The 71,144-nt window shown below is 46.9% G+C and overlaps 1 protein-coding gene across 9 annotated transcripts; it reads left to right on the plus strand.

The window, feature by feature from the left end:
- Positions 1–11,393: 11,393 nt before the first annotated feature.
- TMEM44 (transmembrane protein 44) lies at positions 11,394–45,012 on the plus strand. 9 transcript variants are annotated; one of them, XM_082393304.1, is made up of 11 exons: positions 11,394–11,805; positions 14,670–14,796; positions 16,511–16,604; positions 17,672–17,838; positions 18,053–18,139; positions 22,836–23,006; positions 25,645–25,773; positions 27,399–27,503; positions 32,395–32,553; positions 41,968–41,997; positions 44,603–45,012. In XM_082393304.1, exons 1-11 carry the CDS (start codon positions 11,669–11,671, stop codon positions 44,711–44,713), a joined length of 1,317 nt encoding a protein of 438 aa, XP_082249430.1. In that variant the 5' UTR covers positions 11,394–11,668; the 3' UTR covers positions 44,714–45,012. The 9 variants fall into 9 exon arrangements, with proteins under 9 accessions (XP_082249430.1, XP_082249428.1, XP_082249429.1 ...); XM_082393302.1 differs by having other exon boundaries at positions 11,395–11,805; positions 25,645–25,785; XM_082393303.1 differs by having other exon boundaries at positions 11,395–11,805; positions 41,965–41,997.
- The last annotated feature ends 26,132 nt before the right edge of the window (positions 45,013–71,144 follow it).

Here is a 71,144-nt window from a genome sequence, read left to right on the forward strand (position 1 = left end):
AGGTGTAGGGATCCTTGATGTCCTTAGCACTTAGGACCATCAGGAGTAGTTGACCAACAAGGGCAGTTGACCTTTTACAATCAACTTTATAATACACTATGGCTGCTTCAGCCTCTCACTTCTTTACTTTTGTCTCTTTTTCTCTGAGCCTCGTTATTCCCTTAATTCAGATCCTTACCTTGTTCTGTGTCGTAGATATTTTTGGAAATCTAATGGAAGTTATGGATGCTTTCTCCAGAAAAATGCACCTTCCCACCTACACAATTTTGCAAAATGTATCAGAAGATTCACAGGTCCCCAGAGTTCATGAATTCACTGTTAAGAAGCCTTGCCTTGGGAATTCCCTGGTGGTCCAGTGATTAGGACTCTGCTTTCACTGCCAAGGGCCTGGGTTCTATCCCTGGTGGGGGAACTAAGATCCCACAAGCCATGAGGTGTGGCCAAAAATAAAAAAGTGTTATAATTTTTTTTTAAATTTTTTTTAAAAAGAAGCCTTGCCTTTAACTGACCATAATGTATTTGGTATATTTGAAAATTGTTATATGTGGGAAATTAAAAAATTTTGTTCATTAATAAGTATTCATTGACCAAATTTTAATTTTGATGAAGTCCAGATTTATCTTTTTTTGCTTTGGTTGCTTGTGCTTTTGGTATTATAGTTAAGAAAGTATTGGCAAATAAAAGCTTACTAAGATTTACTCCTGTGTTTTTTCCCAAGAGTTTTAGGGTTTTAGCTCTTAAATTTAGGTCTTTGGGCCAGAGTTAATTTTTGTATATGGTGTGAGGTAGGGGACAAGCCAACTTCATTCTTTTGCATGTGGATATCCAGTAGTCCCAACACCATTTGTTGAAAAGACTAGCCTTTCCCCATTATTTTGATAACCCTGTCAAAAGTGGAACGTAAGTGTGAGGGCTTATTTCTCAATGTATGCCTTTGATATTTAACATTCATGGGTGTGTAACAATTGTGAAGAGTATCTGACTCAATTTCCTAGCACGTACTGCTGGTAAGAGATGATGTCTGTGCAGGTGCCCCACCCACTCCTCATCCCTTAGCCTAATTGGAGCTCGCCTGCAGCCCAATACACGGTTCCTGTGCAGGCTCACAGCTTTCCACAAGCCCTGTGGTTTCTGCTTTCCCACCTGAGGACTTTTCCTGCACCCCAGGAGCTTGCTCAGCCTGCACACAGGGCAGTCTAGAAGGGCTGGGGGCTTAACACTCCCTGGGGTAACCCCCAACCAGTAAGGAATGGGGGCCAGTTGGTAAGCACCCCAGCTTCCCTTTCACCCAGTGTGTACATTCTACATGTTCTTCCTCAGTGGAAGTGAGCCCCACTTGTCCACGGCTAAAACTGTCTCATTAACTCACCTTTCCTTTTCTCCCTTCCCGGTCTCACTTTCTCCTCTTCCTCATTTCTGCTTCACAGAAGTGCCACCCAAATTAACTGAACCTAAGTCTTTGTTTACAGTCTGAGGAACCCAAACTAGGACACCATGAAAAGGGAATTTCTATTTTCACCTTTGCTTCTGCCCAGAATATGTCTCGTTAAGCATCCTAACAAGTTTTATTTTTAAGTATCCTCCTCACCCTTGTTTTACAGGTTAGTACTTAAACTTACGAAGCGCAGTCATTATCATTATCACATTATCAAACTTTTTGTTTCGAAATTTTTTTCCAATATTTAATTACAAGGACTATGCCACCCTTTTCAAGTAGAACCTGCTATATACATCTGTCATCTGTTTACTTTTCAGGAAATTAGAAGGAAGTGTGGTTTCTCTCAAGAAACCAATAGCAGCGTATGTTTTCTTGGTGGGGAACCAGGAAAAATTTGGCAGCAAGCCAGAAATCTACTTACTGCCACCTTGTTTTACCAGCCTTTTCCCATCTTCGGTCTTTGTGGAGAAGTGAGGAAAATCGTTTTAAATTTCCACCCTTAACAAACATTTGTTGTCTGTTGTGTTCACTATACTGTATACCAGGCAAGGGTGAGAGGCCCTACAGAAAGGAAAGATGGTGCTTCCAAAAGTTTCCAGTATAGGGACTTCCCTGGTGGTCCAGTGGTTAAGAATCTGCCTTCCAATGCAGGGGACGCAGGTTCAATCCCTGTTCGGGGAACGAAGATCCCACATGCATGCCACAGCTAAGCTTATGTGCCCTAGAGGCCATGTGCTGCAACGATGCGGCCAAATAAATAAATATTTTTTTAAGAAGTCTCCAGTATAAAGAGGAAACAACAACCATTTTGAGCAATTTAAAAACAAAAGGCATTATGTTAGCAAAAAGTAGATCCTCAATAAAATTTTTAAATGTTTTATTGAAGTGCAAAATATGTATACAGAAAGTGCACAATCATAAGTGTACAGATAGCTGAATTTTCACAAGCAACACATCGATGCAGCCAGCACCCTGATGCAGGCACAGAGCATGACCAGCACCCACCTAACTGCTATTCTAACCTTTTCGCCTCACTTTATATTATATAGAAACAGAATCAACGGCATGTACCCTTATGTATCTCACTTTTTTAATCAGGGTTTGTGAGATTCGTCCATATTCTCACGTGTAATCGTAAATCCTTCATTCTCATTGCCAAATAGTATTCTATGGTGTGAATATATCACAATTTATCTGTTTTATTATTGGTGGACTTGTAGAGGTTTCTCAGGTTTGGGGTTTTTTAAATTTTTTAATTAGAAAACTTTATTATTTAGACCAGTTTTAGGCTCACAGCAAAATTATGCAGAAAGTACAGAGAGTTCCCATTTATCCCCAGTCCCCCCCCACACACAGAGCCTCCCCTACTGTCAACATCCCATACCACAGTGGCTCGTTTGTTACAATGGATGAACCTACAGTAACACATCCTTATCACCCAATGGGTTTTGGTTTCTTAAAATAGTGCTGCCATGGATGTTGTAATACAGTGCTGTTCAACAGAACTTTCTGCTGTAATGGAAATGTTCTATAATCGGTGCTGTCCAGTACGTAACTACAGCCATATGTGACTATTAAGCACTTAAAATGTGGCTAGTGACATCTTCAGAAGTTAACTGCTAAAGGTAATGACTGTTAACTCCTGCCTGACCCAACAATCAAAGGTCAGTATGATGAGATTTTTTTCAGAGTTGGGGAGAATAGGGGTAAATTTCACATTTATAATTTATACATCTTGTCTACTTCTAAAGTAGGCAACACACAGTATTAAAACACTTATAATCTTTTGGATTATAAACCATTGAGTTTTTTTAAAAAGGATTTTTGGATCCATAGTAATATTCAAAAAAGGGAGAGGAAGGGAAACTTTTTTTACAAAAGAACCCCAGGCAGAAAATGTAGAAGGAACAATAGGATCATCATTTTGTAACCGTCAACGAAATCAAGGATTCAGGCAAGATCACCAACGGATGCTGAAAGCACTGAGTGAAGGGTCGTTGTGCAACTGGATGGTCCCACCCCTCTAGGTATCACCCACCCTTACTTATTAAGTTCAAAGGGAAAGTGCTTTCTACAGTGGAGCAACCTGGCGGCCACTACGTTAAACAAGTGATCAAACGCAGCATCACCCGTGGAATGCCAGCCTGGCATTCTGCACCCCCGATGCGGTGTATTAGGGAGTACACGACATCCCCTTGTACCGCTTTTGCAAAAGCATTTCACCTCAATATAATCACGAGGAAACAACTAGACGAATTCCACATTTGGGACAATCTATAAAACAAGGGACCTGGGCTAAAGAGACACACGGCTAAATGAGTGAATCCTAAACTGAAAAAAAAAAAAAAAATCAACTACATTACTGGACATCATTGGAACAACTGAGCAAATTTTAATATGGATTACATTTTTTTCTTCCAGTTTTATTGAGATATAATTGACATACAGCCCTATGTAAGTTTAAGGTGTGCAGCATAATGATTTGATTTACATGCATCATGAAGTGGTTCTCACAGTAAGTTTAGTGAATATCCATCACCTCATATAGGTATAAAATTAAAGAAATAGAAAAAATTGTTTTCCTTGTGATGAGAATTCTTATGATTTACTCTCTTAACAATTTTCATATATAACATACAGCAGTGTTCATTATATTCATCATGTTGTACATCACACCCCTAGTACTTATTTATCTTATAACTGGAAGTTGGTACTTTCCGACCACCTTCATCCACTTCCCCCTCCCCCACCCCCATCCCCGGATTACATATTAGATAAGATTATTGTATCAGTGCAATAGAAGTGTGGTTCTGAGGAGACTATCCTTGGAGAAACACGCTGATGCATATTAAGGGTAAAATGTCATGATACCTGCAATTTCAAATGGTTCCAAGTGGAGACAGAGAGATAAAACAAATGCGGCAAAATGTTAACAGTTGGTGAATCTAGGTGGGTATTCTTTCACCTTTCTGTAGTTTTGAAATTTTTCAAAATAAAAAATCAGGGAGTGAGGGGTTGTAAGAGTTGACAGTTAAATACCATAAGGGCTCAGGAGCCATTCAGAAGCACAGACAAAATTGTACCAGAAGACTATAGAATCAAACAGTTACCACGATTAACAGAAACATGCAGAGCTTCCGTCTTTACTCTTTGCCTTTGCTGGCTTTTAGGCAGGGGGTTTATCCAGCTCCCATACTGGCATGTAGGAACTTAGCAGGAGGCTGGTTGCTTTCTGAATTGCAAACGGCAGTGAGAACTCAACATTTCTTTTAAATAATTATCTCAATGCAAATATTCAAGTACTGAATTCGCTTTAAGAGGTGAGTTGCCGGACTTCCCTCACGGCACAGTGGTTAAGAAGCCACCTGCCAATGCAGGGGACACGGGCTCGAGCCCTGGCCCGGGAAGATCCCACATGCCGCGGAGCAACTAAGCCCGTGAGCCACAACTACTGAGCCCACGCCCCTAGAGCCCATGTTCCACAAAAAGAGAAGCCACTGCAGTGAGAAGCCCGCGTACTGCAACAAAGTGTAGGCCCCGCTCTCTGCAACTAGAGAAAGCCCTCGCAGCTACGAAGACCCAACGCAGCCAAAAATAAATACATTAATTAATTTTTTTAAAAAAGGTGAGTTGTCTTGCTTTAAAGCCCCTTTAAAAAAGGACTTTCCTTGATGTAACATCTCAACATCTGTCTGTTCCATTAGCCCTTGCCTAGCTTCTGAGTGACATGCAGGAAGTGACTTTCAGCAATCAGATGTTACGAGGAACTTGAGGGGAAAAAGGTGAAGAAACCCTCACAAGATCCTACAGTGTGTTGATGACAGAGTTTTAAATAGAACCCAGGACCCCAACAGTCCTACCACCTGCTGCAATCACAGAACTCCAACTTGTCCACAACGGGACTGATTAAGATTTGGAAAGGCCAGGATAAACAACAAGGTCCTACTGTCTAGCACAGGGAACTATATTCAATATCCTGTGATAAACCACAATGGAAAAGAATATGAAAAAGGATGTATATATATGTATAACTGAATCACTTTGCTGTACAGCAGAAATTAACACAACGTTGTAAATCAACTCTATTTCAATAAAATTTTTTAAAAAGATTTGGAAGAGTCAGTATTGCATTCTCTTAGAATTAACTTCTCTGTATTTTTAGCAGGTAAAACAAACTGATGCAGAATTTTTTTTTAAATGTTGTTTGAGGAGTAGCCCCAAGCCCTTTCTCTCAATAATGCATTTTAAAGAACACTGGCAGGAGGCAATGCGTCCTCAGAAGAGAAAAGCTGTTGAGCTGCTAGCCTGTCCCACCCACCACCACAAGCGGATTTACGGCCTGATTGGCTGCCCATTCCTCAGAAATGCCCAGCCCACTGCAGCCCTTCCTTCGTCAGGATGATGCCTATGGGCACAGTGCCTCTACCAACAGGACAAGTTTACGAGCTGCGAGGGAGGACGTGTGTTACGGTCCTCTTGTTAGTTTTTCTTTCTGGCAAACTCTGGACCATGGCCAAAAAAACATTCTCTTCTGGGCCTCGGAGGAGCCTGGTAAAGGAACTGAGACACTTCCTGAGGGCGGATCAGGTGGAGAGCCCTATGGAAGGTACTGGAAGAATTTGGGAGGGGTCCTAATGGCAGGGAGGGAGTTGGTTAGAATACATCACCCTAAGTGTTCCCTACAGGATGAAGTCCTGGCTCCTTCAGGACCGGACCATCTGCCCCTCTCGCCCATCTCCCCTCGCTGCAGAACCTCTGCTGTTTCCCGTGCCCATAGGCCAGCTCTTCCCACCTCCAGGAGCACCTTTGCAGGACTGGTGCCATGGCCTTGCCAACAAAAGCAAACATTCTCCAAAGCCCAGCTCATGCGTTTCATGAAAGCCTTCCCCGATGTACCCACACATGCAATGTTAGGTATCACCAAAGCATTTTTTTTCTTTTTTTTTTTTTAACATCTTTATTGGAGTTAATTGTTTTACAATGGTGTGTTAGTTTCTGCTGTATAACAAATTGAATCAGCTATATGTATACTTATATCCCCATATCCCCTCCTTCTTGAGTCTCCCTCTCACCCTCCCTATCCCACCCCTCTAGGTGGTCACAAAGCACCGAGCTGATCTCCCTGTGCTATGCGGCTGCTTCCCACTAGCTATCTGTTTTACATTTGGTAGTGTATATATGTCCATGCCACTCTCTCACTTCGTCCCAGCTTACCCTTCCCTCTCCCTGTGTCCTCAAGTCCATTCTCTACATCTGCGTCTTTATTCCTGTCATGTCCCTAGGTTCTTCAGAACCATTTTGGATTGGAAGAATCAACATTGTGAAAATGACTATACTACCCAAAGCATTTTCAATATGTTCTTAAGTACATATCACATTTCTTTGGCCTGTTTAAAAATCAATATTTTCACTCCGTAAATATTTTTCTAACTATGTGCCAGGCACTGAGCTGGGGAGACAGGTAGGAACTAACCAACCCCGGCTGCAAGGTGCTCACAGCCTGGTAGAAAGACAACACTCATCGCGCTTGAGAGGCACCCTAACAGAGGAGGAGAGCAGGCACCTACCCCCTCAGGACCAGGACGCCCAGTCACCTTGGTAGGGAAGACCACAGGTGGAGCAGCTTTGGGAAGGAAAATCACCCAGTTTGGTTTTAGACGTGCTCAATTAAGACATGCAAGACATGTCACGCATAGGCAGTTGCATATGTGAGTCTAAAGTTTGGGAGCTCTGAGCTGCAGATAACTCACTCGGGAGGCACAAGCACAGAAGGCAGATATTCCTGGCACATCTGGTGGTGGGGAAGGGAAGAGAGCTCAGAACTGAGCTCTGTGTCTCCCTCCATTGTTGATCTTCCTTTTCACATTTTCTTTATACCTCTTTTTTTTAGTGGATCTGAGGTTCTTCCTAGGAAGGACAATAACAATAATAATTGCCACTGCTGACATGTGCCAGATGCTTTATCTGCAGGATGTCTAATAATCACAGTAACTCTATGGTAGGCACTCTTATTCTCAGTTTACAGGTAAAAATACTCCCATGCAGAGAGAATCAGTGCTTCGCCCCAATCACACCTGCAAGGACGCAGAGTGAGAATTCCAGTCAAGATTCTCCAAAGCTCACATCTTCCCACTGCATCATCCAATGAGCCAAGATATCCAGAGACTGGGAACAGCTCCCCACAGCTTCTCCAGCCCCACTGAGGGCCATCTCATAACCCAGTGTGTCTCATAAGAATCTCCTAAGAAGGGACTTCCCTGGTGGCACAGTGGTTAAGAATCTGCCTGCCAATGCAGTGGACATGGGTTCGAGCCCTGGACCGGGAAGATCCCACATGCCGTGGAGCAACTAAGCCCATGTGCCACAACTACTGAGCCTACGCCCTAGAGCCCGCTAGCCACAACTCCTGAGCCCGCATGCCACAACTACTGAAGCCTGCATGCCTAGAGCCTGTGCTCCGCAACAAGAGAAGCCACTGCAATAAGAAGCCCGCACGCTGCAACGAAGAGTAGCCCCCGCTCACCACAACTAGAGAAAGCCCGCGTGCAGCAATGAAGACCCAATGCAGCCAAAAATAAATAAATAAAATAAATAAATTAAAAAAAGAAAAAAAGAATCTCCTAAGAAGCTTGTGCAAAGCAGTGTAGTTGACTAAATAATGGCCTCCAAAGATTTCAAGTCCTAATCCTTGGAACCTGTAAATGTTACCTTATGTGGAAAAAGGGTCTTTGCAGACGTGATTAAGTTAAAGAACTTGAGACAAGAAGATTATGGTGGATTATCTGCGTAGGCCACAAATGCAATCACAGTGTCTTTATAAGAGAAAGGCAGAGGGAGATTTAGCACACAGAAGAGGAGGAGGCAATGCAGCCACGGAGGCAGGAGGCAGAGACCGATCAGAGGGCTGCAGCCATAAGGCAAGGAACGCGGGCAGCCACCAGAAGCTGGAAGAGGCAGAGCAAGAAGCAGCTTCTCCCCGAGAGCTGCCATGGAGAGGCGGCCCAGCCAACACCCTGATTTTGGTCCAGTGAAAACTGATTTCAGACTTTTGGCCTCCAGAACTGAGGGAATACGTTTTTGTTTCTTTAAACCACTGCGTTTGTGGTGATTTGTTTCAGCAGCTCCAGGAAACTAATCCATGTAGATTCCAAGGACACATGCCCAGGGAGTTGGATTTAGTAGGTCTGCTTTTTGACAGGCAGCCAGAGTGATTCTGATACCGACAATCTGTGGGCCACACTGCCTCAACTGCTCAGGCAGGGGACCTGTAGGACTTAAACCCTTAAACTAGGGGTTTTTAGTCTGGGTCTATTCTGCTATGGAATCCATAGTTGAATTTCAGGAGTTCCATAAATTCCTTAAGATTATACGAGAAACTGTGTGTGGGTGTGCACACAAGTTCATATTTTTCAGGGATGAGGTTTTCTTCATCCTTAAATTAGATGAAGAATTTCTAATTTAAGAAAAAGACGTTACTAATTACTAATTACTAATTTAAGAAATTACTAATTTAAGATTTACTAATTTACTAATTTAAGTAAATTAAATTTACTAAATTAAATTTACTAATTTAAGTAATTTAAGAATTACTAATTTAAGAAAAAGACGTTAATGTGTGTAAACCTGGTCCAAGGTGGGTGAGGAGAATTGGCCAAGCAGGGTTCTTAGTTCCCCGACCAGGGATCAAACCGGGGCCATGGCAGTGAAAGTGCAGAGTTCTAACCACTGGACCACCAGGGAATTCCCTGAAGCAACTTTTATTTTTTATTTTTTTTTCGGCCACACCATGCAGCTTGTGGGATCTCAGTTCCCCGACCAGGGATCGAACCCGTGCCCCCAGCATTGGAAGCACGGGGCCTTAACCACTGGACAGCCAGGGAAGTCCCCGCAACTTTTAAATTAGGCCCACCTCCCCAGGGTCTATGCTGAACCTGAGAGAGCAGGAAACCGGAACAAAGATTGAATCAAATTAAATAGTGGTATCTTCAAGTCAAAACAAAACTGAGAGCATAAGGCAACCTTAGGGCCTGGTGAGAGAGTGACACAAGACTGTGGGCTGTGTCCTCACTTCAGTGAGATAATTAGTGGAATAGATTATCTTTGGATAGATCTGCCTTTGGGAGCAGTAAGTAGACAGGATCACTAGAGGAACCCAGGATCTAGGCAGTCACCAGTCAGCACCCACAGGAGAGCAAGGCAGAGATGACCATTTGTAAGCACAGAGGACAAACACCGGAAGAGCCCGAAAAGAACCAGAAGGCAAAAACAAAGAAGAAAAAAAAAAGATGAAGAAGAAAAAAAAAAAGATGAAGAAGGCAGAGGTTTCAGACTAGGAGCATTTATTGTTTATACACTATGAGAAACTTGGGTTACATATATTTTTCCTTTTAATTTAGCCCTTTAATCTTGTCTTAGTTGGCATGAATTTTATATCAATTCATCTTAATCATTTTACTATTTGAATTTTGGCCCCTTTTGTTTAATAACATATGTTAATTTTATCTTTATTTGCTCGATTGCCTGTTTAATATCGCTCTCTTTTCTACTGGACTGTAAATTCCACTGAGGTAGAAAAACATCTGTTTTTCTCAACAATGTGTCCCCCGCTCCTAGCACAATGCCTGACAGATAGTGTTTTATTTCTCCCGTGTGTGGTCATAACTTTTAAAAATGAATGAACCAATAAAATAGTGTAGCCACTTTGGAAAACAGTCCAGTAGTTCCTCGAAACTTGAAACACAGAGTTACCATGGGACCCAGCAATTCCACTCCTAGGTATGTGCCCAAGAGGACTGAAAACCTATGTCCACACAAAAACCTGTAGACAAATGTTCACAGCAGCATTATTCATAACAGCCAAAAAGTGGAAACAACCCAAATGTCCATCAACTGATGAAAAGAAAAATAAATGTGGTACAACCATACAATGGATTATTTTTCAGCCATAAAAAGAAATAACATACGGATACATGCTACAACATGGATGACGCTTAAAAACATTATGCTAAGTGAAAGAAGTCAGTCACAAAAAGGTCACTATTGGATGATTCCATTTATAAGGAATGTCCAGCATAGGCAGCTCCATCGAGACAGAGGTAGATGTGTGGTTGCCTAGGGCTGGGAGTGCTTGAGGGGGGCTGGAGAGTAACTGCTAGTGGGTACTAAGTTTTTTGGCAGGTAATGAAAATGTTCTAAAATTAGATAATGGTGGTGGTTGCACAACTTTGTGGATATATTAAAAACCACTGAATTGTACACTTTAAATGGGTGAATTTTATGATATATGAATGGGATCTCAGTAAAGCTATTTTTAAAAATAAAAAATAAGAAATGATATAGTCATGTCCTTTAAGAAAAGTTATTAAAATCAACAAGGAAAATTTTAAATCATAATAATAGCTTGTTTTCAAGAACAATAGCCCTGTGTACTTGAACTGATGGCAGTGTGGCTGGATGGGAGGGGACAGATCGCAAAAATCACGGGGCTCCCTGGCTGCGGGGGTCGCCAGGTAAGAGGACTTCGCCTCCAGAGCCCCGCTTGGGCAACGGAGCAGGGACACAGGGTGCAGCTCCAGCCTCAGAAAAGAGTGAGGGAGGATGCAGAGGGGCGCGTTTGATTCCTCCTTCTTGGCCTCCCACAGCACCCTTTGTACTGTGCCATTTTAACGATCTGGACCAAGCCCCACTCATCGCGGGATCCCCAGCGCCCAAGCAAGCTCCCCAGGCGCCAAGTATGTATTGTTTGACTCAGGAAATATGGTGGGTTAATGAACGGACGAGGTGCCTCACAGTGCGCCGGCAGGTCACTGTATTCCGCTCTGGTCGCCGGGTTTGGGGTTGCGTGACAGCGAAGGGGTCCGCGGGAGCCGCGCTGGGGGGCGGGGGGCGCAGCCTTTGTGCAGAGGCTGTTCCCGGCTTCCGCCGCTGGGGGGCGGCCTCCCGCCCGCCGACCCCCGACAATAGCGCGAGGGGTGGGGAGCCGCGCGTTCCCGGAAACTTTTCCCTCGAGTCTTGACCGCCGCCGCCCGCCCCCGGGAGCGCGGAGCTGGGCGCGCCCATCTCCGGCCGGCGGTCGGCGCGCTCGGCTGGGGCCGCTGCGAAGGAACAGGATCGGAGAAGGGGACGCGCGGGGAGGCAGCGCCCGGGGCGGCGGGCAGCGGGGGGAGGCTGCGCGCGGGTCCCCGGCCAGAGGGAGGCGCGGGCACCGGGCCAGGCGGAGCCGAGACAGCCATGGAGGAGGCGCCCAGCCCCGCGCCCGCGCTCTGGAACTGGGACTACCTGGACCATTGCTTCGCCCGCCACCGTGTCTGCATCTCCTTCGGCCTGTGGATCTGCGCCTTTTCCTGCTGGATCGCCGTCCACGCGCTGTAATGGGGACTGGGGCCGGGCGGCGCCGGGGCGGGGACCGGGGCGGCCGCGGGGGGCAATGGGGCGCTGCCCTCTGCTAACTCGCGCTTGGAAATCTAGAGGGAAGGGGGCAGAAAGGGAGGATGCAGGAGGCAGCACAATTGCAGCATCGAGAGGAACATTTTGCTGTAGACTGAAATCAGATACTTCTTTCCGGATTCCACGCACAAGGAGGCTGGGCTGGGAGCCAGCAGGAGGAGGCTGGGTGGTGCAGTGGACGGGGCCGTGGACCGGAAGCAGCCAGTCCTGGGTTCTAGTGTTAGCCTTTCCCCGTTTACTGGCTATGTGAGCTGGGCGAGCTATAAGATCCCTGGGGCTCGTTTTCCTCACGTAAATGGGGATGATAGCACATAATACGGCTGGGAGGATCAAATAGTGCTGGTAAAGCTCTTACTAAGTGCTCATTAAACAGCATTATTATTGCTCCAACACTGCCATCAACCCTTGGCGGAGGGCAAGGGCCTTGGACAAGTCTCTCAATGTTTCGGGCCTCAATTTACTGGCCCTCTTAGCTGAGAAGAGGGGAGGCTAGTACCCGACTCTGGCCACAGATTTTGCCCTGGTCTGTCCGACACCTGGAGTGGTTTGGCCAAGTGGTCCCCATAACCTGGGTTCTAAGGGTGAAGTCTGGCTAAAGATGGTCTTCAGATCTTCTGCCACCCTGTCCCAAGCTCTGGAGGATGGTGCCACCCACATATTCCCTGGCAGGGGAGAAGGACCACCCCTGAGGGAGGCTGGCACCGGCTCACCTTCGACAGGCAATCACGTTCCCCTCAGGCATTTGACGCTGGTGGAGAGATTCTGCAGCCCCACTGCCCAGTCCCTGGAATATGAATAAGAAGACACTTAGAACAGTGACTGAGGGCCTTGTGCTGCCTTAACTCACTGATCCCTGCCACAGCCCCATGGGGTAGGGACTGTCATTGACCCCGCTTAGATGAGAAGCCTGAGCTGCTGAGAGGTTAACAAACTTGCCTGAGTGAATGGGGAGAACCGAAATCCCAGAACCTACAGAAGGGGGCGGGCTTGTGAGGTAAACTACCCAGATGAGAGGATGGGAACTAACAAGGCAGTTTTCGTGCATTATCTCACTTGTCCCTCACCGCCGCCCTCTGAAGCCAGTATTATTAGACGTCTTACCCTCCAGGAACTAAGGCGTGGAGAGGTTAAGGAGCTCCCTCGAGAATGCCCAGTGGCCAGGCTGAGAGCACACCCTCTGCCTTTGCGCCTTGCCTCAGCTGTGTGGGGACTGGGTCAGGGTCAGCCCGGGATCCGTGACCCCTGAGAGCTGGGGAAGTGGCCGAAGAGCCGCAGGGCACACGCAGAGCCGCCCCACGTAAAGCAGAAGGCCTGCCATTAACTCACCTTTCACCATAGGCCTCAGTTTTCTCCTTTCTCAAATGGGAGGGTTGAAATGAATTACTTCTGTTTTTTTATAAATTTATTTATTTATTTGTTTGTTTTATTTTTTTGGCTGCGTTGGGTCTTGGTTGCTGCACATGGGCTTTCTCTGGTTGCGGTGAGCAGGGGCTACTCTTCGTTGCGGTGCGCGGGCTTCTAATGGCAGTGGCTTCTTTTGTTGCGGAGCACGGGCTCCAGGCACGCAGGCCTCAGGAGTTGCGGCACGCAGGCTCAGTAGTTGTGGCTCGTGGGTTCTAGAGCGCTGGCTCAGTAGTTGTGGTGAGCGGGCTTAGTTGCTCCATGGCATGTGGGATCTTCCCGGACCAGGGCTCGAACCCGTGTCCCCTGCATTGGCAGGCGGATTCTTAACCACTGCGCCACCGGGGAAGCTCTAAATGAATTATTTCTAATTTGGGTCCAACTCAGAGAGTCTCTAATGTAGGAGTCTTCACTCCTGGGCCTTGAAACAGTTTCAGGACCCAAATTAACAGTTGATGTTCCCACTGTGAGCTTTGGGCTTCAGCTGGCCAGTCGGGGAATGTTTGGGAGCCCAATGGCCTTCTGTCCTCATTCATTAGTCCCAAGGGCTGACGCTCAGAACCAGTCAAATGGTCCTAATGATGTACAGTGAGTACCACCCTGTGGTTAAAGGAAATGAAACCAGAACTGCAATCATGCCTCAGTTTCTCCATAGAAATGGAGCAGGGAAACATCTAGAACAAAGTATTTCCAAGGTCCGACCAATGATGCTGACAGAGAGACATCTGGCCCCTTCCAGTCTGTCCTGCCTTCCTGCGCTTGTTCCTGGGGGTGGAAAGCAGGCAGTAAGGGAGAGAAGCCAGCAGTGGGGCCCCTAGGGGGAGGTCAGCCCAAAGTGCCATCGCAACTTCAAGGAGTCTCCCACCGTGTGTGAAAAGCATGCACCCAAAATGAAATCAGTTTGGATGCAGCTGGCAGAAGCCAGGCCATTTCACTGCACAGATGGATTAGAAGGATTTCATTTTAATTTCAAAGAAGCGAGTTGCCTTTTTAATCCAGGCAATTAACTCTGCTCTGCAGTTAAACTGCAATGATTGGGTTACTTTTATAACCCTCCTGTTTCCTTTCAAAACGTAAAAGCTGACAGCTCATTTGTCAGCACTGAGTGGTGGGTCATGAACTTGAGGCAGCCAGATTTGTAGGAGGAATTTCTTTCCTCCTTTCATGAGGTCTGCCTCCTGCCATGGGCTTGTTGGTCAGAGGCTCGGAGGCTTTCCATCCTTTCCTTTCCCATCTGTAAACTAAGGTCAAAACCACCTGCTGAATATCGGGAAGAAAGTGATTCTGAAGGACATAAAGTCACAATTGCCCTTTTCAGACACCTGCTTTGGGAACCCAAACTCACATCTCTGTGTTCTGCCCACACGCCTGTCTGTCCCCGCAGCCTTCTCTATCTGAGATGTGGGAAGAAATCCGGACGGGACCAGTCGGCGCTGTGTGCTGCCTGCTGCCTCCTGACCAGCCTGTGTGACACCATCGGGGCGATTCTGGCCAAACAGCTCACCATCCAGGTGTGTTGGGCCCACAGGTGACAGTGGTTTCTGTCTTGTTCCTTCCCCATGCGAGGCAGTTTCACCTCAGGGCTTGTGCCCCTGCTGGTCTTCCTGCTCCTCCAATACCCACGTGGCTCACTGCTCACCTCCTTTAAGTCTTTGCTCAAATATCTCCTTCTCAATAAGCCCTCCCTGATCACCTGTTTAAAAGTGTGCCCTGCCTCTACCACAGGTGCTCCAGACTACCTCATCTTGCTCTATTTTTCCCTAATATACCATCAACTTTACTTATTCATTATGTTTATGGCTTATTGTATGTTAACCCCTACTAGGATGTCAGCTCCATAAAGGCAAAAACTTTTATTCGCTACCATATCCCCATCACTTAAAACAGCAGCTGAAGCATAGTAGATGTCCAATAAAAAGGGATTGTTGCTCTTACTGTTTTTAGAGACCAGGGCCCAGCCGCAGCTGAGGCAGGGGTGTGTGAATCCTTTCCCAGGTGGTGATGTGGGCTTTGGAGCAAGTGAGAAGCAGTTTCAAGTTTTTCCAAAGTCTAGACCCTCAAACAAATCTGTGTAGAAGGGGCTTATCCCAAAACACATATCCCAAGGAGGACCTATGGGTCCCACTTCAGGGGGCTGGTCCTGGCCTTTTGCCATCCAGGTAGATGTGAAGGAGGGGAGCCTAGTGGTTGGACACAGATCTGGAGAGTTCTAGACCCTGCTGTGAGCAGCATTCTATCAGAAACAAATCACCTTTCATTCTGGGAGCCCATTCTCATTAGCTGATAGACTATAATGAGGCCTAGCTCAAGTCCAATAATAATAGCTGATATTTATTAAATACTAAACTATGTACTTGACATTAAGGGCTTTTCATGTATTAACTCATTTAATCCTCAAATCGACCTATGACGTGGGTGCTCTCATTATCCCTGTTTTATACATGTGGAAACTGAGGCATAGAGAGGTTAAATAACCTTGCTAAAGTCACCCTCTAGTAAGTACAGAGTCAGGATTCAAACCCCAGAACGTGTGCTCTTAAGCACTAAGTACAGTGGACCCTTGAACAACATGGGTTTGAACTGTGTGTGTCCACTTATACGTGGAGTTTTTTTCAATAAATACACACTACGGCACTACAGGATCCACAGTTGGTTGAATCCATGGATGCAGAACCTCGGATACAGAGGGCTGACTGTAAAGTTATACTTGGAATTTCCACTGCAGAGGAGTTGGTGCCCCAACCCCTGAGTTGTTCAAGTGTCAACTATACTGTCAGTAGCTAGTGCATGTATGGGTGGGTGCATTTTACTTTCCTCCAGTCGCTGGCCTAAGCAACTTCCCATGTATCGGCCCATACAATCTACTTAACAATGAGGGAGGCACTGTTATTATCCCTGCTTTATAGATGAGGAAACCGAGGCCCAGGGAAGTTCAGTGGCTGGGCCAAAGTTGCACAGCAGAGACTATGCTGTCCAGTGGGAAGTGGGGCGGGCTGAGTTCTTGTCCCATCTCTCTGATGGGCGTCTGCATAATGGGATGGTTACTTAAGTACCCCATCTCCTCGTTAGTCAATTGGAGGTGATAACCAACCTTTCCTGGGGTTGGAGGTGTCCCTGGAAACCCTACATCAGTGGAACACACGTGGTAGAGGAGATCCAGAATGAGAGGTGCTACAGTTGCTGAAAGGCGTTTGAACACCAAGACCCTCTTTCCTTTGCTCCCAGGTCTTCACTGGTGCCTACCTAGCAGCTGTTGACCTGGTGAACTTTGTGTCCATTCTCTTCCCAGTCTGCAGCTCCAAAGTCAAGTCCAGTTCAGGTAAGCGTGCTGCCATCTGTTCCTGTCTTCATCCATCCACTCATTTCATCCATCAATGTGCTGAGTGCCTCTCCCTGTCACGCCCGAGCCTGGACCCTGCCAGGCACAGACGAATGGGCGAGCTCCCTGGCTTCACCCAGAGGGGGGAGTCAGGGGCCTAAAAGGTAGTTAGCGCTGCTAGTAAGGGGGTGTGGGCACGCAGTGGGCAACCAGAGGAGGGGAGGGGCTGCAGGTGTCAGAGAAGGATGTGACGTCGGAACTGGGGCTGCAAGGAGGGGCATTCCAGGTGAAAGAGCAGCATGGGCAGAGGTCAGGAAGGGGAGGGGGCAGGGCTTTGGGAATGGACAGCGATACTCAGTGTGCAAGTCCAGGGGCTCCAAGCGAAGCACCTGAGCTGCCTCAGGCCGAGCGGGGGCTGGAAGTGACTGAGATGGGACGAGTAGCCTTAAGCATGTGGGACTGAGACGTTCCTGAGAAGGGGCACCAGTGCGTCCCAAAAGGAAATGCTTGCATCAGGAGGTAATGTAAGATGCTCGAGGCTGCCCAGAGGAGGAATGTTCTTTTTGGAATTGTTCAGAGGAGTATCTGTCTTCTATTTCAAGGAGACTTTCAAAGACGATGCTTATCCTACTCACAGCTTTGGTGCGTTGGCACCAGTGTGCCCACTCATAGTACATTCACCAAGCTTGTGCCGGTTCCACTCTGTGCCGGGCTCCGTGCAGATTATAGAACTGGCCGGGCACGGTGCCTGCCTTCAGCGGTCTCCAGTCTAGGACGGGCGACTCTGTGTGCATGCAGACGCGTATGATAAAGGATCACGTTGCCCTGCCTTGAAACATAAAACACTGCGGGGGAAGAGTGCCAGTCATGGGGGGGGTGGGGGAATAAGGGGAAGGGGGGAAAACCCAACCACAGGCCCTTGAAGGGGGTGGTGAGGGGCTGGCCTGTGCAACAGTGTGGGAGCCCATCCTGGCCTCGGGTCTGGGGTCGACACCAGTTCTTCCCACGCAGCTATCTGTCGAGTTCCAGATCCCGGGAGCCCTATGAGATCTTGGTGTCTGTTGCAGGTCGGGGCTCCCGGGAGAGAAAGAGGAGGCGGCAGCTCAGGGCCAGCATATTTGCCCTGGTCCTGCCGCTGAGCCTGGGCCCAGGCTGGGCTCTGTGGGCCGCTGTCCCGAAGACTTCAGGCCCCATCCGAGGGCCACAGCGGAGGCTGCTGGGAAGCCTGGTACAGGTGAGGCCGAGCCTGCTCAGGGGGACCTGACAGCGGTGGGGTGGGCGGTGGGGGGGAATGCGGGCCCCTCCCCTCCTCCTAGTTCCAACAAATGCCCTGGGGGTGGGCATCAGGGTTAGGCCTTGTTGGGAAGAACCTCCTAAAAGCAGAAAAGGACGGGCCTGGGGAGCATGGGCATCTCCTCGGGGTGCTGAGTGTATCACTCTTCCCGCAGGACAATACTGAAATCCTCGGCTACCTGCTGGGTGGCGTCGCAGCCTTGGGCTCCTGGGCTTCCCGGATCCCCCAGCTCTCCAGAATCGTGAGTCTGGGGCCGGGACTGTGGGTTCCAGCTGGTCTGGTCTTAGGGCATCTGGGAGTATCCTCCCAGCTCCAGGTCACCGGGGTGGAGAGGTGGTGTCTCCGTTCACATGCGCGTGTGGGTGTGTACGTGGGTGTGTGTGCATGTATACACGTGCGTACGGGCAGCGGACAGCCGCCCCCAGGCCTCGGGGGGTCCTGAGGCTCACAGGGAGAGGGCCCTGTGTTCTCTCCATTTCTCGTAGCAAGTGAAAAGCAGGCTCTCCGGAAGGAGCCCCTGAGTTTGGATGGGCAAGCACCCCATGAAGGAATGAGAAGATCTGAGGTTTTAGAGAACAGGATCATGCAGCTCCTGCGGTCTGTGTATTCGAGAGTGTCTTGTTGGCAGATATTTTCCAGGCATCTGGGGTGAGGGAAGCCCTGTGATGGCCAGTCCCTTGGGGGAAACAGATGTGCCTTGGGATGCCCTGCTTGCCCTTGGGGAGCTCACAGTCTCCCCAAGGAAGACACAGAAATGGAAAGCAGGATGTTTGAATGCTCTAAGAAAGAATCAAATGTTTGGGGTTTTGGAAGAAAGAGAGAAGCCTCCTACATTATTCAAATGAGCGAGGGTGAAAACTGTTCACACTGCCAGGCACTGGGTGCTGGCGCGGCCCCAGGTTGGCAGCGAAGGCCAGGTGGGGTCTGAGGAGGCAGAGGCGAAGGGAAGGCGCCCAGGGCAGAGGCGAGTGTGCGGGAAAGGCCACCGAGGCGGGAGAGCGCCTGCCGAAGAGCCACGTATCATGGACGCGTGAAAATGGCCGGGCCTGACACCAGAAATGTGACGGCCCATCATTTAGTCTTGCCCAAGAGCACTGTGGTTTAATAGCAATCCCAGGAGAACAGGATTTGAGGAGGCGGGTGCTTAGTTGACCACTCGTGGGAGCTGCAGCCTGAAACCTCCCGGGGCACAGGGCCTCACCAGCAAAGATGCTGTCTCCAGGGCAAGGGAGGGGGGCATGGGGCCACTGTGCTCAGTTCAGCCGCCGCTGGGACGGGCCTCCAGGGTGTGGTCAGGGCTGGGAAGCCGTGCCACATGAGGACCTCTGAAGGAACCGCTGCAGTGCCCTGACCACCTGTATTAGTTTCCTGCTGCTGCCATAACAAAGTATCCCAGACTCTGAACAACAGAAGCGTACTGTCTTTAAGTCCTGGAAGCCAGAGGTCCGATACCGAAGTGCCAGCAGGGCCACACTCTTTCTGAAGGCCCTAGAGAGAAATCTGTTCCAGGCCTTTCTCTAAGCTTCTGGTAGTTCCTTGGCTGGTGGCAGCACAACCCCAGGATGTGTGTGAAGTTCTCCGTGTGTGTGTGTGTGTGTGTGTGTGTGTGTGTGTGTGTGTGTGTCGTCACATGGCTTCCCTCCATACGTTTCTGTGTCTGACTTTCCCCTTTTCACAAGGACACAGTCATCTTGGATTAGAGCCCACCGTAATAACCTCAGCTTACCTTGATCATCTGCAAAAACCCTATTTCCAGATAAGGCCACATTCACTACCTCTGGCGGTTGGGACTCCCAACATCTTTTTGGGGGGACACAATTCAACCCATAACACCATCCCACCTAAAATAGCCCCAGGCCAGCCCCACCTCTGTGTCCCTCCCTCTGCTTCATTTTCTTCATCGCATTTATCACAGCCTGAATTAGCTCCTTTAGTTATTTACCAAGTTGCTGCTGGTCCCCTCGCAGAGCATCAGCCCTGTGAGAGCAGTGCCCTTGTCTGTTTTATTTCTCACTGTGTTCCACGTGCTTGGGGTCTGCCCAGGGTATGTTCCAGCAGACACTTCTTAATGAGTCACTGCATTTGGCCTAGAGAAAAGGAAGCTCATGGATACAGGAAACAGAGGGCTGTCTTGGGGCAGAAAGAGCAGCCTTGTTCTTCTCAGTCTCGGAGAACAGGACCAAGACCAGAATCAATAACCAAGAGGTTACTGGGAGGGCCGCTTCCCATTCGGTGAAAGGAAGAATTCCATGGGTTAGACACTTTGCCCAGTGCCTGGCATGTTGAGAACAATTGGTATTGTTATTCCTGCTTTAGGAGGTAGTGGGCTCCTCATCACTAGAGCCATTCAAGCCTGATGGCCCCTTGGCAAGAAGATAGAGGGAGATTGCAAGGGGACTGAGCTGGGCAATCTCGGAGGGGCTGCCAGCCCTGAGTGTCTCTGGTCCCATGAATAACCCAGAGCCAGGGTTCCCTCATTAGGGAGAAAGCCAGCAGGGTTGTAGTGCTATGGGAAGCCAAGCCAAGCCAGCCTGGACTTGGACCCTGGATCCCCCAGAAGCCGCTTCTAATTTACCCCTGGAGGGGGCGCTGAGGAGCAGCCTGGCTGGGTGGCTTTGGTGGGAAAAGATCCCATTTTTCCAGGAGCAAGTCCTTGAACAGGACAAAGGGTGTGAAACACGCACTGATCAGTAAAGCATTGTGCTGACAACACCGGGAATCACTGCTGCTGTAAGAGTGTCTGAGGCACAGCCCGCTTCCAGTCCCCAGTGCGGATTTGCTGGGAAGCCACCAGGCAGGTCGTCCTCCCAGCCGTCTGTCCTGACCTGCTAGACAGGCCTGTGTGTGCTGGAGAAATTCATACCACATCTCGAGTCACCAAGCCAGTTCCAGTCTTCAAGCAGTGATGCTTGGAGCACTGCTGTGAGTTCAGCGCCGCAGGCGGAGCCCTCTAGACCCTAGCACCGACCCTGAGAAGAGCTTGAGTTCGGAGTCAGTGGGCGCTGGGCATGGGTTGGCACGGGAGTGAGAGCGGAGGGCCCCCCCAGCTTGTCCTCATCCAGCTCAGGGCCCAGCCCGGCTCTGCAAGCCACCTTCCCCTCTGGCCATCAATGTCCTCTGTAAAGTGGGGGTGGGTGGGCTGGAGGACCCCAAAGTCTTCCCGCCATAGCAGTGCTGCCTGGGCCGTGTGAGGTGGGACGGGCTGGTGGGAAGGGGTGACACTCCACCCGCAGCCTCTGGGGCCAGTGGGCCAGGGGCCACCGTCCCCAGCTGCGTGCCGTCTGCTCAGGGGGTGGCGGGCCAGGAACAGGGAGGCCCAGGAACAAAACTAGAAGAGATGCAGAGGGAGATGTAACACTCCTGAGGAATCTTTTTTTTTTTTCTTCCCCTTTCCTTGGCCGCGCTGCGCGGCTTGTGGGAAACTAGTTCCCCAACCAAGGATTGAACCCAGGCCCTTGGCATTGAAAGCGTGGAGACCCAACCACTGGACCGCCGGGTAATTCCCAGGAATCTTTTTTTTCCTTTTCTTTTTTTTAAATTTATTTTTGGCTATGTTGGGTCTTCGTTGCTGTGTGCGGGCTTTCTCTAGTTGCGGCAAGCGGGGGCTACTCTGCGTTGCTGTGGGTGGGCTTCTCATTGCGGTGGGTGGCTTCTCTTGTTGCAGAGCACGGGCTCTAGGCACACAGGCTTCAGTAGTTGTGGCACGCGGGCTTCAGTAGTTGTGGCTCGTCGGCTCTAGAGTGCAGGCTCAGTAGTTGTGGCACACGGGCTTAGTTGTTCCGTGGCATGTGGGATCTTCCCGGACCAGGGCTCAAACCCATATGCCCTGCATTGGCAGGCGGATTCTTATCCACTGTGCCACCAGGGAAGTCCCAGGAATCTTTTTGAGGGTTAAAATTAAAATGGAGAAAATCGGCTAAAACATGCTTTTTCTCTTGAATTTTTTCCATTCCTTAACCAAGGCCTGTATGTCTCTAAGTACGGTCATCTAATGAGCAAATTAAGTTACATATATATATAATATAATTTATATTTATGTATTAATTTAAATACCTATGTAATTGTATATAATTGGAAATACATAATATTTGTATATATACTTAATGTGTATATAAAGTGACTTTATACCTGTAAAGGATACTTACATATAAATATTGCTTGTTTCCTTTTTTAAAAACCAGTATTTCCATTGCTCATTCTCCAGAAATATCCCCTTGGCTTCAAAATTTCCAGAATGTTATCTCTAATTTTCCTGACTTTCCCACCTCGCCTGGTTCAGAGTTGGTGGCCCTGAGACGAGAAGGGTGGGCCCTTGGCTCTCCATAATTCAGTCTCCGTCCTGCTCTCCCCACTGACATTCACGAGCCCCTGCCCAGCGCTGGGTTTCAGGGCACCGAGATGGTGAGGACCTCAGCCTGCTCTCAGGAGCCCTCTGTCTGTTGGACCGACAGATGTGTAAGGAGCTAAGTCATGATCAGGGTGAAAGGCACTCCAATAGAGGGATACGTCAGAGGTGTGAGGGACCCTGAAGAGGGAATAACTTGCTCCCCTTAGGGTGGAGGTGTTAAGGGATGGTTTCCCAGAGTTGGGTTTAAGCCAGGTTCTGAGGGATGAATAGGAGTTCACCAGACAAAGGAAACAGCTTTTCTTTTTTTGGCCACGCCACGCGGCTTGCGGGATCTTAGTTCACCAACCAGGGATCGAACCCATGCCCTCTGCAGTGGAAGCGAGGGGCTCTAACCACTGGACTGCCAGGGAATTCCTGGAAGCAGCTTGAAGCCCAACAGAAGTGGCACCTCTGGGGACTGGCCATGGGCAGAGGGCTTGCCCTCCAACTTCTTACATCACCAGGGGCCTGGGTCTCAGAATCAGCTTTAAGGGAGCTGACAGAGGTGGCAGTGTTCCTCCCAGCCCAGCCCCCTTCTCTCTCTGCCCAGTGCTGGGGTAGAACATTTCCCTCCATCTACCTGTGGACCCGGCTCCTGTCGGCCCTGGCTGGCCTCCTCTACGCCTCGGCCATCGTGGCCCATGACCGGCGGCCTGAATACCTGCTACGGGCCACACCCTGGTTCCTGACCTCCCTCGGCCGTGCAGCGCTGGACCTCGCCGTATCCACCCCAGGCCAGGGGGCTTGGCTGCTGTGTCTCATCTGCCCTCCTACCCTCTTGCTAGAAAGAATTATTTCCCAGTAGCCAGGGTGGTGGTTTGAATCCTGGGGGAGGCACACACAATTGCAACGTGCAGTTTTGTGCTGTGTGTCCTTTTTTTATTTTAATTATTTATTCATTTATTTGGTTGCACCGGGTCTTAGTTGCGGCAGACTGGCTCCTTAGTTGCAGCTCGCTGGCTTCTTAGTTGCGGCATGCGTGTGGGATCTAGTTCCCTGACCAGGGATCGAACCTGGGCGCCCTGCATTGGGAGTGCAGAGTCTTACCCACTGCACCACCAGGGAAGTCTCTCCTCCTTTTTTTTTTTTTTTTTTTTTTTTTTTAAATAAGAAGAAATATCTCTTGACTGGAGCTTTGTGAAACAGCAGAGGGGAGTATGAAATGAAGCTTCCTGGCCTTGGGATCACAGAAGAGCCAGGCTCCTGTCTCGGTGCTGCTCCCCACCTGGATTGGTCCCCGCCCTCTGTGAACCTGTTTTCCTCACCTTTGCCTTGTCTTTCTCACAGGCTGGGAAGGGCTTTACGAGCTGACCTGCCCTGCATGGGTGATCATCTTCTTTCTGTCCTCTTCGGTGCTGGAGCCTGGGGTGGGGAAGCAGAGAGAAAAGCTGTCAGTGATCGCTGACCCCCTTTCTGATCCCCAAGGGGGTGTTGCCTGATGTGCTGACACACCAGTGACCTTGGTGTGAGGGACTCAAGGGCAAGCTAAGCTCAGACAGTGGCGAGTGGAGATGCTGGGTGGGGTCGGGGGAGGGGTGGAAAACCTGTGGATTTAGCATAAATAGTTCAGAAATGGATTTTATCACGTACTATTTGAGTCTGCGAGGGCTGCCGTAACACATTACCACAAACTTGATGGCTTAAACCACAGGAATTTATTCTCTCAGATTTGGAAGCCAGAAGTCCGAAATCCAGGCAGAGCCATACTCTCTCCAGAGGTTCTAGGGGAGAATCTTTCCCTGACTCTTCCAACTTCTGGTGGCTCCTGGGGTTCTTTGGCTCCTGGCAGCATAATTTTTTTTAATTTTTTAACATCTTTATTGGAGTATAATTGCTTTACAATGGTGTGTTAGTTTCTGCTTTATAACAAAGTGAATCAGCTATACATATACATATATCCCCATATCCCCTCCCTCTTGCGTCTCCCTCCCTCCCACCCTCCCTATCCCACCCCTCTAGGTGGACACAAAGCACCGAGCTGATCTCCCTGTGCCATGCAGCTGCTTCCCACTAGCTATCTATTTTACATTTGGTAGTGTATATATGTCCATGCCACTCTCTCACTTTGTCCCAGCTTACCCTTCCCCCTCCCCGTGTCCTCAAGTCCATTCTCTACGTCTACGTCTTTATTCCTGTCCTGCCCCTAGGTTCGTCAGAACAATTTTTTTTTTTTTAGATTCCATATATTTGTGTTAGCATATAGTATTTGTTTTTCTCTTTCTGACTTACTTCACTCTGTATGACAGTCTCTAGGTCGATCCATCTCACTACAAATAACTCAATTTTGTTTCTTTTTATGGCTGAGTGATATTCCATTGTATATATGTGCCACATCTTCTTTATCTATTCATCTGTCGATGGACGTTTAGGTTGCTTCCATGTCCTGGCTATTGTAAATAGAGCTGCAATGAACATTGTGGTACATGACTCTTTTTGAATTATGGTTTTCTCAGGGTATTTGCCCAGTAGTGGGATTGCTGGGTGGTATGGTAGTTCTATTTTTAGTTTTTTAAGGACCTTCCATACTGTTCTCCATAGTGGCTGTATCAATTTACATTCCCACCAACAGTGCAAGAGGGTTCCCTTTTCTCTGCACCCTCTTCAGCATTTATTGTTTGTAGATTTTTTGATGATGGCCATTCTGACCGGTGTGAGGTGATACCTCACTGTGGTTTTGATTTGCATTTCTCTAATGATTAGTGATGTTGAGCATCCTTTCATGTGTTTGTTGGCCATCTGTATGTCTTCTTTGGAGAAATGTCTATTTAGGTCTTCTGTCCATTTCGGGATTGGGTTGTTTGTTTTCTGATATTGAGCTGGCAGCATAATTTTAATTTCTGCCTCCATCTTCACCTGGCCTTTTTCCCTTTGTGTGTCTCTGCATTACTTCTCTTCTTCCTGTGAGGTTCCTGCCACAGGACTTACCTTATCCACCCTAATCCATTGCCACCTCATCTTAACAAATTATATCAGCAAAGACCCTGTTTCCAAATAAGATCACATTCTGAGGTTCCGAGTGGATATGAATTTTGGGAGGACACTATTCAACCCACTACGTGTACTGTTCCTGTAAGCCAGGGAAAATGGTTTTCAAAATCCTTTTGTGTAACAAGTATCTACTAAGTGCTTGTTAGAGGCGTTGTCTGGCTGGGTGCTGGGCCCTCAGGGGGACAGGAACTAGGGAGTGTCGGACCTGGCTCTGTCCTCCGGTGAGCTGGGTCTGTTCTGGGGCCGACCCGGCAGGATGATCCCGGGGAGGGAAGGAACCAGCCCAGGGTGGAGCCCTCAGGGTGCAGAGGTGAAGGCAGCACCGGTGGCTGAAGGTCTCCGCCTCCGTGGACCTTAACTTCACTTCTCAGATCATTTTCCTTTCCTGGGTGATGAAGAGCAAGATGAGGCATGCCTTGGGATTTGCCTCTGAAGCCAGAGAGAACGCCGACACCCAAGCCCTTTTGACCTGTGCAGAGAAGGAGGAAGAAAACCAGGAGGCAAGGACCGAGGCAAGGTCTCACAGCTGGACGGGGGCCTCCCCGGTGTTTGTGCACAGTATGGGCAGAGGCAGCGAGCCTCACCGGGGCTGGGCCTGGGAATCCTGGGGGTCCCCACGAGCTTGGCCAGTTGGTCACTTTAAAAAACTACTGTTACGTGCAATGCTGAGTGCCCTGAATAAATAGGATCCTCTGTTTTCCCAAGTACAAAATGTTTTTTTTTAAGTTTGCTATTATGCTATTTGGTAATTTACATATATATATTTAAGTTCACATGCTATATAAACTAATACGTTAGTTTAGAAGTAATGTGCTTTTTGCCCTCATTTCGTAAAAACTTAAGTTCCCACTTTTGCATGCATCTGACATCCACAGTATCGCCACCACTAACACAGCTTTTTTTTTAAAAGTTGGTATTACTAAAAAGCTGGTTTTTAAAAGTGCTGTTTACAAATAACATCCACTCTTTACAATTATGTCATACCAGTAAATGTGTCTGTCTCTGTCTTTTGCTGATTTAATCAGGTGACCCCTCTAAGTAAGCAGAACTATGCTAACTGAGGCAATTTTTCTTTGTCAGAAGTCCTTGGTTGCAAATAATTGAGAAAGTGCCTCATAATAATAAGAGAGCTCGTAAAGAGTTGAACATAAAGCAGCTCCCTCTTTTCTAAGATCATTTTTTGAGGAAAAAAAAATCTCGCCTACTACCTGGGCTCCTCACTACCCTCATTTCTTTCAGAGTAGAAATGAGGCTTCGTGTGAGTGAACCTGGTCCACTCCTCCGAATTTTCTAGGTTTAACAGTGTAATCTGACTGAGTTAATGAAGTAGAAGATAGTGTGGGTATGACCAAGGTAAAAGGGGATATACAGGTGCTTAGACCAAAGATCCAAGTTCCCAAGAAGGCTCTAGTGGGAAGTTATTTTCATTCCATTCTAGAAACTGTTACGAAATTATATCCCAATGGGGAGCTAAGGTATTTAAAGAGAGCCCCGTGTGTTTAGTATTTTGAAGAGAGGAAGTGGAGCCTTTGTAATCTCTTCAGCAGTCTTTCCATCAGTGGTTCTCAAAGTGTGGTCCCCAGACCAGCACTGCCTGGAAACTTGTTAGAAATGCAAATTCTAGGGCTCCACCCAGCTCTACCAAATCCAAAACTCGGGGTGTTTTTATAAGTCCTCTGGGTGCTTCTGGTATGCAGTAAAGTTCAAGAACCACTGCTTTACAAAAGCATTTATTTAGCACCCACTCCAGTGATTCCCAAACTTTGCCATACTTTAGAATTATCTGGGGGGCTTTTAAACTCTGCAAATCACATCCATACCAATTAAATCAGAATGTCTGGTGTGGGGCGGGGTGGGGGAGGTGAGAGCTAAACTTTAGTTGTTTGGTTTTTTAAGAAGCCCAGGTGATTCCACGGTGTAGCAAAGTTTGGGACCCACCCACCTACTGTGACCTCAAAGAGACAGATAAGATACATCTTACAGGAAGCAGAAAGTGAGATGTGCCATAAAAGAACAGAAAAAAAATACTGTAGGCGTTCTTTTGAAGAAACTGGGATCCTATTTTTAGAAAAGGTCTCCTGACTTTAAGAATCCCCCTTTCTGTCTCCCCATCCCCGCTTGAAAGAATTCGGACTGGGTGCCTCTCACCACGCTACCGTACTGCAAGCCCCTCAAGAGGATGGCAGCCGTCAGCCACTACCTGGAGCTGACCATCGAGCCTGTGCAGCAGGTAAGTGGCTGTGGGCCACAGCCGGGTGTCCAGAAGGGTGGGAGGTAGTCCTGGAAGGCTTCCTGGAGGAAGTGACACTTTAGCTGCAGGAGGGGCGGAATGAGGCAGGAAAGCCTGTAAAAAGAGGAAGGAACTCTCGGAGGCCTTGGTGGGGGGCGGGCAGTGGCGGGCGGTCAGATGAAGGGGAGTTTGGAGATGAAAGGGTGGAGGCGAGGTAAGGGTGAGATCGTCACACTGCGGAAGCTGACTATCATCAGAGGGTGACGGGAGTCCAGGGGGCTTCAGGACTGGAGACTCAGGGTCAGACGTGCATTTTAGAGCCGTCACTCAGGCAGTGTTGGGGGGCAGACTAGGGAGTGGAGACTAAAAGCAAGGGGGTCAGCGAGGGACAGTTGTAAGTCCAGGAAAGACATGGTGTGGCCTGAACCAAGGCTGCAGCCGATGGAGAAGCAGAGCTGCAGTGGAGTCGGCAGGTAGAGCAGTGGGGGCAGTGAGGATGTGGTGGTGAGGAGGACCGCGTGCGCCAGATGACTCCCAGGGTTCTGGCCTGCATGTGGGGGCCTTCAGGAGGAAGAGGGGTGGAGGGAAAGAGGCGACAAGAAGCCCACTCCATGTCCCACACCCCACTAAGTCGTTCCTGTCGAGGCTACAGCGACCTCCCAGTTGCTAAATCCCGGGGTCATTTCTGTCCTAGTTGAGGTTCAACTCGTTTGGCTACCTGCTTCTTCTGATTTCTGGGCCCCTCCCTGTTCTGGTTTTTCCGCCACCCTCACCTCTGCGGGATCCTCCTGGTGAGCTGACTTCAAGGTTGCAGTACCCCAGCTCCACCTCAGGAGGGCTCCCTTCTCTGGGTACACTCTTCCAGTCCCATAGCCCTACCTGCCAGCTCTGGCTGATTTCCCTGGCCTGTGTCTCCATCCTTTTCCTCTCCTTCAGTTCCAGTCTTGGCTGCCCCACTACCTCTTCATCCTCCCTGTTCATCGTCACCATGTGGCATCTCACACGTGCCGTGTCCAATACGGAATTCTGGATTTCCATGTCCAGACCGGCTCCTCTCCCCACCTTCCTCATGTCAGTAAGCGACACCACTGTCCGTGCAGTGGGTCAAACTCAGATTCCTCTCTTTCCCTCACTATACGCCCGTGCCCATATCACCCATTTGTGAGTCTTGCAAATACTTCTTTTAAAGTAGATCCAACCTAGAGATTATCATACTGAGGGAAGTGAGACAGAGAAAGGCAAATATCATATGATATCACGTATATGTGGAATCTAAAAAATATTACCCCCAAAAATTACAAATGAACTTATTTACAAAACAGAAACAGACTCACAGACATAGAAAACAAACTTATGGTTACCAAAGTGGAAGGGTAGGGGGAGGGATAAATTGGAAGTATGGGATTAACAGATGCACACAACTATATATAAAATAGATAAACGACAAGGTTTTACTGAATAGCACAGGGAACTATATTCAATATCTTGTAATAAGCTGTAATAGAAAAGAACTGGAAAAAAAAGAATATAGGTATATTCATATAAATATGTAGAAATGAATCACTTTGCTGTACACCTGAAACTAACACAATATTGTAAATCAACTTTACTTCAATAAAGAAAGAAAAAAACCAGTAGATCCAGGAGCCTCCTAACTGGTTTTCCTCTCACCGCTATTCTTGTCCCACCCCCTCCATTTACAACCAGTAACCAGAAGGGTCTCTTAGAAATGTAAATGACATCTTGTTCCTCTTTGGTTTAAAAGACTCCTCTGGCTTCCCATTTCACGCAGAATAAAATCTAATCTCCTGACACAGCCCCTCGCTTTCCCCCTCCCTCACTGCCTCCTATTCTCCCCTCTTCACTTCTCTCTGGCTGCACAGAATTTCTCTCCGTTCCTCTGCCTACATGTTCTTTCTCCTGATTTTTTGCATGAATGCTTCTTTCTTGTCTTTCCAATTTCAGTAAAAATGCCACCTTCTCCTTCCCCCACCACTCATTCAAAAGTTGCTTCCACCCCTCTGCTGTTTATTTTATTACCTTTGAAATGCTCTGCAAAGCACTTATCGTGATCTTTTACTTTTGTTTGTTTTCTGTTTCCTGCTGGGATATAAACTTTGTCTCCTTCTGTCTTGTTTGCCAAAACCCTGGTGCGTCAGGTCACGGGCTCTCCATACAGGTGTGTTTGGAACGCAGAGTGCAGTGATAGCCGCCCCGCTGGGCTGCCCCTGGGACGGGCTGACACTCGACTTTGGGCCTGAGAGAGAGGTTTTACTCTTTGTTGTTGTTCCTTGGAAAGTGGGTGTAAATAACCTGTATGTGACGTAAGTGGAGTTCTGGGAGGTTTGGAGCACGCTTTCACGATTAAGAGCCCACTTCGGCCATTAAGCTCTTCTTCTGTCAAGAGGGTGGGTGGGTGGGTGGGTGATGGGAAGCCCTGGGGAAAGCACAGGGAGCCCTGGCAGCATCTGGCCAACGCTTTGCACTAGAAATTTTTAAGCCGTGGAACTTGTGAAAAATAATAGTGCAAAAGTTGCATTCACTTGAACCCTTCCAGTACCTGAATCTTGAGTGGATGCCCGCTGGAGAGCAGACTCCTTGAGAGAAGACTGTGTTTCTCTTCCGTTCTCCACTGAGGCCGGCCAGCACCTTTTTGAGCAAATACTTCCACTCGGCCTCTTCCTTCTGTGTCCACCAGAGGGCGAGAGTTGCCTCCAAGACAGCTCCCAGCAGGGAGCCAGGAGCCCCGCCCTCTCTAGCCTGGGCAGAAGCCACTTCACTGGGCTCTAGGTGATCTGTTTACTGCGGGCTAACTACCTGCCAGGCTCTGAGTAAATAATAACAGCCAACACTTCCATGACGCTTATTGTACTTACTGGTCACGGTGCTTGGAGTACTGGTCTAAGTGCTTTACATAGATCAACTCATTTCATCCAACAGCCAACCCATGAGGTATTATGCTCATTTTACAGAGAAGGAAAATGGGGCCCAGAGAGGTTAAGCAACCTGCTCAAGGTCACACGTTTTGTTGGTGGTAGAACCAGGATTCAGACCTGTCTCTGCCAAGTCTGTGCCTTTGACCAAAATGCTATGCTGCTTCTTACTCGGCATGATGGCTGACACCAAGTAAGCGCTTGATAAATGTTTTTTACAATTATTAGCAACGCAGATTCTTATAACAACCTGAGGTAGATACTATTATTATTTCCATTGTCATTTATTAATAGTTAATCATTTTATTATTCTTTTAAAATGAGGCACAGGGAGGGTTAACTCACTTGCCCAATATCCCATAGTTAGAAAATCACAGAAATAGGTTGCAGACTAATCCTGTCTGACTCTGGCACCTGAGCTCTTATAGAGAGGACATACTTTTTATGCCGCCGTTTCATGCCACCATTTCATGCCTGCTGCATTAGCAAATTATTTTCTTTTTTTCATGAGAATGTCCCGATGGGCATGTTGTGGTGATATTGGTACCCTGTTGCCATGTGCCTTGATACACGTCCTGTCTGAACTACCATCAGGAAGTGGGCAAAAGAGCCAGAGTGGTGCTCACTCTTTGCCAGCACCCCCTCCTGAGCACTGGTCAAGGAGAGATTTCCCAGGAGATGCAGCTGGGGTCAGGCTGAGCCTGGGAGGCCGAGGGCGTGGGGTCCTAGGAGTCAACAGCTTGCAGCATTTGAAAACTCCATTTTATCTGTTGACTCCCGGTGTGGTCAGACCTGAGGAATTTATAGATTCTTTCGTTTGTTGTGGCCTGGGAGGCCTCTGCTGCCCCGCCTCCCCCCTCCCCCACCCAGAAAGCTGTCTTTGTCTCCTTTGTGGACTTTCCTCCCTTCCAGCCAGACTCTCACAGGGAACTGTGTGCCCTTGACCCATCCAGGGCTGGAGCCCTGCGTGATTTGGGGACCAGTACGAGCAGCTGTTCTTCTCATGTGTCCAGGACATTTACTAAACCTGAGCCCCGTGACACCAGTTCAAAGGAAGCAAGGCAGGGATTACCAGCCTCTTCTATAGATTAGGAAACTGAGACTCAGGAGGATAAGTTTTTTGCTGAGGTCATATGGTTAGTTGGTGGAAGATACGGTCCAGAAGGCGGGTTATTCCCCCTGTGCTGTGTCAGTGGGATGACTGCCCGGCTCTGAGAGCCCAGCCCAGAGCCTTGAGGATCTCTGGGGACACCCCTGTGAGGCCTGTGGGAGGAAGCGCTCTTCTGAGATAGATGGACAGACAGACAGACAGACAGACAGGTCATCTCAAGTTTCTTCCTCCCTTAACCCTTCCCAACTCACTCTCATATGCTGCTGGCGGGTGCGTTGGTTAAGCCTCTATGGAGCGCACTTTTGGCAAGAGCTATCCAAATTACAAGCGCTCATACCCTCTGATCCAGCAATTCCACTTCTAAGAACTTATCCTTTATATCCTGAGATTTTTAATGTGCAATATAATTTACTGCAGCCAGGGTTTATTGTAAAAGCAAGAGACTGGGAATATCCTAAACGTCCATCAGCAGGGGACTGGTTTAAATAGATTGTGAACACCTGTACAATGCTACCAAAAAAAAAAAATCTGCTATAAAACTATTTCTAAGGCATGTTGTTAAGTGAAATAAAGCAAGATGCCTAAGAGAGTATAGAGTGTACTATCGTAAGTGGAAATGGGGGAAATATGTACATGCATATGCTCGTGTGTGCACAGACTATTGGGAAGGACACACAAAGGAGGGCCGGCTGCCTCTGAGGAGGAGCTGGGCGGCCACAGGAGGAGGGTGGCGGCGGCTGCGTCCTTTCGTGCCTTTTGGATGCTGAAGCACGTGGATGCTCTGACAGTGCAAAAAACAAAGATGCCAACCAAGTCTCCTGCCTGCCCTTCCCCGCACACCTTGCAGGCGAGCTGCAGTGCCACCAGGCTGCCTGGAGATGGACAGACAAGCACGGGAGCCACGTCCCTGCAGGAGCCGCCCTCGTACCCTCCGGTTCAGGTCATCCGGGCGCGCGTGTCCTCCAGTAGCTCCTCCCAGGTCTCGTCCATCAACTCTGACCTCGAGGTAGGTGCTGTGTCCGCCGGCAGGTGCACGGGGCCTCCTTCACCCGTGCTTGCCGGTGCCTCTGTGGTGCCTGCACTGCTCTGTTCTCCTCGGCCCACGCCAGCCTCATGCCCGCTCAGTAGTGAATAAGCATCTGCCCAAGGACTTTCCCATGCTGTCTGCGCTGAGGAGGATTTTCCGCAGTCAAATGAGTCATGGAAACACTGCACACTGAATCACGGGGCACATTCAAGTCTTACAGAAATAAATGCTGACTAACAAACTTTTTAAAGAGTCTTGGTGTTTCCCAAACCCATTTGACCATGGAAGGCTTTCTTCCCCCCCCAAGGATCACCAGGCTTCTCCCTGTGATGCTGTCAGGGTCATACACGGGGGCCCTCAATGGGCGTCGTGCCTGGCACTTTCATAAGCTTTGCCTCATTTTGAACTTTTGGATCTTTGAACAAAACACATCACGTTTTGGATACCGGAAATGGGTCTAACTCTCAGGTCTGCGGTCCTGTTACTCTCAGCCCCACAGCTGTGGCTCTCAGCCCTGGTCAGGAGGAAGTTTCCCTTTGTCTGTGGCAAGTGAGAACAGGGACAGCATAGTGGCCAGGTGGTACCAGCAGGGGGAGGGGCCGTCCTTCATTCTGGGTTTGTTGGCTTCTCCCACTCCTTTGATATTTAAATGCCCTTTTATGAATTGACAATAATAGGAAGTGCTAAGTTGGTGTTGGGGGTTTGGTGTTGGTCTTAATGGCCTTTATTGGCAAAGTAATCAATCAGCTGTCCTGAGTCAGTCCCCCAGATTCGTTCAACTCGTAGTGGACCCTGAAATCTGAAAGACTTAGAGCCCCTGATCTGCGGTGTAGAGTCCAGATCCCTTAGTGTGGGGTTCAGGCCTTGCACACCTGCCCCAGCCTCGTGCCCCTCCCCTGCCCTCACCTACATGTCCTCCCTGGCCGTGGACTCTTCCCTCATCTCCAGGGCTCTGGGCCTTTCTTCCTGGGATTTCCTCTGACCCAACTGCCGTGTGTCAGAATCCTACCCAGATGCCACCTCCTGTGTGAACTCCCCTCCCCTCCACGTACACACCAGAGATTAAAGCCTCCTTCCCTTGGGTGCCCAGAGCATACACCTCTCTTCCACCCCTGCTGTTGTTTGCCGTGTAGCCTGAGGGATGCAGGGATCTGTCTCCCCGGCCAGGCTGTGCACAGGCTTTTAGGTCTAGGGGCCTGGGCTGCCCTCATCTCTACCTCTTGATCCTGGAACACACACAGCTGGTCATTGAGAGGTGGGTTTTGAGGGAGAAATTCTGCTCCAGACCAAGGACCATTTGGGGTCCGTGTATCCCCGAGTCCTTCATTTGGTGCTGTTTATTTCTTGGATCTGGTCCCAGAATGTGTCGGACAACCCAAGGCGCATGGCTTGGCAGCCCAGAGCCAGCAGTCTGGGCAGAGTCTAAGGCTAAGGGGAGAGAGAGAGAGTGTTCAGTGAGGGGAACGGACAGTTGAGTTGGTGAGATGGGGGAGGGGGCTTGGGGAGGACGGGATGCAAGCTCGCTCAGTGGAAACCCTCGACTGAGCTAAGGATTGGACAGTGACCTTGAAAAATTCAGAAATTTGTCTTTGTGGCTGTTTTGGGCCGTTTCTGTGTTTTGCAGTCCTTTTTCTCCCTCTCTGTTCGCTCTTTCCTTTTAAATTCCGAGGGCACAGGGTCGCACTCATACATGAGGCAAATGGAGATGAATGCTTTTGCCCTTGTTAAACAAGGAGTATATTTTTAGAAGCTCAGGTGCCCCCATTCACCCCACCCAGCCCCTCCATAACCCCCAGCACAGTCCTCCTACCTCATTCCCCAAAACACCCATACGCTACACATGACAAATCGCTGAGTCCCGATCGGAAGTTACTTAGAATCTCACTAAACACAGACACTGATGAAATGTGAGCAGGGGACAGTGTAGCTTGTCAGGCTTGTGGCCCATCCGGCCTTCTGGTAATCTATATATTCTCTGCTTAAAAGTAATACATGTTTATTGTAGAAATTTTGGAAGATGTAAAGAAGAAAATTAAACCATCAACCATCCCTATCAACCATCAGCTGCCTCAAGGTGGTGGGATTGGGTGGGCTCCCCAGTTTTTCAGAGCAATATTCCTTAAAAGTTCTGGCTCCCTGATGGCTGAAGGGGAGCAAGAAGTTGTCTTTTAGCCGACAAGTGTGACACTGCATTTCACCCACCTGTTTGGGTCACTCATTCAGAAACATGTTCTTGAGGGGGATTTGAAAGAAAAATGCATGAGGGCAGGGGGGCTGGCCTGACCCACCACACGCGGTGGGAGGTACTTGGTAGATTGGTCACAGTCTGATCATGACCTTGCTCCTCCAGACCACACCCCCAAGGGACTGAGGCAGGGCCCCAGGTCATCACCTCTTCTGGTTTGCAACTCCTCTTACTCCCAGGATGGATTGCACAGTTCAGATATTTCCTAACACTGGGCTGAGACACCCAGGGCATCTGTCTGTGCTCTCTGGCTACAGTCATCTGTGTCTTTGGCCAGCCAGCTGGGCTTCTGCTTGACCCGCGGGTCCATAAGTGAATGCTTGCGCGCTCCCACTCTGGAGGCCTGGGAGGCATTCTGTCTCTAAGGTGTTGTGCTTGTCACCTCTGTGGTCCTTTACAACTTTGTGACTTAACTCTCAGAGGGTGCTTTTGTGTCCATGTCCTTGGGGCACATACCCACAGGTTTGAAGACCTACTTCCTGCCGTGCTGGGGGAGGTGGAGAGAAGAGAGGTCCCTCAACACGATACACATTGTATCCACAGCACTCAGCTAACTACGCGTCTTTAAATTCATTGCTCACAGTGACTGCGTGTGTGTCATGAGGCAGGCGTGGTATGTTCTATACTTTACAAGCACTGTTTGGTATAGTCCTCCCAACAGCCCTGAGGCAAGTACCTTTAAATATTCTTGTTTCCCAGAAGAGGAGCCTGGGATTCAGTGAGTTTAAGTAACCTGCCCAAGAAAACATCATCTTCATCATCATCATCATCATCATCATCATCTTCATTGTCATCGTTATAATTGGCAGACCTGGGGATTTGAACCCAGCTCTGTCTGGCTCTGAAACCCTGTTGTTACCCACTACACCCCACTGCCTCGGCAGGAACTACCCAGGGCCGAGTTTCTTATCTATCATTCCCATTTTACAGATGAGAAAACTCTCTCCACAGGACTCTCTCCACTCACCTATGCGCTACCTGTGTTCTCAGGCAGGGTCCTGTCTAATAGACAGGATAAAACATTGGGATTTACAAGGAATGCCAGTGATGCAGAACACCCCTGAAAAGAGGTGAAGCAGAGACAGATAAGGCATGGGAGCTTGCATGGAGGGAGAGCTGGGTTATTTTCACGTTTTCTCAAGTGTCCACTGGATGGGCTGGTCAGGGCACCAGACGAATGGCAGTGGAGCCTGAATGTGACCCACGACTCTGTAGACAGGCCATGTGCGTGGGCTGTGCGGATTCCTGGACGTCTCCGCAAGACAGGGCACACTCCACGGAGACTGCACCCACTCACTCACTCACGCAGCCGCTCGACACCAAGCAGCCTGGCTCCTGACACAGCCGTCGGAGGGCGTTCTGAACACATGTGGGGGAAGGGTCACCGGCTCATGGTCCGTGGGTGAGGGCCCAGGGCCCAGGGGGAGCAGGGCTTTCCGGAGCGGCCCCCTCACTTGCCGGGGCAGCCAGCACCTGTTTTATGAGTGCAGGGTCGACATTCCCTCAGTCTTGAGACTGCTCCTGTGCCTTTTAAAGGTTTTTTGGCCTCCTAGCCTCTGGGATGCCAGAAAAGATTGAGTCCAGCTTTGTGTTTAGTCATTTTTTTCCTTCTGTGCTTCCTAGCAATGCCACTGAAGCTTTGTAGGAATTCTGCAAGGAGGCTGTTTCTGTCAACAGAAGAAAGTCTGCATGTTGAGAATGACTGTACCTGGAGCTGGCTCAGTGTGTGTGTGTGTGTGTGTGTGTGTGTGTGTGTGTGTGTGTGTGTGTGTGTGTGTGTGTGTACAGAGCCAAACGCCAGACACCATGATTGCTGTCTGAAGAGGCTCGCGTCCCAGGCCCCCGTGTCCTGCTAATTCTGTGCCTAAGGCTCTTGACAACCAGGACTGCTTGTTCCCTCGCCAGACCCTGCTTCCAGCACCAGCAGACCAGGACAGAGTCCCTTGGATGTTTGTCAGTCTTAAAGCCAAATCATTCTTTCAAGGAAAAAACAATTAATTAGTTAGTAAAAAGAATACACACACACACACTGATTCTAAAAGTGCTAATTTTAGAAGTAAATACATATAAGTATGAAGAAAGAGGCCAGAAATTTCTAATAGGTCCCAAAGACCAGAAATGAAGTTCAGGGCATGGTATCTGCCCTGCACAGATCTGTGTGCTCCTGTGTGCTCTGCAGCAGTGAGAGATGGTGCGTCCGGAAATGTATGGACAGTCAGCTAGTTCCCCTGGGGGTAAGGAAAGACTGTACTGGGCCCCCCAGGGCAACGGGGCTGAGCAGGAGAGAGAGGGCTGACCAGGGGTCGGGTGGACACTGGCTTGTCCAGGCTCTCGCTGACCTGCCAGGCGGCCTTGGTTCTGCCCTGGACTTCTTGGGTTTTAGTTTCTCCCTCTGTAAATGGGAATCAGGAGACCTGCCCTACTTACATTACAGAGTGATTCTGAGGATCAAATGGGGGCGCTGCTGGGGCCCCGCAAGCCTGCCGATGGTGCTAGATGCAGCGCAGTGGACAACGGGCTGCAAGCGGGCTCGGGCACCTACGCTGGCCCTGAGAGCCTTTGAGGCAGGCGACGCCGTTCATTCCTCTGGACTTGCTCTGTAAGTGGAGATAATGAGCTCAGGGAGCTGGTGAGGCTCCGACAGAGCACTGTTCCCGCAGATGCTGAGCTTTGAGCTGGGCCATCTTTCAGGTCCCATTTAGCAAGTGACCTTAAGTGAGAAAGTGTACTGGGGGAGTTAGGCGGAGGTTAATTACACTGAGTCAGTTCTTAGAAGTGGAAAGGCTTCCATCAGGAAAACAGCAGGGTCAACCACCAGCAAAATGGGCTGCTGTGTCTGCCTGGGTGCCGCTCAGAAAACCTCTTCTGGCCTCCGCAGTCTCTAGAAGCCTTTCCATTGCGCTGCCTGAAATCCAGGGAAGAGCCCCTGACTGAGCTCCTGCCTCCGTCTCCCCTCCTTTCAGGACTGTCCTACCCAAGGTCTTCCCAACACTTGATCAGCCCCATGGCCTTCCTGCTCTAAGGCCCTCTGTTACAGTTTATGTCCAGACCCCTTGGCCTGACCTCTAGGACATTTCATTGTCTGGTTCTGGGCCAACTCTCCAGGTTTTCCTCTGCACATCCAGCCAGCTTTCCCTTCTCTGGGTTCCTTGGCTCATCTGTCTTCTCCTGCCCTTCAAGGCCCTGGCTAAATCCTGCTTCCTCCAGGAAGCCTTCCCTGTGTTCCTGAGTACGGTTGCTAGATTTAACAGGCAAAAAATACAAGAGGCCAGTGAATTTGAATTTCAGATAAACACACCTATACTAAAACATTATTTGTTATCTGAAATTCAGATTTCACGGCGTATCCTGTGTTTTATCTGCAGCAGCCCTGCTCCTGAATCCAACTTGATCGTGGCCATTTCCCGCCCTTCCCTGGGTCACTTCTTCGGTTCTGAGCAGCATATGAATAGCAAAATTTCTTCCAAAAAAATCAGGAACATACAATGTTTTATGTCAATTGTATCTCCTGTTTTAATGGGAAAAAATAATTTTAAAAAAAATCAGGAACAGGAGCCAAGGTTGCCAAGGCCTTTCCCACTGGTGGTCTTGGAGTTTGGCCTAAATAGAGTATTTGCATCTCCTTGTGAGTGGAGTTCAGAGGTGCTCGCTCCCAACCCTTGCTGCCCACCGTTGTAATACATAGGGCTTCATCTCGGCTTCCCCTTCATCCCAACCTTGGGATGTCCCTGCAGTGAAACTGTCATCTTTATAAGGGAAACCGGCCCAGTGTGGGTCAGAACTTCTCTCTCACTGATCCAGTTCACCATGGGCCTTGCATACAGCACTCCACAGCCTGTGATCCATTTTTCCTCACATCCCATTTTCCTCACGACAGCCTGGGAAGGAAGAGCTGAGTGGGGAGTTTGGGCTGGTAGAGGAGGAAAGAAAGTATGGGAGGTGAAACCGCGCTTGATCCAGAGTAAGTGCTATAGAACTACTTAATTAACTAACTAAAGAAATTGAAAGGATGAGATTTTTGAAGAGTATGGTGTTAAGGTTTAAAAGCCTGTAATGTACTAGGAAAATCAAAAAGGAAATCTACTTGATGAAATCTAAGATGGAACTGTAGCTGGTGTGTATCTGGCAAGTCTCAAAACTTTATGATCAGAAAAAACAAAAAACCTTTATAATGGGTCCTGAGTCCAACACCATTTCACCTCCCCCATCTTGGGGAAGTCACTTCTCCCCAGATGTAAGAGGAGGGAGTTGAACAAATGGTTTCTGAGGACCCATCCAGCTCCCAGTCCTAGAAAGTGACCCTGTTTCCTCAGTGGCTGAGACACACCTCAGAGTCTTCAGGAACAAAGGAGAACTTACCACGTGCCCTGTGGACAGGGTCTATAGGTTGCCTCTTGGTTTCAGAAGCACGAAAAAGTGTGCTTTTAGAAATGAGGTGAATTGAAACTCTACATGCTGTGGTTCACGGAGATGATGGAATTGTGGTCCTAAAGACAATTTAAGGATATGTGGAAATGCTCACTATATTTTAAGAGAGAAGAGCCATTTGCATAATTTGGGGTGTGTGTGTGTGTGTGTGTGTGTATTCCAGAGGGCTATTCAATAACTGTTCATAGAGGCCCTCTTTTAGGGATAGAATTCTGGGCAATCTTTATTTTGGGTTTTGAAAAAATTTCTATACAAAAATGAACAAATTTTGCTCTTGAAACAGGGAAAAGACTACAAAAATGTTTATTTATTTTTACTTCTTTGTGGGGGGTGGAGAGAGACCTCAGTTACAAAGATTTGGGTTAATTGTATTCCTTAGGCACATTATCATTGGTTTAGAAAGTAACTTAAAAAAGAAATCCTGGCTACTACTTCCACTAGAGGGTACTCTTCTGAAATTTTAGATTGTTGTGATGCTGAAGATTTTGGAAAGGAGGTTTCAAGGTTTCATTTCAAATTCAGTTGGAGGACTCTTAAACTTCTTTATTTGTTTGCTTGTCTTTAAGTACACTTTTTCTTTTGGAATAATTTTAGATTTACAGAAAAGTTGCAAAGGTAGGACAGAGAGTTCCTGTATACCTTCACCCAATTCCCTCTAATGTTAACATCTTGCACCACCATGCTGCATTTGTCAACACAGAGAAATTAACATTAGTACATTACTATTAACTAAAGTACAGACTTTATTTGGATTTCACCAGTTTTTCCGTTAATGTTCTTATTCTTAGCATATTTTCTTTCATCTCTCTTTTTATTTCTATTACATTTGCAGAAGTTATGTAACTTTTTCCACCCACGTTGTCATCAACATTTCCGTCTTTTGCAGTGTGTGTGGAAACATCATTTTTAGTAATTTTGTGTGCTCTCCATTTAATCTTTTTTTTAGTTTATGTTCTCCCCAGCAGGATGTCATTAAAAGATGAATGCTATGGAATTATCACAGTTTTGTTAGGTATTAATGGCACTGTGCTTAGGATTTTTTAAGTCCTTATCTATGAGATACATACTGAAGTATTTACAGATGAAATTATTTACTTTAAAATACTTCAGCAAATAAAAAATTGGGGGAGCTAGAGCAAATGAAAGAGTATATGTCCACGGGTGTTCATTAGATTATTCTTTTGCTTTTGTGTATGACTGAAAATCTTATAATTAAAAAGTTGTTCAAAAGAAAAAGGCATGGTACAGCCGAAGTCAGTGGTGACTCAAGTTTTCTAGGTCCATTCTGTTCTCCCGTGGAACGGGGGAAGGAGTTCATAGGTACCCGGCTGGAAGCATGTGACCTGGAAGGGGTGGGTGGGAGAGGGAGGGAAGAGGGAGAAACTGGGGAGACGACTGTCAAGCTTCATTTCTGCCACCCACACCCCCATATCCTGCCCTCCCTCCTGCAGCAACCACCACATCCTACCCAGCAGGGAGCAGGGAACTCTTGTGGGGGGCTCTGACCAAGGACCCGGCTTTGGTGCCCCTTCCCTGCCCTCCTCAGTTTCAGGGTGGGACCTCTGCCCTTCACCTCCAGTCTGCCAGGTGCCCTGCCACGGAGCTTGGGGCACAGCTCTGCCAGCACAGCCTGGGTCAGACCTCTCTGTCTGACTCCACCCCTAACTCCAGCTCTGACCCAGAATGGGACTTGTGCAGGCCCCAGAGCAGAGCCCCATCTCTGGGCTAGCACAGATATCAGCGGACAAATAGAGGTGTTCAATAAAGTTTTTATAATCTTAACAGACACACAGCTGCACACACGCACGCACATACAGATTCACGTAACAGACTTGCTGAGTGCATTCTGTGCCAGCCCTGCCAGCCCTGAAGACTCAAAGTTGAGTCACACTGCAGCCCTCAAGGAGCTCAGAAAGACCAAACAAAAGCAAACAAACAGAAGTTGTTCAAAATGGAAATTTTAAAAGAATTGAACAGTAGGGGCTTTGTTTCAATGTGACAATAAAGCCAAATCCTGTGTACTGTGCAGATTGGCAGCAGTTCAGTGTAACAGACATACACAGATCAGTATAACAGACATTTGCAGATTCATAGCTTATGAACACACACACACACACACACACACACACACACACACACACACACACACACGTGTCCTGGGCACTACAGGAGGTGCTGGACGAATGAGAGCAGACAGCGACGCTACCCTTCAAGAAGCTGAGCCAGACATATTTGAGGCTTGGGGTGGAACCAACCGTGCAGTAAAGGCTGATTAAATATGAATCTTGGCTGGTAGCAAATACCCCATAGTTTCAAGATGAGGATTTTATTTGCATCTCTCTTTCTTAGTTTTATGGGTTTGAGTTGACTCATCTCAGCCATGTGGTTAATAAATGGAATCTTTATTATTATGATTATGCCTAATAATAATTTCTAATAATAGTAATTTAAAAATCTGCATAGATGGTAATTTTTTCAAGGACCTGTAGCCCTTCATAATTATCACAATTATCCTACTGACCATTTAACTAAGTTGTAGCCACTAGTAGCTGCTGCCTTTTTGCTTGCTGAAGTCAGTTGTTCCTTTGCCTCCGGACCAGCGGAGGGCCTGCCTTCTGGCTCAGTGAGCAGACAGCGGCTGGCGCTGATCTCTGCTCTGTGATGGTGGCAAAATCTAGTCAACACTTGTTTTTTTAATCTCTCTTTTTATTCTGCAGCAGAAGTATTGGGAAGCCCTAAACTCGGAGCAGGTATGGACAATCGTGCTCTCTCTTTATTCCGCAAGGGACTTCCTGTGGCTTGATGTCAGTTCCTGTTTTTGTGAGCCCCCCTTGGATGGCTGGGCCAGTGCCAGATTCCTCTAGGAAAAAAAAAGAATTTGAAAATGAGAGGAGAGTCTGAAAGTCGAGGGTTTTTTCCAGGCTCTCCATTTCAGAGTTCTTTCTGCTTTGTCCAAACCATCTAGTAGGGGCTCAGAGAAGATGCATAACGCAAGGAAGAAACGTGCTTGGAACAAAAGTTTTTGAACAAGAGGAAGCCCAGCAGGTCACTAATGGTAGTGGTGCCGGGAGTGGCTGCAGGAGTTGAGATCAACATTCCCCTCTGTTGTCATTGTGAGACCTTGGGCAGCTGGCTGCTGTCTCTATGCCCTCCTCGCCTCCAAGTGACAAATAAGCACATGATTCATGACAGCCACCTGTGCCTGTCACCTCCCAGGATTTTTTTTCTGATAAGAGAGTAGATTATCTTTTGCTCAAATTCTCTGAATGCCTGGATTCCAGCGATGTTTTTATTACTTAAAATGACATTTTAAAACACATTATTCTGGGAATTCAGAAGGAAGAGATTTAAATTTTTTCGAAGGCTTAACCCGCTTTAAAGAGCGCACCTGACCAGAGTGGTGGGCTGTTTCTGTTTGCCGGCAGCGGAATTGGTCAGGAGTAGCAAGGATAACTCTTAAGAAGACATATTAGGAGCTGGGGCAGTGGTTCTGACACATCAGGGCGGCTAAGAATCACCCTAGGAGCTTGTTCAAATGCCAAGCCTTAGGTCCCAACCCACAGATAGGGTCTAGGGTGGGTCCCCAGCATCAGTCTTTTTGATGAGCACCCTGGGCCCTCCTGGTGAGACTGGTCCAGAACTGAGATCTAGAACGTGGGTCTCCACTTGAAAACAGAATTCATCAAAAAGCACACTGTCCATTCTCAGAGAATGGAACAGGCCCCCACTTCCACTACTAGGCAACTGGGTCTCGGAGGCTGAGGGGCCGGGGAGCTCTTTTACTTGGGATCTCTGATAACGTCTGGAAGGAATTTGCTTAGAGGTGCCCCCCCAAGTCCACCTCCACAGGCAGATGAGAAATTAGCACACATGTGCCTGACACAGCCCCAGACACGTACAAGGGGCTGAGCTGCACCAACGAAATCAGCTCAGTCCCTGGCCTGCAAGGTTACTGGGGATGAGGTGGTTTTCTTAACATGACGCTGTTTTTCATGACCAAGTAGTAGAACTCAGTTCAGTTATGAGCAGTAAATCAGTAATTGAACGGGACTCTCTTTCTGTTGGAAACAAAGCTATAATTTGTGTTTTATAACTAGTGGGGTGTGGGCATTATCTTTCAGTGGCTCAGGGAGCCTTGAGGACCTTGTCCTGACCCTCTAAGGACTGGACTGTTTGATTCTGCTCAGGTTTGAGTAGCTGGTGGAACATTTTTCTTGGAGTGCATGTCCATGCCTGGCTCTATTTTCTTGCCCAGATAGATTGTCTGGCCCGGGCTGACATATCCTATGTGGCCTTTGCTTGTTGTTTCCTGGGTCTTTTGCTACTGTCAAATGCAACCTTATGACTCAGAATCACCAGTCACAGAAACTCAGAAATGAGAGATCGTATTATCCAGTTGCTGATTCAGCCTCCCAATTTACACATGGAGAAATCAAGATCCAGAGAAGAGAAAGCAAGTTAGTGGCAGAAAGAGGACCTGAGCCCGGCCCCTACTTGCCTCTGTGGCTGGAATCACTAAAGACGATGCCCTTGCTCTTGGCCCACATGAAAAGCTCTCCTTTTATCTGTCGTTTTAGAACAATAGGAGGATTTTGCAAACAGCTTCATCAGTGCTTGTGTGCTCACCTATTTTTTTTTTCTTTTAACCTTTTTTTTTAACCCCTGTGCATTTCAATTTCCCATACTTGTCTGAGTCAGAGTGATGAGATATTCACTGGCAGTGACCACCACTCTGGATTAGGTTTTAAATGTTTGTTTTTGACAAGTCTGCTGACCTCAAGTTTAGAGGAAACACCACGTGGGGGGCAAGGGCAGACCAGTGCCCTGCTCCTAAGAAGCTCTGTCATCTACCTGAGAGGACAAGGTGGACACCCAGGGCAGGGCTTCCCACACTCAGCTGCAAACCAGTGGTACAGGCAGTAGAGAAGCGGGGGAGAGCTCAATGGGTGTCAGGATAGGCTTCTTGGAAGAGGAGGAACTTACCTGGGCCATAAAGAATGGGTTGAGTTTGCCTGGTCTTTTCCAGGAATGAGTTAGGCAGGGAGGTGGGAATTCTCAGGATAAAGGGAACATGACTGAGTCTCACTAGAGAAGGACTTGGTGAAGACAGGGGAACATAGAGTAGGAGGGGAAGTAGGGCTGGTCTGTTCAGGGTGTCTGTCCATTAATTCCTTGATTTAAAGTTATACTTGCCCTGTTAGGTTCTAGAAACACAGGCCTGGTTAACTTGTCCTTACCTGTTTGCTCTTGTCTGTGCCTGGGCCATGAGAACCAGGATTGGAGCTGTTGTTGGGGAAATTGTAAGATGGGAAGGGCCTATTCCACCAAGGTACCTCTTGTGTCTTTTCTCCACAGTGGGATCCTGAAGACGTAAACCTTGGAGGGAACAAAGACAACATGGAGATATTCAGACCCCGGGTGCACAGGTGGTCTATGAAGCCAGTGGACTTGACCTCTGATAAGTAACACTTTCTGGAGCCAGCTCAGCAGCTCAGAGCCCAAGGTCAAGGTTTTGTCAGGAACTGAGCAGGGATCAACCTGCAGAGACAGCCATGGCAGGAATTTAAGCTTCTGCCAAGGCCGCCCATGAAAGTGAGGAACCAGGAGCTGTCAGGGAGCTTGGCTGGTGTGCACCATGGCTCAGAATGGAGCTAAGACCTTGGGCCCTGTGGACAGACCTGGACACACCCAGAGTTTGTTCTGAAAATTCAAAGTTCACAAACCAATCTTGCTTTGAAATATAGTCTAAAATAGTTTGGCCTCTCTTTTCCCTTTCCCTTTGGATTCAACCCTACTCTGAATATCTGCTACAAACGAGTTCATCTAACAAACAGCTAATATGTTTGGATCTTAGTAAAGCCCCACTCCGTAAGACCTGGTTAAGCCTAGAGAGGGGTGGGCCCACGTTTGGGGGGTTTGGGACACAATCACAGGTTCTGATGGGACCTGGCTCCTGCCCTCCAGTCACCCACTTGAGTTTTCTGCTAGAAGTTGAGAGAGGACTGTTCGATCAACCAAGTGTTTGCAAGGTCACTGGTATTGCAAGGGTGAGCAAAGCAAAGTGCTCTAGGTACCAGGACTTGCTCCAGCCTGGCCCAGTGTGTGCTGGGCTAGGGTCTGCAGGTGAAGGGGACCGTCTGCTTCAGGTCCTGAACTGAACTGAAACCATGCAAAGGGTAAGAGGCATGGTGGGAGGGGCTCGATTCAGGTACCGAAATCCCCTCTCAGGATTATTTTGGAGCTAAGGTGGGAGGAACGCTGCAATGAATAAATCCTGATTGAGTGAACTGAAGTATCTCACCATGGAGCACAGAGATACATCTGAATCCCAGCACAGCCACAGAAGTTGGCCACCAGGGGACCTGGGAGAAATGCCAAGAAACACAGCTCTGCGCCTAGCTGGCCCCTGGCAGCCTGTGTGACTCAGCTGCAGCTGCCCAGTTGCTCCTAAGGGGTAGTGCAAGTCTCAGCAGCATGAAAGAAGGGGTGCCTCAGGGAAGCAGGTTGTTCCACATGTCTCTGCACAGATTCCAATCCCCTGCATGATCTCTGAACTAGAAGTGAACCTAAAGCCACCCTATTTATCCAACTGCTTTGGACCCTGGTTGTCTTTTAATGGAGTTTGCTAAAGTCAATTTTGCTCTGTGATCTTAATCACTGAAGCTGTACTTTGAGGGAAGATGAAACTTTTAACTGGGGACAGGGGGAGGTTGGGAGAACATTCCAGCAGATGAAAGCACACAGAGGATTGGAAGCAGGGAAGGGGGGAATCTAGCTAAGGAAAGAGGACTCTGATGTGGCCAGAATGGGTGTAGGGGGTGGGTGAAGAGGCTGGAAAGGAACCTGGGAGTTGGTGCTTCATTCTTTGGCTGACTGGTAGCTGTTGCAAGATACAGAGTAGGAAGCTGACTGACATGCCTCAGGTGGGCCCCAGCTGATCGGTGAGTTTTACATCCCTGCAGCCACAACTTTTCAAGAAGCAGAAATGTACAGTCATGGATACAGTACCAACTTGGGGAACATGTTGAATTTGATTAGTAACAGCAGGGCAGGAGGAGGGCTCATCTTTGGAAAAGCAGAAGGCCTGGGGATAGGATGACATCCCTGGAGTTTGTCTTTAGCACATCGCCCCTCCCAATGGGAGGCTGGCTCATGTCCCTGGGGCACCAGAAATTGGTTGGATCCTAATGGAAATGGCCATTCACTCAAGAACATCAAATGCTCTCGCTGGCTTTGAGCAGCACAAACTACTTGAGCTCCAGATGTTAACCATCTCTCTAGATCCCATCGTCCCTGCCTCTTCCTTCACAAACCAGTTGTTATCGTGTCCAAGCTGGTCTCAAAATGGGATCCCAGAGTGAACTTTTATACTGACAATTTTGGCAGCAAAGTTTGGCCTCATTGTTCAATGAGAATCTGCCCGTTATGCAAAGCTCTGGAACTCTGGAGCCTTTGTGAAGAGATGCCAAACCAAATGCCTTCCTCCCAGCAGGACTGTTCCCACCCTGGGCCTCCACTGCAGCTTCATCCCTAGCCGTTAGTCAGACCAGGAGGATAACGGGAGTTACTTGCCCTGAAGACCCACTGAGCAGAGCAAGGGGGTTACCTACACTAGGGAGAAGCTGGGGAACCAACTGTGTCATCATCCTCTCCTGCCCACTCATCTGGAGATGAGAGATGGTATAATAGTTGTAGTTGTGCTGCCTATTATCTGCATGGCTTGGAGCTTGTTACCTAACCTTTGTGAACTCCTGGGGTAGACTGAGAATCATACCTATCTAGAAAGCTTGTTGTGAAGATTAAATAACGTATATGAAATGCATAACACTACGTGACTCAAAGTAGACACTGAAGAGGGATTAGTTTCCTTCCTCCCTATAATTCCTGGCCACATATGACCTGCAAGCCAGTTGGTAACCAAAGAATCAGACCCACAGATGGAAGGGACTTCAGAGGATTGAATTGCCTTGACAACAACCCCAATAAGTGATTACCCAACCCCTTCATAAGCTACTCAAAAAAAAAAAAAAAAGGATTTCACCCATTTTAATCTCCCAAGGAAAGAAGTCTGTGTGATTTAGGGAGAGCTCTATCCCTAAGATTTTCTTAAAGCCCTGTCTAGATCCTGAAGAACCAATTCGCTTATCTCCCCCAGTACTTCAGTATGATGAAGAGATTTATGAGCAGTCATCTGATGCCACACTCACATCTGATTGTTACAATTGGGTATGAGCTCCTCCAGAGCAAGGAGAGTCACTGGGCCAAGGAGCATGGCTGGGGTCCAGTTCCTAGGTCTGATTCAATGTGATCCTTGTTAAGTCATTTCCTTTTCTGGTCACAGTTTCCTCATCTGTAAAATGAAAGGACAGATTTCTTTCCTTTTTTTTTTTTAACCTTTTATGAATATGCCAGTGAATTTTTTTTTTCCTACAGAAGACTGACATCTTCATAAACTCTCAAGAAAGAGACAATATCAAGAGAAATTTCAGATACATTTTAAAAATAGGTTTCATTATATAATATACACTTCTCTCTGTTTGGATTTTACTATCCATTTAAGATAAAAATCCCCTTTTATGAAGAACCCAGGCTTTGCTGTAACAAGAAGAGATCACAGCATCTGATGTTTAAAATTTTTGCAGTTTCCTTCCAGTACTGAAAATTTTAAAATGTGATATATGAATAATATTTTCCAGTGACAGAAAAAGAATTCTGTATCGATCATTAAGAAAAAGAAGAGCAGTGTCTTAGTGTTTCAAGACTAATTTTGCAACATTTCCAAGATTCTCTCCACTTCTTTTGCTGTCCCTTCTTGATCATCCCCCTCCACAGTTTCCAACTATGAGGGCATTGCTCTACTCTCTTCCACTTTTCATTGTTTTTTTCTGACGTTCAAGTCGATGTTTTGACAGAGGAGGCCCTACCTTGAATGAACCCAAGATTTGGTGTAATGGTGACGAACATCTCTTCAAGAAGTTTACACGTGCCTGTCCAGTATTATTCTAAAGGTCGTCATCGCGTGAGAGAGACAGTCTTAGAGTTCAGGGAATGGTGCTAAATCAAGTGACTTAGAGCACATCGGATTTGCTGTTTCCTTACCCAACTCTGAAAGCCAAACAAGGCACCAGGCATTCAGCACCGCTGCTTCTGGACTGGACACTTCATTGAACAGCGCGTTAACTTCCAGTGTCTCAGTTAATCTGTCGCCTAGAGAACTCAGCATACCCTCCCAATTCCACTGGAAATTTTCCACGGGCAGTCGATATTGGCGGCAGAGAGCCAGGCTCTTCTCTTCCTGGTCCTCGGGGTCCTGCAGCTGTGATTGCAAGATGGCTTAGTCCCTGTTGTAGGTCAGGGGCGCTCGCCCCCTTCTTCACCCTCCACTGGGCTCCTCCACGACCGTCCTGGCGGGGCAGTAAGTGGTCTCCTCAAGCTGCGAAGGCGAAGGAGGCCACTGTTGGCACCGTCAGAAGTGAATCCCGACCTGCTACTGGCTACCTCTCCCTCAGAGAAGCGGCCTAACCCCGGCGGCCTGCTTCCCATTCAAACCACTGCCCTGGGACTTCCGGGAAGAGAAGAAATGCCCGGCCCCGCGAGCGAGTGCGCACTAAGCAGCCTCCGCCTCACGCGAGTCCAGCGCGTCCCACGCCGCCCCTGGGGCCCCAGACCGGCGCGGGGTCCTGTTTCGCCGCCTCCAGGGGGCTGCTGAGGGCGGCTCCTGGGGTGCATTTCACACCGCTGGTTTTGTAAGGGGGTGATAACAAGATTATGGTTCCCAAATTATTGACAGCGTTCAGCATCCTTTATGGTGTACTGTAAAACATCCTATTTGGTTTTAAATACATTTAAAATGTTTTTTGAAATATAGTGCAGGTACACAGTTTTTAAAAAGAGAATCAGATTGTAACAAAAGGCTTATGAAGGAAAACGGCAGTGCCCTGCTCCTCCGACCCCAAAGATCCTGCTTCTCGTGCGTCCACTTTTTTTTTTTTTTAACATCTTCATTGGAGTATAATTGCTTTACAGTGGTGTGTTACTTTCTGCTGTATAACAAAGTGAATTAGCTATATGTATACTTATATCCCCATATCTCCTCCTTCTTGCGTCTCCCTCCCACCCTCCCTATCCCACCCCTCTAGGTGGTCACAAAGCACCGAGCTGATCTCCCTGTGCTATGCGGCTGCTTCCCACTAGCTATCTGTTTTACATTTGGTAGTGTATATATGTCCATGCCACTCTCTCACTTCATCCCAGCTTACCCTTCCCCCTCCCCGTGTCCTCAAGTCCATTCTCTACGTCTGCGTTTTTATTCCTGTCCTGCCCCTAGGTTCATCAGAACCTTTTTTTTTTTTATTTTAGATTACATATATATGTGTTAGCATACGGTGTTTGTTTATCTCTTTCTGACTTACTTCACTCTGTGTGACAGTCTCTAGGTCCATCCACCTCACTACAAATAACTCAGTTTTGTTTCTTTTTATGGCTGAGTGATATTCCATTGTATATATGTGCCACATCTTCTTTATCCATTCATCTGTCGATGGACACTTAGGTTGCTTCCATGTCCTGGCTATTGTAAATAGGGCCGCAATGGACATTGTGGTACATGACTCTTTTTGAATTATGGTTTTCTCAGGGTATATGCCCCGTAGTGGGATTGCTGGGTGGTATGGCAGTTCTATTTTTAGTTTTTTAAGGAGCCTCCATACTGTTCTCCATAGTGGCTGTATCAATTTACATTCCCACCAACAGTGCAAGAGGGTTCCCTTTTCTCCACACCCTCTCCAGCATTTATTGTTTGTAGATTTTTTGAGGATGGCCATTCTGACCGGTGTGAGGCGATACCTCATTGTAGTTTTCATTTGCATTTCTCTAATGATTAGTGATTTTGAGCATCCTTTCATGTGTTTGTTGGCAATCTGTATATCTTCATTGGACAAATGTCTATTTATGTCTTCTGCCCATTTTTGGATTGGGTTGTTTGTTTTTTTGGTATTGAGCTGCATGAGCTGCTTGTAAATTTGGGAGATTAATCCTCTGTCAGTTGCTTTGTTGGCAAATATTTTCTCCCATTCTGGGTTGTCTTTTCATCTTGTTTATGGTTTCCTTTGCTGTGCAAAAGCTTTTAAGTTTCATTAGGTCCCATTTGTTTATTTTTGTTTTTATTTCCATTTTTCTTGGAGGTGGGTCAAAAAGGATCTTGCTGTGATTTATGTCATAGAGTGTTCTGCCTATGTTTCCCTCTAAGAGTTTGACAGTGTCTGGCCTTATATTTAGGTCTTTAATCCATTTTGAGTTTATTTTTGTGTGTGGTGTTAGGGAGTGTTCTAATTTCATTCTTTTACATGTAGCTGTACAGTTTTCCGAGCACCACTTATTGAAGTGGCTGTCTTTTCTGCATGGTGTATTCTTGCCTCCTTTATCAAAGATAAGTTGACCATATGTGCGTGGGTTTATCGCTGGGCTCTCTATCCTGTTCCATTGATCTATATTTCTGTTTTTGTGCCAGTACCATACTGTCTTGATTACTGTAGCTTTGTAGTATAGTTTGAAGTCTGGGAGCCTGATTCCTCCAGCTCCGTTTTTCTTCCTCAAGATTGCTTTGGCTATTCAGGGTCTTTTGTGTTTCCATACAAATTGTGAAATTTTTTGTTCTAGTTCTGTGAAAAATGCCATTGGTAGTTTGGTAGGGATTGTATTGAATCTGTAGATTGCTTTGGGTAGTAGAGTCATTTTCACAATGTTGATTCTTCCAATCCAAGAACATGGTATATCTCTCCATCTGTTGGTATCATCTTTAATTTCTTTCATCAGTGTCTTATAGTTTTCTGCATACAGGTCTTTTGTCTCCTTAGGTAGGTTTATTCCTAGGTATTTTATTCTTTTTGTTGCAATGGTAAATGGGAGTGTTTCCTTAATTTCTCTTTCAGATTTTTCATCATTAGTGTAGAGGAATTCAAGAAATTTCTGTGCATTAATTTTGTATCCTGCTACTTTACCAAATTCATTGATTAGCTCTAGTAATTTTGTGGTAGCATCTTTAGGATTCTCTATGTATAGTATGTCATTTGCAAAGAGTGACTGTTTTACTTTTTCTTTTCTGATTTGGATTCCTTTTATTTCTTTTTCTTCTCTGATTGCTGTGGCTAAAACTTCCAAAACTATGTTGAATAATATTGGTGAGAGTGGACAACCTTGTCTTGTTCCTGATCTTAAAGGAAATGGTTTCAGTTTTTCACCATTGAGAGCGATGTTGGCTGTGGGTTTGTCATATATGGCCTTTATTGTGTTGAGGTAAGTTCCCTCTATGCCTACTTTCTGGAGGGTTTTTATCATAAACGGGTGCTGAATTTTGTCGAAAGCTTTTTCTGCATCTATTGAGATGATCATATAGTTTTTATCCTTCAGTTTGTTAATATGGTTTATCACATTGATTGATTTGCATATATTGAAGAATCCTTGCATTCCTGGGATAAACCCCACTTGATCATGGTGTATGATCCTTTGAATGTGCTGTTGGATTCTATTTGCTAGTATTTTGTTGAGGATTTTTGCATCTATGTTCATCAGTGATATTGGCCTGCAGTTTTCTTTCTTTGTGATATCTTTGTCTGGTTTTGTTATCAGGGTGATGGTAGCCTCGTAGAATGAGTATGGGAGTGTTCCTCCCTCTGCTATATTTTGGAAGAGTTTGAGAAGGATAGATGTTAGTTCTTCTCTAAATGTTTGATAGAATTTGTCTGTGAAACCATCTGGTCCTGTACATTTGTTTCTTGGAAGATGTTTAATCACAGTTTCAATTTCAGCACTTGTGATTGGTCTGTTTATATTTTCTGTTTCTTCCTGGTTCAGTCTTGGAAGGTTGTGCTTTTCTAAGAATTTGTCCATTTCTTCCAGGTTGTCCATTTTATTGGCATATAGTTGCATGTAGTAATCTCTTATGATCCTTTGTATTTCTGCAGTGTAAGTTGTTACTTTTCCTTTTTCATTTCTAATTCTATTGATTTGAGTCTTCTCCCTTTTTTTCTTGATTAGTCTGGCTAATGGTTTATCAATTTTTTTAATCTTCTCAAAGAACCAGCTTTTAGTTTTATTGATCTTTGCTATTGTTTCCTTCATTTCTTTTTCATTTATTTCTGACCTGATCTTTCTGATTTTTTTCCTTCTGCTAACTTTGGGGTTTTTGGTTCTTCTTTCTCTAATTGCTTTAGGTGTAAGTTTAGGTTGTTTATTTGAGATTTTTCTTGTTTGTTGAGGTAGGATTGTATTGCTATAAACTTCCCTGTTAGAACTGCTTTTGTTGCATCCCATAGGTTTTGGATTGCTGTGTTTTCATTGTCATTTGTTTCTAGGTATTTTTTTATTTCCTCTTTGATTTCTTCTGTGATCTCTTGGTTATTTAGTAGTGTATTGTTTAGCCTCCGTGTGTTTGTATTTTTTACAGATTTTTTCCTGTAATTCATATCTAGTCTCATAGCATTGTGGTCAGAAAAGATACTTGATACGATTTCAATTTTATTAACTTTTCTGAGGCTTGATGTGTGATCCACGATGTTATCTATCCTGGAGAATGTTCTGTGTGCACTTGAGAAAAAAGTGTATTCTGCCACTTTTGGGTGGAATGTTCTATAAATACCAATTAAATCTCTCTGGTCTATTGTGTCATTTGAAGCTTGTGTTTCCTTATTTATTTTGTTTGGATGATCTGTCCATTGGTGCAAGTGGGGTGTTAAAGTTCCCTACTATGATTGTGTTACTGTGGATTTCCCCTTTTATGGCTGTTAGCATTTGCCTTATGTATTGAGGTGCTCCTATCTTGGGTGCATAAATATTTACAGTTGTTATATCTTCTTCTTGGATTGATCCCTTGATTCTTTTTTTTTTTTTTAAATGCCTCTCCCCTTACCAGACTTCTTTTATTTATTTATTTATTTATTTACTTATTTACTTATTTACTTATTACTTTTGGCTGTGTTAGGTCTTCGTTTCTGTGTGAGAGATTTCTCTAGTTGCGGCAAGTGGGGGCCACTCTTCATCGCGGTGCTTGGGCCTTCCACTGTCGCAACCTCTCTTGTTGTGGGGCAGAGGATCCAGATGTGCAGGCTCAGTAGTTGTGGCTCATGGGCCCAGCTGCTCTGTGGCATGTGGGATCTTCCCAGACCAGGGCTCGAACCCGTGTCCCCTGCATTGGCAGGCAGATTCTCAACCATTGTGCCACCATGGATGACCAATCCCTTGATTCGTATGTAGTGTCCTTCTTTGTCTCTTGTAATAGTCTTTATTTTAAATTCTATTTTGTCTGATATGAGAATTTGCTACTCCACCTTTCTTTTGATTTCCATCTACATGGAATATCTTTTTCCATCCCCTCACTTTCAGTCTGTATGTGTACCTAGGTCTGAAGTGGGTCTGTTGTAGACAGCATATATACAGGTCTTGTTTTTGTATCCATTCAGCCAGTCTATGTCTTTTGGTTGGAGCATTTAATCCATTTACATTTGAGGTAGTTATCGATATGTATGTTCCAATTACCATTTTCTTAATTGTTTTGGGTTTTGTTACCTCTTGTGTTTCCTGCCTAGAGAAGTTCTTTTAGCATTTGTTGTAAAGCTGGTTTGGTGGTGTGAATTCTCTTATCTTTTGCTTGTCTGTAAAGGTTTTAATTTCTCCGTTGAATCTGAATGAGATCCTTGCTGGGTAGAGTAATCTTGGTTGTAGGTTTTTCCCTTTCATCACTTTAAATATGTCCTGCCACTCTCTTCTGGCTTGCAGAGTTTCTGCTGAAAGATCAGCTGTTAACCTTATGGGGATTCCCTTGTATGTTATTTGTTGCTTTTCCCTTGCTGCTTTTAATATTTTTTCTTTGTATTTAATTTTTAATCGTTTGATTAATATGTGTCTTGCTGTGTTTCTTCTTGGATTTATCCCGTATGGGACTCTCTGCACTTCCTGGACTTGATTGACTATTTCCTTTCCTGTATTAGGGAAGTTTTCAACTATAATCTCTTCAAGTATTTTCTCAGTCCCTTTTTTATCTCTTCTTCTTCTGGGACCCCTATAATTCAAATGTTGGTGTGTTTAATGTTGTTCCAGAGGTCTCTGAGATTGTCCTCAATTCTTTTCTTTCTTTTTTCTTTATTCTGCTCTGCAGTAATTATTTCCACTATTTTATCCTGCAGGTCACTTATCTGTTCTTCTGCCTCAGTTATTCTGCTATTGATTCCTTCTAGAGAATTTAGAATTTCATTTATTGTGTTGTTCATCATTTTTTGTTTGCTCTTTAGCTCTTCTAGGTCCTTGTTAAATGCTGCTTGTATTTTCTCCATTCTATGTCCAAGATTTTGGATCATCTTTACTCTCATTACTTTGAATTCTTTTTCAGGTAGACTGCCTATTTCCTCTTCATTTGTTTGTTCTGGTGGGTTTTTACCTTGCTCCTTCATCTGCTGTGTGTTTCTCTGTCTTCTCATTTTGCTTAACTTACTGTGTTTGGGGTCTCCTTTTTGCAGGCTGCAGGTTTGAAGTTCCTGTTGTTTTTGGTGTCTGCCCCCAGTGGCTAAGGCTGGTTCAGTGGGTTGGGTAGACTTCCCAGTGGAGGGGACTGGTGCCTGTGTTCTGGTGGATCTTGTCTTTCTGGTGGGCAGGACCATGTCTGGTGGTGTGGTTTGGGGTGTCTGTGACCTTATTATTAGGCAACCTCTCTGCTAATGGGTGTGGTTGTGTTCCTGTCTTGCTAGTTGTTTGGCATAGGGTGTCCAGCACTGTAGCTTGCTGGTTGTTGAGTGGAGCTAGGTCTTAGCGTTGAGATGGAGATCTCTGGGAGAGCTTTTTCTGTTTGATATTACGTGGAGCCGGGAGGTCTCTGGTGGACCAATGTCCTGAACTCGGCTCTCCGACCTCAGAGGCTCAGGCCTGACACCCAGCCGGAGCACCAAGACCCTGTCAGCCACACGGCTCAGAAGAAAAGGGAGAAAAAGAAAGAAAGAAAAATAAAATAAAATAAAGTTATTAAAATAAAAAAATTATTAAAAATTAAAAAACTAAAAAGTAATGTAAAGAAATTTAAAACGAAAGGAAGAAGAGAGCAACCAAACCAAAAAACAAATCCACCAATGATAACAAGTGCTAAAAACTATACTAAAAAAACAAACAAAAATACAAACAAACAAAAAAAAAACAGGCAGATCCTTAGGACAAATGGTAAAAGCAAAGCTATACAGACAAAATCACACAAAGAAGTATACACATACACACTCACAAAAAGAGAAAAAGGAAAAAAATATATATATATATATACGTATATAAAAAAATGAAGAGAGCAACCAAATCAATAAACAAATCTACCAGTGATAATAAGCTCTAAATACTAAATTAAGATAAACATAAAATCAGAAACAAATTAGATGCAGAAAGCAAACCCCAAGTCTACAGCTGCTCCCAAAATCCAGTGCCTCAATTTTGGAATGATTCGTTGTCTATTCAGGTATTCCACAGATGCAGGGTACATCAAGTTGACTGTGGAGATTTAATCCGCTGCTCCTGAGGCTGCTGGGAGAGATTTCCCTTTCTCTTCTTTGTTCGCACAGCTCCTGGGGTTCAGCTTTGGATTTGGACCCGCCTCTGCGTGTAGGTCGCCTGAGGGTGTCTGTTCTCGCCCAGACAGGAGGGGGTTAAAGGAGCAGCTGATTCAGGGGCTCTGGCTCACTCAGGCTCGGGGGGAGGGAGGGGTACGGAATGCGGGGCAAGCCTGCAGCGGCAGAGGCCAGTGTGACGTTACAGCAGCCTGAGGCGCGCCGTGCGTTCTCCCGGGGAAGTTGTCCCTGGATCACGGGACCCTGGCAGTGGCGGGCTGCACAGCCTCCCAGGATGGGAGGTGTGGATAGTGACCTGTGCTTGCACACAGGCTTCTTGGTGGTGGCAGCAGCAGCCTTAGCGTCTCATGCATGTTTCTGGGGTCTGCTCATAGACGCGGCTTGCGCCTGTCTCTGGAGCTCGTCTAGGCAGTGCTCTGAATCCCCTCACCTCACGCACCCTTTTGGGGAGTCTGAGGTCTTCTGCCAGCGTTCAGTAGGTGTTCTGTAGGAGTTGTTCCACGTGTAGATGTCTTTCTGATGTATTTGTGGGGAGGAAGGTGATTTCCACGTCTTATTCCTCCGTCATCTTGAAGATCCCTCTCTGGAGTTAATTCTTGAGAGGAATTTATTTCATATATCTGCCTTCTGCCTTTGGTCTCTCGTTGCTGCTTGTCTTGTCATTGGCTGAACCCAAGTGAAAGCCAGAGGGCAAAGCAATCCATTGATTTTGTTTATAGAGGCACCTCCTGAAAGCTGGGGGGTTTTTTTTGTTTTTTTTTTTATAATTTCTTTAATTTATTTCTAATTTGTTTCTATTAAGTCCATAGGATGGACTCTTCAATATATAACTCAACATGTGTTAAGCTTCGCACGATTTATTATAACAAGCAATAAATCTTTTTTTTTTTTAATTTATTTATTTGTTTATTTATTTTTGGCTGTGTTGGGTCTTCGTTTCTGTGTAAGGGCTTTCTCTAGTTGTGGCAAGCGGGGGCCACTCTTCATCGCGGTGCGCGGGCCTCTCACTGTCATGGCCTCTCTTGTTGCGGAGCACAGGCTCCAGACACGCAGGCTCAGTAGTTGTGGCTCACGGGCCCAGTTGCTCCATGGCATGTGGGATCTTCCCAGACCAGGGCTCGAACCCGTGTCCCCTGCATTAGCAGGCAGATTCTCAACCACTGCGCCAACAGGGAAGCCCCTAAGCTGGGGTTTTTATGAATCTGAAGTGGCTCCTCCACTGTCTCTTTCCCTTTCTGCCAACTGAAGCAGAAGACTCTGAGGCTTTAGAACAGGGCAGTACTCCTCAACATTGTCGAGGTCATCAAAAATGAGGAAAGTATGAGAAATTGTCACAGCCAAGAGGAGCCTATGGAGACATGAAGACTAAATGTAATGCTGTTTCAAATCAGCAATGTTGAGGAAATTTTCTGAACTTTCCCAAAATGCTAGTCCATATCGCAGAGAGTTATTTAATAAGGCTAATTATTGGCAATGTTCTGAAAAGGTAACAACACCAATAAACTTTTCTGGACTTGCAAAGAGAAAAGAAAAAACAGCTGGTTCTGCTGGCGGTCCAGTTTCCAGAGCTAATTGATGTGCCATCTGCTTGCAGCATAGAGTGGTAACCATGGCTCACGTGTCACACCCTAGGCCACCAGTTTTTTAATTGTTTTGTTTGTTCTAGCAGTTTTCTCTTTTAGGTTTGATATCAAACATGCTTTCCAGTTGTAAGGTTCTAAGATTATACTGTATTTTTTTGTTTGTTTGTTTTTGGCAGATTACCTCCAACTTCCATTAAGTACAGGCTAATGAGACACTGCAGCTAGGACAGGACCACCAGTGTATTGAGAACGTTTTTTCAAAACTGTCTTCACATCCTGTAGGTTGCTGTGGAATCCTTTGTGCAAGGCCCCCTTCCCCACGCCGTTATTCCTGAGCTAGTTTCCAGCTTCTGAGTCCAGACCGCACCAACTCAAATGTGCTTTCAGAGCAACCTGTCAAGTGCCTCTGCTCTGAACTGGACCTTGACCTTCATCCTTTTGTCTTTCCTGCAGGTGTCCTAGTATTTGGGGTGTCTCCAGTGCAAGTCTGGGAAATTTTCTAAACCCACAGCTGGAACAAGGGCTCTCATATACTGCAGCTGCCACAATCTTTCCCAAGGGCAGCCTGACCACGTGTGAGAAGAGCTATCCCATAGGCCTTTCCTCTGACCAGCAATTGCACTTTGGAATATTTAGGTCCTCAAGCTCTGATGTGTGTGGTATCTGTTCAAATATGGGCTCTTAGTCTCCACCCCAGGGATTTCCTAGATCTGGGCAGGGTCTGGGAATCTTTGACAAGCTCCTCAGGTGATTCTTTGAGAGCACTGACCTCAGGAAGTTACTTTTAAAGTGATCTATTTGTATGAGATGTTCTCATAAGACTATTTAGAATAGGGGGAAAAAAAGTGATAAAGCCCCAAAACTCCACTTGTTCGGAAAGATTAAACATTATAGTTTCATGAAGAAATGCTATTTTGGCATTAAACCTAAAAGATTACAGACCCGTAGACTGAGGAACAGACTTGAATTACCTTGAAATCATCTACTTCAGTGCCTGAGCGGCCTGCTCATTCTCACAACATGAATTCCCAGTTCTAACATGGTAAGAAAAATCTGCAGAAGACAATGTCAGGTAATAAAGTAGAATCCAAGAGAGTGTGTGCCACCATCAGCAATTATTTTCAAAACACTGTGTACTGACAATATCAGATGAGTCTTATTATGAGACTTTCCATAGTCAGGGGATTATGTGGATTCTTGTACTAGTGGTTTCTGACTGTGGAAGCAGTTGAATACATCCCCCAGTTAAAAAATAGTTCCCCCTAAATTCCCTTTCCTTTCAAGCTTGCAGCATAAAACTTTGTTTCCAAAGGAAACCACTTGGCTCAAGAAGCTGTTGTAGTTCCAGTTCATTGCCAATCACATCCCCCAAGACCAAAGAATGGTAAAGGGAGACCAGACAGCATCGACTCCCAAACTAGGGAAAACAGGCAGGAGAGAGCCCCTGAGAAAATATAACAACCTAGTTACCATTTAAAAGCAAGGCAGAAAAATTAAAAGGACAGAATTTTTTTGAGTTCTTAGTATGAATAAGAAAAGAGGCATATGAAAAAGTAGGTATTACATAAGTAACTTTGTCATGGATATATTTATGAATGTTATGCTTTTTAATACTTTTTGGTGCTTCATAAACTTTATAAAAATTTTTTTTTATAAAATTTTTTTATTGGAGTATAGTTGACTTACAATGTTGTGTTCGTTTCAGATGTACAGCAAAGTGAATCAGATATATATATATATGTATATTTATATATATATCTCCATCCATTCCTTTTCAGATTCTTTTCCCATGTAGGTTGTTACAGAATATGATAAACTTTTTCAATTAGTATAGGTCTCTTATATAATCAGACAAAATAAACTGAAGAAAGTTATAAATACATATATGGTCCCCCAAATAACATTCACAGAAACATTAGAAGAGGGGAAGTTTATAAGTAACTATACTGTGTATTGTGAATGTATTTTTATCTTGCTCTCTGTGTGTATGTAGCAATTATATTTCCATTATACTTTTCATTATTCTATACCTTTTCCATAATGAGTATTTCTTTTCTAGGTTAAAAACAATGTGATCCACCATAATAATAGTTGACAGACAAGGACCTCAATAATTGCAAAAAACACGTGAAAGGTTATTGGGAGTAGGATACTCACAGGGTCTCAATGTACCATCTGTTGATGAAAATTCAATTAACAATCAAGCTAAGAAGAAAAAAAAGGGAATTTTATTTGAGTCAAACTGAGGATTATAACCCAGGAAACAGACTCTGAGAAAGCTCTGAGAACTGTTCCGCCTGTTAGAAGTCAAAGGCACAGTCATATCATTCTCAAGACAAAGGATCATACATCCAATGATATTTTACATAAGATTCACCAAGGTTACTTAGTCCAGGTAAGCACGTACAAAGTGGGCTGCAAGTCAGCACAGCCCCCTACAGAGTTTGGAAAGAATGCTGTTCTTCAAAGAAGTTACATTACTAGTGTCAGAAGAAAAGGGGAAAAAGTTATCTTTTTTTTTTTAAACAGGATTTATGTATTTATTTGTTAAATCTTATTATTTATTTATTTATATTTTGGCTGCATTGGGTCTTCGTTGCTGTGCGCGGGCTTTCTCTAGTTGCGGCGAGCGGGGGCTACTCTTCGTTGCGGTGTGCGGGCTTCTCATTGCGGTGGCTTCTCGTTGCGGAGCACGGGCTCTAGGGGCGCGGGTTTCAGTAGTTGCGGCACGTGGGCTCAGTAGTTGTCGCTCGCGGGCTCTAGAGCGCAGGCTCAGTAGTTGTGGTGCATGGGCTTAGCTGCTCCGTGGCATGTGGGATCTTCCCAGACCAGGGCTCGAACCCGTGTCCTCTGCATTGGCAGGCGGCTTCTTAACCCCTGCGCCACCAGGGAAGTCCCGAAAAACGTTATCTTTATGGTGAAGGCACTCCCGTCTTTGAGAAGTTCTGGTTAATGTGTAACGCAGATGCACACTGCACATTAGGGAGAGAAGGAGGAGGCACAAATGGACGCAGAGAGAGGATTTTATGTTTAAATTTTCTTGATCTGCCTTAAAAGATAAATTTTATTTCATCACACCCTGCAGAGTAGTTTATGAATTACAAATGGAAATGGGTTTGTTTACAATGGGGAAATCTGGATCTCACCATGGGGGTGATATGAGGATATCACCATAACCAAGTCATCAAATTCACATTACCAAGACGGGACAAACTGACATCATGTGCCTCCTGTTGTAATATCCTGATCAGGATACAACATCACCTGTGAAATATTCTTGCCAAATATTTTCATCGGAAATCCATCTTTGAGGAAATGATCAGACAAATCCAAATTGTGGGCCATTCTGTAAAGCAACTACCTTGGATTTTTTTTTAATGTCAATGTTATAAAAAACAAAGAAAAAGACTAGAGAACTGTACTGGTTTAAAGGAGCCTAAAGGCGGGGGATGGGAAGCTACATGGGATTATTGGGACAATTGAGGACATTGGAATATGTACAGTATATTAGCTAACATTATTATTTCATTTTCTTGAGAATGATAATAGTATTATGTTTGTATAGGAGAACGCCCTGTTCTTAGGATAGATATGCCAACTATTTAGGAGAGAAGCATCATGATTTGGCAACTTTTAAATGTTCAGACCAAAAAAAGTATACATGTTTCAGGTATTTATGTATATGGAGAGAAAGAAGTAAACATGACAAAATGGGATCAACTGATGAATCCAGGTGAATAGTATAAGCACGTTCATTGTATTATTGTTGCAACTTTTCTGTAGGTTTGAAGTTTTTCAGAGTAAAATTTGAGGGAGGAATTACAGGCGTGAAGACTCTCACAGTCAGCTTCATCATGAGGTCGCTCTCCATCACCCTTGATGGTAGAGGACCCTGAAATCCTAGGGCTTTGTGAAGGAAGCAGCTGGATTACTGGTGACTGTAGCTTCCCCATGCAGCTGGCTTCTGAGCCGGCTAATTGTGGGATGATGTCAGGCCACAAAGGGTAGACAGATTCCAGTTTGTCTGGTACTGAGAAAAAAATAGTCCCTGTATCTTAGACAGCCCTGATAAGGCACCTCCGTGGATATGAGTAATGGTCAGACCCAGGGGATGAACCGGGGCTGAGAAAGCTGGACAATGGAAAGCTGGGAGCACCATGACAAGGAAATTCTTCCCTTGAATTGCCTTTTCCTATTGAGATAAGATAGTACGCAATAAAGCACCAGACTCAGAAGTGCTGTCACCAGTGGTAGCAGCTGGCGTGGGGCCTGAGTTGCAGCACGTGAGTGCCTAGTGTCGTCAAGCATCTAGGGGGTCTCTCAAGGGCTCGCTCTGGCCTGCCGCACAAGGGGCAAAGTCAGTGACCTCAGACCCAGAAGACCTGGGGGCAAGTCCTCATCCCACTACTCACCAGCTCTGAGACTGATTCTGTTTTCCTTGTTCACAAAATAAATGTCTACTTCTCTCCTACCTGCCTTACTGATGGGTTGCAAAAACTGAAAACAAACCATGAAAGGGTTTTTCAACCCAAAGGCTGTTGAGATATCAGTATTATCATGACTTCCTAGGCATGAAGCAATTCATTTTGTAGCTTTCCCCCTCCTCAGGCCCAACTCACCTGAATGTCTTTTAGGCTCTGAGTACGTTTTTATTCTGAGGTTGTATGAGTAAAACCTTTCAAACTTCTGAGGAAGCAGGATGGAGATGCTTTGAGATGCTCTAGTTTCTCCTGAATAGGCAGAGTGTGGCAGCGAATGTTACCCCTTTGTTATACCTTAACTGGGAAGTACATCCCCATAGGCAAGCAGTGACTCGCCCACACTGTCCCGAGTGAGTCAGTGTCCCAGCTGAGCGAGCACGGGTGGCCCTGGGCCAGAATGCCACAAGGGAGGGGAATCTGGGACTCAACTCAGTCCAGGATGTGGGCCTTGGCATCTCAGGGGCAGTAGAGCAGAGCCGACAGAGTGAAAATGGAGCAAGCCTTAGGCTGGTCTTCAGGAGAGGATTGAGCTAGTGGGTATATGCTACAGAGAAGGAGTTTAACTCAGTGCAAGGGAGAACTTTCCTTTGGCCCTGTCCCAGCTGCAGTGGTGGCCAGGAGCTCCCTGGTACTAGAGTGATCCCACACAGCTCCATCACCCCTCCTCTAAGATGTTACGGGAAGATGCACCACTGACCAGAGATGGATCAGATGGTATTCCAGGGCTCTTCCAACCCTAAGAATACTTTTATCCAGCAGTGAATTTGCATTAACCCATCCCCTGCTTACTAGTCATGTGACCTTGGACATGTTTATTAGTTTCCTGATCCTTAGTTTTCTCAGATGTAAAATGAGATTATTAACATCTACCCTACTTACTGGGTTGTTAGAAACATCAACACAGATGAGAAGTGACTCCTGGTGAAATCATAAATGTTCTCCCCACTCCCTCAGGCCTCTGCCCACAGTTCCTGGGTGACCAGGAGAGTGCCTGGACTGGCCTGTCCCATGGGCCAGAGCAGAGGTCACAAATGCTCAAGGGATCAGCACCGAATCCAATTTCACTAGCCATCCTCCATCCCTGCTTAGCACTTTGCCCTGTCTGGCTTCCCCATCCCTCTATCTTTACCCTTCCCTTCTTCCCTTCCCTTATGCTCAGTCGGCTAGCACTTTCTGAGAGGGTACTATGTCTCAGACACCCTGCTGGGCTGGGGCACATGTAAAAAATACCCAGTCCTGCTAGCGTGTCTTGCCTGGTTGTGGGGAGAACATAGAGAACAGATGAGGTGGGCAGTGCTCTGAGGGAGCGTTGTGCTGGGGCTCACAGGGGCAAGCCTTTGTAGGGGCGAGGCCGGGAGGGCAGGCTGGACGGGAGAAGTATCCACCGAGAATAAGACATTTGAGCCTGTCTTTCAACAGATCACTTTCCAAGTAGAGAAGGCAAGCGGAGGGCATGAACAAAGAGCATGTGGATGTGAGCCTTGGGCCCCACGGGCCTGGCTTCTCTGCTGGCCCTTAGCCAGCTCCTTCCCTCTGGTCCGCTTTCACAGGGAGCTTCCTTCTGTGCAGGAGGATTTGGAAACTCGAAACAGTTCCTGGAAACACTGCTGCCTGGTCACTGGGGGCTGTGAAATGTTACTATGAAATAAAGGCAGTAATTCTCAACCTTGGCTGGGCACCAGCATCACCTGTGGTTTGTTTTCGGTTTGTTTTAAATTCACATTTACTGGCCCCAACCTTCATGTACTCTCATTCAGTAAATCTGGGGCGGGACCTCTGAAACTGGTGTGATCTGCTTTCACAAAATTGGAGGTAGAAATATTGTCCCACTTTTGTTTTTCCAGTTCCTCACTAAGGACTGCACAGGTTTTATTGTGGGAAGTCCAGTATCCCCTAGTCAAGATTCCCAACTAGCTTCGGTTTTCTGAGAATCCTAAAGGCTTAGAAGTTCCAAAAAGCCGCAGAACTGTGGTGGGATTAGATGGAATTAGTCCGGCCTCCATTCCCGGAGTGGAGAGAACGATGGTGAGCAGTCCACTACTTATATCTTCTCTGAGCCTCAATTTCCTCATCTGTGAAATGGGAATAAGAACAGTTCCCACCTCATAAGATAGTGGTGAAGACTAAAAGAGCACAGAGAACACAATATATAGCACGTAGTAAGCACTCAGTCAACAATGGTTAATGTTATGGAGGCAACAAGACCTGCCTGGCAGTTAGAGGGATGGGCTCTGGAGCCAGATGGCCTGGTTCACAGTCTGCCAGCTACTCACCATATAACCTCCATGCCTCAATTTCCTTTTCTGTACAAAAGGGGTAATAGTAACTCCCTCACAGAACTGTTATTACATGAATGAATAAGTGCCAAGCACTTAAATCAGTGCTGGGCAAACCACACCAAAGAAACCTCAGCAGGGAATCATGATTTCTGCTGTGACCTCTAGCTGCCTCGTGGTGTCACTGTTGGACACTGGTCCTACCCCCTCCTCAGCTGATGTCCGCTGGCGCTCCCAGCAGCCTTTCAGGCCCAGCTGTGGCCCTTCGAGAAGGAACCACTGCCTCCCCCTTTACTAACCATGGCCAGGGGAGACGTGGTCTCCTAATATAGCAGTTCACCTACACAGCCTCCTCCAAGGACACCAGCTGGCCTTGCAATGCTGAGTCAGGCCCAGTTTCAGCCCCACCAGCTGGCAGAGCCAGCATCTCCTCTCCCACCTTCTTCCCCGCAAAGATCTACCCCAGGGTCCAAGGTCTCTTCGAACATCTTGGAGCCTAAAGCATCTGAGTACATCCCTTTCCCCAGGGAGGCTACCTTTTAAAGGAAGTTATTAGGGTAAGTCTTGGGTCCCCAAGCCCCTCTTTGTTCAGAAGGCTGTCTGTCCTCCTTGGCGGCAAGCAATTGGCCCTCATTAGGGAGATTCCCCAAGAGATTAGCAGGTGCCAACACATACCCTTCTGGTGGAACCACTACCAGGGATTCTAAAGTGTTCTTTTGGCATGTTAGAGAAGAGAGGAGAAACCCCACCTCTGCTTGGAAATCATATATGTAATTTTTTAAAAAACACCATGCATGATTCTATTGATAACATGCCTCCAGGGTAAGAATCACTAAAGTAAGAAGACGAGACCTAATGGTTATTAAAACTCCCTGTACCAATGGGAGGCTGTGGGCTTACACCCTGGAGGCTGCCGTCCTCAGAACATTCTGATCCGAGAATACAGGAGCTAAATCTGTCCCTAGAGAGCGGCTGGCTCAATGATTCTCAAATTCAGTTCAGCAGAATCACGGGGTCTGCCTATTGAACAGATTCTCAAGTCTTGCTGATTCAGGAGGTCTGGGGATGGAGGAGTGGGGAGGAATCCCAAATCCCAGTGAGATGCCACGGAAGAGCCCCGTGGGGTGGGGTGGGGAGGAAAAGCGGGTGGAGGGCTGCCCACAGAGTGCCGCTTAAGCAGGGGCTTATGAGAGGCAAGGGGGCTTCTGAGGGAGGCTCAGACGGGAGGGAGTTGTCATCTGTGCAGTTCTCAAAGTTAAAGCTCAAATCTCTTGCTAAGTAATATATCTCCTCTCTGGCTATCGGGACATGTTTTCAGATGGAAGAAAGTATATGTCCAAAGCAGGAATCCCAGTATCAGAACCCTCCGTGGGAGCGGAGGTGAACCCCTGGGAATGCAAGCCAGGAAGACAATTGCTGCCACTGGTCAGTGAGGAAAGCCTTGGGCTCCGATGACCTCATGGCTCTTTTCTGTCGCCGGTGACGGGACACACCCTTCCCCTCTGCCCACCTCCACCCACAGGCATATCAGACAGATGACTGCATGAGCACAGGGGAAAAGTGTTCCCCATCGATAACACACATTCTCACATGCTGCTGCCACCACTGGCCTCATCTTCCAAATGTCCCATGATGTCAGGCTGAGCAAGCCTGGCTGAGGTCAGTGGGAGCTCTCTCTCCCTGGAGACGCAGGAATTTTTGAAAAGTTGTCTAAGGGCAAACGTCTGATTGTGCCTTGAATTTTTTGTGTGAAAACTTTAGCTCTGACAGCTCAAGTCACATTTGCCTCCTGGCTCACTGTGCCTGATTTTGTTTTTCTGAGCAGTGCTCATTGTGAGAAGTAAAAGAGTATTTCCCTATCTCTCCAGAGGCGTCGGCAAGGCAGCTGGTCCAGCCATGAGGTAGGTGATTGCTGAATCAAACAGCTCAAATGCTTATAGCCTCCAGAATCCATCCCTCAGAAGGAGTCTCTCCCCTTCTCCCTGCATTCCGGCAGAGACCCCAAGGTGTCCCCTTACCCCCAAAGAGCTCAATTAGTGATAAAGAAGTCATGGGGCCAGAGCCTCCTGGGTGTCACCATTTCCATCAAAATGCCAGAAGATCACCAAAAAAAGTCCTTTCCCCACATTATCAAGCTCTCAAACCTCTGACAGCTCCCCAGTCATCCCCGGCCTCCTGCTTGGCTAAATATTTGGGAGCTGAAACAATAGCCTTACTGAAGCAGTGATGGGCAATTACTGGAAAGTCATGTGATTGTCCAAATTCAACCAATTTGTCAGACCATTTTCCTTTCACTCATCACCTCCCCCACGATAAGATAGGGTGCCAGAGCACAATAATCCTTTCCTGAGATACAATGTAGAGGCTCCTGAGAAAAGAAACAAAAGTGGGGCTAATTTTGGCTTTTCTGGGACTAAAGAAAAGCAGGCAGGCAGGCTCCGTCCAACTCAAGGAAGCCAGGGTGGGCCTTGTTGCATTGCTCCAGGGTGTCTGCTTAGATCACCAGGGGATTTGGAGAACAATGCAAGGGGGGGAGGGGGAGGGGAACAGAGTTCTGGCTCTGGCCACGGTGACCAAGCTTTGTCCAGGCTCTGAAGAGGTCTCTGAAACGGCAGCCCATGGCTTCAGACTTGAATTTTTTTTTCAACTGTAAACGCCTTGCCACTCCTCCCCAACTTAATGAATTAAGATTTGGGAATTCCTTCCAGAGCCAGCAGTGGTCTTTGTGCTCTGCAGGGCTCTGTGAAGGCCCTAAAGTTGTAGGTGAATGTTGGCAATCATGGGCACTTTTTTCTGGGGCAAGGGTCCGTGGCTTTCCTCTGATTCTCAGAGGGATCTGACATCCAAAAAAGACGTGCCCCTCAAGGCAAAGTGTCCCCCCACCTCTCACCCCAGCCCCAGGGAGAACTCCTGTTCTTTGTGGCAATGCTGGTGAAATTTCCATGTGCATTAGCATCAGCTGGGTATCAAGTTAAAATGTAAATTCGAATTCCTTCGGTCTTGAAGGCGAGCAGTGATTCTCTCTCCCCAGGCCTGGATCATGGTCACAGCCTCCCACCTGATCTCTAGTCCACCCTCCCTCTGGCCACAGGAGTGACCTCGATGCACATTTTTTAAAAAAATTTTTATTGGAGTAGAGTTGATTTATAATGTTGTGTTAGTTTCAGGGGTACAGCAAAGTGACTGATACATATACATATATCCACTCTTTCAATGCACGTTTCTTTTTTTTTTAATTTAATTTTATTTTTTTGGCTGCGTTGGGTCTTCATTGCTGTGCGCAGGCTTTCTCTAGTTGCGGCGAGTGGGGGAGGTGGGGTTTCTCCTCTCTTCCTACTGTGCCACCAGGGAAGTCCCTCGATGCATGTTTCTAGCTGTGTTCCTTCCCTTCCTTAAAACCTGTGTGCCCTTCCATCTCTATGTTAAATAAAGCACCTCAGAATCCATAAACAAGATGTTCCATGATTTGTCTTCATCCTATCTTTTCTCCCATTGTATCTCTCCATGAGCAGCTAATTCCATCCATGCTGGACTACATAAGAGCAAGGACTTGGGAAGTGAGGGGGTCAGACCAATGTCTGAATACTATTCCTGCCATTGACCATCTGGACTCCAGTTTCTTCATGTGTAGAATGGGAATAAAAATACCTATCTTGGGCTTCCCTGGTGGCGCGGTGGTTTAAAAATCTGCCTGCCGATGCAGGGGACATGGGTTCGAGCCCTGGTCCAGGAAGATCCCACACGCCGCGGAGCAGCTAAGCCCATGCACCACAATTACTGAGCCGTGCTCTAGAGCCCGTGAGCCACAGTTCCTGAGCCCGCGTGCCACAACTACTGAAGTTCGCGCACCTAGAGCCTGTGCTCCACAACAAGAGAAGCCACCTCAATGAGAAGGGATTGACCCAAGGTCTTGTAGCAAGTAAATGAAACACTCAATACCCATATCCATACCTGCTGACTAAAGGTCCAGAAATTCCTTCTATTGTGACAGGATTCTGGGTCTCGTAGCTAGGAAAAGATGAAGCAGGATAGCAAAACAACCCCTCCGCTACTTACTCTCAGTGCATTTCCTGAAAGGGAGGAGGGGACCAGGTGAGGTCTTACGGCTGTGGGAGTATGGGAGACGTGGGGCTAGAGGGAGGGTAGCACTTCCAAGTGCCAGGGAAGTGGTATTTTTTACAAGTTCCCCCAGGTGACCTATTACATAGTGACAGTGAAGAAACAGGATGGGTTAATTTCTGACCTGCTGGGAAGAGCTGGGCAAGAACCCTAGTTCTTGTGTCTATCTGGTCGACATTCCACAACGTACCATGTGGCCACTCCAGCCTTTAGACTCAAGGCTATGAAAGACCAGAGCAGACAGTATATACAGAGACCCCCTGGGGGGCCATGTGGTCCAGGTACACAGCAAGGCAGAGCCATCAGGTGTTCAGGCATCCAGCCCTCAAGCCAGTGGCCTTGTCTTACTGCCACTCAGTGCTGGAAGAATCCAGGGGAATTAATGGAGAGAAAATAATACTTTTGCCCAAAGTGCCTCCCAGAAGCCTTTCCCCTAATGGTGTTTTGGAGTTCAGTGAATATTTCCTCATTCCTCCTGCACTTGATAACTAAGTGGTCCAAGCCCCAGAGAAGCAGGCTGTTATTATCCACAGATGACAAAATTACAGGTGGAAAGGTTGAGACTTGCCCTGGTCACACAGCGCACTAATGGCAGAGGCTGTGTATTGGAAACAGAAGCCCTTGTTGTCCTGGAGGAAACACCATGACTTAGCTGTTCAGAAGCAGCAGGTCTTGGCTGGGTAGCTCCATGGAGAACAGGGCATCTGCCGGAGGTTCTCCCGCCCTCTCGAGTCCCAGCAAGAAGGGAGAGCACACCTCAGGCAACACTTCTCTAGCAGGGCAGCTCTGCATCTGTGTTTTGGCACGTCAATATCTCTCACATGTTTATCAAGCCCTTTCACATCTTGTCCACCGGTTCTCCCCGCCCTTGTGCTCAGGCACGAGCTCTCTCGGCTATCCCCAGAGGTCTCCTCTGCATCATTCCATCCGGAAAGGCAAAATGACAGGAAAGCTCCCACCAGGGGGTGGAGAGGTGATAAGAAGGAAAAACCTTAGGCTTTCAATTGTCCTGTGGTCAGTAGAACAGCCGCTGAGGTGCTCCGTTGTGAAACCACACTGTGCCAAAGTGGACACTCCACCAGCTCCTACAGAGTGCCGCCCATCACCACACATGCAGATTTTTGGTATTCTGTTGACCAAGAGTGAGACATCTGTTGTCATCAAAATCCAGTATGCCATGTAGATTTCTTTTTAGCTTTGCTCGGTGGAGAATCATTTTTGAAGCCCTGCTGTTGTTTCCCTACGCCTTCCCACTCGGCTCTAAATTCATTAGCAGCCATAGACAATGCGCATCAGGAAACTGGGCAACCCACACACATAGCCAACAAAGAGTTTGTGCAGCCAAGCAAAGCTCCTTTGTATGCCTTGGCTTTGATGGTCCCAGCTGATGCTTCCCTTTTGGGAAACTATAAATTCTTCACCTTTGGGAGGTTATTCGGGCTGATGGAAAATCTGATAGACCAAGAACACCATCCACAGACCCCTAGGCTAGAATAGCCAAGACAGTGAAGCACTTCTCTCAGTCACCTGCCCTTTAGCTTTCTGTCAGCACTGCTCCCATCTGGCTTTACCTGACCTCTGCCATGCCAGGTGTGGCAGCCAGCCACCCATGTGACTCCTCATCTCTTGGTATTCACAACTGTGTAGTCCCCTCGCACAATGAAGAGGGCTGATCCGTGTGACCAAAAGAATATTGCAGACCTGATGGTGTGGGGCTTCTTGAGCAAAACCATTAACAGAAATTTCAGCCTCCACCTTGGGCCCTTGACTTGCTCACCTGGGGAAGCCAACCACCATGTTGTGAGGACATTCAAGCACCTGTGGAGAGACCATGTTGGAAGGAACCAGCCTCCAGCATAAACTTGCCAGGCACTTGAATGAGCTACGTCTGGAAGCAGATTCCCTAGCCCCAGTTAAGCCTTCAGATGATTCTAGCTCCTCAGCATTTGAATCTTCAGCAAAGACCCAAGACATCAGGGAGCAGAGATAAGCTGTCCCTGCCGTGTCTTGTCTGAATTCCTGACTCACAAAAGTAATGGGATAATAAATCATTATTGTTGGTTTTTGCCAGTAAGGTGTGTGAGTGATTTGTAATGCAGCAATAGATGCCTCCAGCCTAGTTGTGTATGGATAGCAGCCATCATAAAATTCTCTCTGCAAAGCTCATCCTACTTTACAAAGCCATCATTCAAAGCTGAATTCTTCTACCCCTGCCTTCTAAATTGCATTCATGTGGTCTTGAGTATTCATAATTGAGGAGGGTCCTCCACCTACCAGTACCAAGGAAGGTGCAAATGCACCTTGTGGGTGGAGGGGACCGTACAAAGTCCACTAAAGGAGCCATGGCTTGAATAAGCAGTTAACTTTCCACTCCTCCCACCAAACCTCCCTTAAGAGAGGGAATCTGACTTTGGTCTCTACCACTCCTTGGGAATCATCTTCTCCTCAGTCATCAGGGGCCGCCCCATCTCTAACTCCAAGAGCCTAAATTCTAATTCCCCTGTACCTTCTTGGTCTTCCCTTCCTTTGATTTTCTTGATACCTACCTCCCTTTGTTCCTCTTCGGTCCACCTACTGCTTCTTCTATTTTAATGGCAAATCTTCTTCCCAACCCTTTTTCATCCTGGACTTCTGATGAACTCCTAATGATCCAGACTAAAGGGAAATGGGCCGCCTTGGGAGGCAGTGAGCTTCCTGGTGTTGGTAGATGCAGGGTGACCTTCTAACAGGGGTGGCGTAACAGGGGTTCCAGCAGTGGTCTCTGAGACACTACTCAACAACATAAGTCTGTAAGTATTGAGAGACTTGGAATATCAAGATAACTTAAACAATATTCAGAACTGGGA

Source organism: Balaenoptera borealis, assembly GCF_965194805.1.
Source record: "Balaenoptera borealis genome assembly, chromosome: 5".
Classification (NCBI taxonomy): Eukaryota; Metazoa; Chordata; class Mammalia; order Artiodactyla; family Balaenopteridae; genus Balaenoptera; species Balaenoptera borealis.

Bases quoted from the DNA above. Each gene is read 5' to 3' on its own strand.
- TMEM44 (XM_082393301.1), top strand. From the start codon at position 11,669: ATGGAGGAGGCGCCCAGCCCCGCGCCCGCGCTCTGGAACTGGGACTAC. The intron at 25,786-27,398 runs GCAAGGTCTCAC...CCCGCTTGAAAG, and splicing joins ACCAGGAGGCAAGGACCGAG to AATTCGGACTGGGTGCCTCT. The intron at 32,554-41,964 runs GTAGGTGCTGTG...TTTATTCTGCAG, and splicing joins CCATCAACTCTGACCTCGAG to CAGAAGTATTGGGAAGCCCT.